The sequence below is a fragment of the Aquarana catesbeiana genome, linkage group LG07, assembly GCF_042186555.1.
Source record: "Aquarana catesbeiana isolate 2022-GZ linkage group LG07, ASM4218655v1, whole genome shotgun sequence".
NCBI lineage: Eukaryota > Metazoa > Chordata > Amphibia > Anura > Ranidae > Aquarana > Aquarana catesbeiana.
In genome coordinates, this window is record NC_133330.1 from 46,286,598 (window position 1) to 46,347,545 (window position 60,948).

Here is a 60,948-nt window from a genome sequence, read left to right on the forward strand (position 1 = left end):
ATGGATTTTTTCAGATGAATGTTGGCTCAAACTTGTCTTGCATACACACAGTCACACAAATCTTGTTGGAAATTCCGAACGTCAAGAACGCGGTGACGTGCAACACTTTTGACGAGCCGAGAAAAATGAAGTTTAATAGCCAGTGCGGCTCTTCTGCTTGATTCCGAGCATGCATGGAACTTTGTGTGTCGGAATTGTGTACACACAATCGGAATTTACGACAACGGATTTTGTTGTCGGAAAATTTGAGATCCAGATCTCAAATTTTGTGTGACGGAAATTTCAATGGAAAATGTCCGATGGAGCCTACACACGGTCGGAATTTCCGACAACAAGCTCCCATCGAACATTTTCCGTTGGAAAATCCGACTGTGTGTATGGGGCGTTAGTGTGCAATAGTGCATCTGATAAACATAATACACTTACTGTGACAAAAAAAATTATTGAATGCTATTAAAAAATGCAAATTAAAAGTCCAATGTGATAAATATCCAACACCAAATAAAAAATATATGGAAAACATAAAAGTGCTTCTGGATAGATGTGTCTTCAATAAGCTTCACCACGAGTGCTCATGAGGTGGATGGCAACTCACCAGAGTTCACTCATATCTACCTACCTAGGCATTGTTGTATGCATACATGAGATATGTTGAGGCAGTGACATCATTTCCGGTGTCCCCAGCACTTTTTGTCTCGCCCATTGCTTACACTGAAAGATAGATACACATTTAGAACAAATTTTTTCCTGACCGCATTATATTCACTGTGACACGAGCTATTCTAGTAATGTATAACATCAGAACCGAGTCTATTCTATCACAGATTGTGTGTTTAATACTTGTTTTAAGCTTTGCACTAAAATTACTGCAGCCATTTTCAATTACTTATTATGAGCTACAGGAAAATGGCCACGGTTGTAGTCTCAGGAACATCTACTAAAAAATGGCCGCCACATTGTTTTAATGGTAGGACTTCAAGAAAATGGGCACTCGTCAGCACATAACAATCAACCTATTTAAGGACACTTCCAGTGCTCATATGCATTCCCTGATGAAGTCATGTGATTGTGACGATACGCATCGGAGTGGAGGGGCACCGGAAGTGACGTCAGGCCGCAAGCTCGCTGCTCGTTTATTTTACCTTGTTTTAAACTGCTTCATGTGAGTACCTTATTTTTCGCTGTCAAAGAATAAATACTAGTTTTACATACTTCACTATTGGGGTCCCCCGTTCTCCTTTTTTTTCCATCTGCTGATGCGCTGTCCTATGAGGTATTTCACTGCTAATTATCCATATAAAGGAAATACACATATACAAGAAGTGTTCACCAGGCTCCATATAAACCGCCACTGAAAAGGAAATATTTAGGGAGATCGTTTGCAGGGCCCTAAGAATATGGATCACCCCCGGCTATCTTTATGCTGTTACCTTACAGCGGTAAGGTAAGGAGCCATTGCACCTTTAGGTGTAACTGCACTGAAGAAAAAGGATCACTCAAGTCACATCGTCACATATGCTAGTTGAAATCCAGCACTTTAATCACCAGCACCTTCTTTGAAGATATTATTCACTGTGAACTTTTATGGCACTTGCACTTTATTACGTTTAGATTTATATAGTTTTTGGTCTATGCACCATATTGAATATTCTTTTCCTATTGCACAAGGAATATTTATCACTTATTAATTATTCAGCGCAGTAGATTTGTTATGCATCGTTTGCTTTTTTAATGTATTTATATCTCTGCATTAATTTGAGTGTTTATGATCTCGTACACATAGCACTTTATATGAACTACTGAAGCACTTTATTTGGAGCACAGCACCATATATTGATTTTTTATAACTCACCAGAGGTGTTTGACCTCTTTTTACAGAAGGTCGAAATGCGCTTTGGAAAGCCAGATAAATTCCTGGGTTTGCGCCTCTCCACTCTAACATTCCCTCGGGATAAGGCTGGAGATGTATGGATAAACTCCACCAGAGACACAAAGAAGGACTTTATAGCGTAGTATGTTTTTATTAAAAGTTTAAAAGCAGGTATATAAAAGTTGCACTCACATGTATCCATGCCTGCCCTGGCACTAGGTGTCTACAGCATGTGCGGATAGAGCCTGTCAAGCTGGTGCCAGCGTGCGATCCATGCCTCGCTCTGGATAATATGCCTGGGTAGGTAATCCCATAGGGACCCGGAAGTGACGAATCCCTGCTCCAACATACAATTCACTGTATTTGGCATCTTCTTCTGGGTCCCTATGTGATTTTTTTTTTTTTGTGTCACATTATGTGTATTATGTTTGTCAGATACACTCTTGCATGCTAACAAGTATAACAATTTATCACTTGTTCGCCATTTGTTATACTGCAATGAAGTCACATATGTTTGATTTTTCTAAGCGCCAATACCTTTATCCATTGTTGTTTAAAACTGGCTAATAACTTTCAATTTTACACTTTAAATAAAGAATGATAATTCTCATTGTTGTGATATGGTTTTATTCAGGACAAGGTGTTGCAAATTAATAATTGTTTTGCACATTTTCAGCTATTATTTGGCATATTTACAGGTGGTGACTGTTGAGATTTTTCAATCTGGACATTAAAATTCAGTTTTGGAAACAGCTTGGAGATCAAGAGAACAGATATATTCAGAAACTGGAGAAAATCAAAATCATTAGGATTTGCCTATGAACATGGAGGACAACATAGGAATATAAAGTAGAGTACAGAAGACAACAGGTAACACACCACATTACATGGTAATTATTTGCTCTCAATACATTAGTCTATCCCATGTAACTGTAAAGCTCTTAGTTTCAGTAGAATAATCTATTTTATGTAAAGCACAGCAGAATGCACAATCTAAGTGAAGTGGATTTCATGCATTTATTAAAGTAGCGAGGTCCTGATCCCCCGAAGGCCTAATGGTGACCTCCAGAGTTAGGGGACAGCTGACATCCTTCTGTGTAGAGTGGGTTACAAAGCATGGTGGGTGTAATGCAAGGTAGATTGATAGGCGCCAGACACTTCTTGAATGCAAAGAGATTTATTGTCTCTTGAATAGAACTGTGGGAGAGAGGGTTGGGGCCAGGACACCCTTTAGTAGATGCAATGTTAATTGGCAGACTCTGAGACTTCTATAGGCAGACAGCCATGCAGGGAAAAGCATCCAGCTAAACACCACATCTGCATGAGTAGGACCTTTGTCTCCTATGGCAACAATCTTGTAACAGTTTCTAACAAAAGTTGAAACAAACTCCTTCACTTCTTCTACAATCTCCTATTGTAGAACTTAACTCAGCTGAGCTTCCAGTCTTTCACTAGACTACCAGATCCACTAGCCACTGGATCTCCTGAGCTCTTCCAATCTTCTCACTTAGTATCTTCCTCAAGTGTCACCCCTGTGTCCCTGCTGGGTCCCTAGTTCGGCACTCACAGATACTCCTGAAGCGTCACCCCGCTGGCCTGCTTGGTTCCTGGCTTGGCACTTGCTGAAGTTTCCCAATTCTTCAACATCCCTGGCTGGTGAGAATACTGCTCTGGTACTTGCTTCAGTTACTCAGTGGTCCCCGGTAATAAGGTGGATGGTCCCTTAGTTGCAACAGCTTCCCCTCTACCTCCGACCACACTTGTTCTCCACCCAAATAAATGGGTTCTCCCAGCAGGCCAAGGGATCCAAACAAATCCCTGCCCATTGGCTGAGACATCCCATTCATTCTTACTCTGTCCTTGTAATGCCCTTGTCTTATCTAATGTCACCAGGTACCCGGCCACCTAGCGGCAGGAGAGAGAAATGCAGCAATTCCTGAATTAGGGTGAAATCAATTGACCTTCTAACAATTGGCCAAGGCAACTACTGCCTGGCAACTAAATTTAACAGCATCCCTGCCTAACCATTAGGGTGCTACATCCTCCCCCTGCCTAGAAAACCACACCTCGGAGTTTGCAGGAAAAAATAATTTGAGCTCTCAAGCCTTAGAGCGAATGTCCTGGCAAAAACTGGGATGGGTGGGGAAACAAGGAAAGGAATAATAACAACAATACACGTGGCGTACCACATAAATTATACATGCATAACATATACATGAGCAAGTGACAGTTCACACAAGGGCAAATAAATAACAGACATTAAATACAATTTTACGTGTGGCGTACCACCCAAACAGGAACAGGTTAACTACATCCTAACTATCTATCTTTACACAAAAAACAAAAGGTTAGTAGTGCTGTCCAAGTTGAAATCACTGTCTCTCCTTGTCCAAGGAAGACAAAATGGGTGGAGGAACACCTGAAAGAGAGAAACAGACAGCAGAGAAATACATCCTATCCCTACGATAACAGTGCAATATATACATAAGCGAATAAGTAATTCTTAATTGCCCTCAGCCGAGAACAGCATAGCAGTGAAAATACACCCTATAATATATCTGAACTATACACATATAAATGAAAGTGGGTCCCATTCTCATCTGAGAATACCATCCTCTTCTACAGCTATCCTACAAAACGTTCTTAGCATTTCCTATAGATAAACACATAATGTAAATGAAGGCTCACTCAGGCTGGCACTTCTCACACCACCTAGTGGCCAATATATGACACTGGACAGTCCATTCTTCTTAGGGATAAGGTGGCACAAATGCAAATAGGCAATAAGCAGCCAGGCCATGGTGCAAGGGACTGCACTTCTGAACATAGGTTCCCTTGTAATGGTAGTCTCAGTCTGTCCACATGACAGCCAAGGACTGAGAAAAGAGCTCCTTATTAGTTGAAGAACCAACCTGATGAACGTCACATCACAGGTCACTTTTCAGAGGGAGGCGCACTGGCAATTCCACAGCACTCGCCAGCACGACTCAAGTGGGCACTCCCTGTATCTGCCAGCAGTATTCAGTCCAGCACAGTCTCAGCAATACAGCCAACAGGAATGGTCTCCACTAGGAACAATTTTCTGCACAAAAGATGGAGTGTCTTTTAAGCATAGCGTCTTAACTCCACAAAGTACACATTTGTAATCCACATGGTGTCAGTGAAACACAATTCAATATCTTCTACCAGTAATATCAGGAATCAGGTAACTTCAAGGCCTCTCCTTTGGCATTTACCGTAGTATTGAAATATTGAATGTTCTTTGTTTGCCCTACGGATGATCACACAGTCTAAGATGATTTTGCAACCATAGCCCCAGGTGTGCAGCACTGAAATATACTTTTCAGCTATCTTGGGTGACAGCTTTGGAAAGTCCACCCACAGAGGGATTCGGAGGAAACTTCACACAGCTTCATCTAACTATTGGGTTTCTTTATCCAGAATCTCTTCCTCTAAAGTAGCTGGTATATAAGGGTACAGAAATCTGTATTCCTCAGCCACTTTCTTAATGATGATGCACTGTACCTTTAACAGCCGGGACAGGGTCTTGGGGCCTCCGTAAAAGTTGCAGTGAAACTTAGTTGCTCCTATCGGTTTGGTGGGGATAACTTTAGGGACCCAACGTTCCCAGCGATTCTTCTCAAAGGATTTAGTAACACACACACAGTTGGAGTAGTGTTAGTAGACAATTCAATCTTTACACTTGCACTGGGCCCCGGAGGAACCTCATCCTCTTCCAAATCACACAACTGTTCCTCTTCACTCTCACACTACTTTCCAGTCCAAGACAAGTGTCCGAAAACAGTTTAGATAACCCATCAGAAGGGATGTTTGAATTGGATATTGTGGAGCACTCCTCGGCCGGGGGATATTTGCACGTGGAGCTGGCTTTAATTGGCACAACCATATTGTCTCCCATAATGGCCCCAGGTATCACCTCCCCCACTGGCACACCGCTTTCACCCCTTGCAGGCTTCCCAACTCCAGCACCCTTTTCCTCAGTGACTCCGACATTAAGGCGAGCAGGTGGGCCCGACCACGGCCTCGAGGGACGGCCGGAGCGCTGGGTCCTGGAGCAGTCGCCATAAGATAGGAGGAGCAGCTTCTCACACAACAGGCAGGCTCTTAATATCACACAAGGTATGGTGAGAAATACTCCTGCGCTTGTGAAGGCGTTTGTTGTGTAGATAGGTAGTATTGTAGAAGGTGGAAAGACTGGAGGAGATGGTAATGCGTGTCCTGCTGCCTCAACTGACCAGAGGTGGTCTGGAGAAGACTATTTTATGGAGAAATGTGCCTCTCTGCCTGGGATATAGGCAAGTGTTCCACACTTGCCTATATCCCAGGCAGAGAGAAACATCTCTTTCAGGCATCCACGGCTCCAGTACAACCTAAGGACACCTCCTCCCCTTCTAACTTCTATGATCAAACGGCTCCCTACCCCTAAGGACGTGTGCAGGCTGCAGCCGCCCCCCCATACATACTCTCTGGAGACAAGCACACCCGACAGCCAAGTACCACCGCAAAGGAAAATACAATTATATACATTCCTATTATATTTGTAGAACTCCTGGACGCGGACTGGTATGGAACTTAGAATAACTAATCATCCATCATAGGACATACCTTCCCACTAGCCACTCCTTCCCATGTACACATGTCGGCATACCAGCTCACACAGACTATGCTCCTGTTCTCCAGGCTCTGATGAACAGGTTACCCTTGAAACGCATCAGCCTTTTTTAATTACCTGCCTCAACATGGGCATACCTTAATTTTAACTTTTTAGTGCATATTTTGTCACCTGTTTTTATGCAACGTAGTATTTGTATTATTTATTATTTATATGTTTGTATTCCATTTTACATGAATAAGCCAAACATGTTTTGATGTAAGCGTTGGATCACGCGCCCTCCATCCACCTCCTATAAAATAGTCTTAATATCACTCCCAGCCGGGATAGCGACATTCTTGTCCCAATCCGCTTGCAGTATCAGCGGAGGTTGGGCTGGTGAGACTACCTCAAGCAGGGGTTCCCCACAGCGTCCACAGACGATTCAGGGCCTTAGATGTGTGGCCAAGCTGGAAACACTTCCCGCAGATCAGTCCCAAGGCTTCATAGCCGCCAGCTATGACAGGGCAAGACTACCTTTAGGTGTATACCGCACTCTGGTGTTAGTCAGAATGCTTTTTGACTAGCTCAGACCAAAGCCAACACCCAGAGCGTACATCTTCTAATCCGCCATTGCACTTCCAAACTGCCCCATCTTCTCCAACCCACAACCAGGCATACGTGGCAGCACTTCCTTGTCCTCCCCTGCAGAGTGGGGGCTCCTCCCCCCGCCTAAGGATTGCTGCAGATACTTTCTGGAAACTTTATTGTCCGCCTTTCTCCTTCTGCAGCATGCCAAATCTGTAATGGAGTCTGTTTTAACCCTTGCAGCGCTGGCGGGAAGTGTCAAAAGACCAGGCTGGTACTCTCCCATGAGCCATGAGACTTGTTGGTTCTTCTCTACATTGTTAAAATGCATAATAACAGTCTATAAGAAGTAGAGATGTTACTTGCCACTTTCCCATGGAGCCACATAAAATACCGATGTAGCTGTAGCCGGTTGCTATGGGCGACTGCTGCAGGAATAACGCCTTTGCCCCACATTGGGTGCCAAATGTAGCAATGGCCCTGACCCCTAGAGGACTAATGGTGACCTCTAAAGTTAGGGACAGCTGACATATTTCTGTGTAGAGTGAGTTACAAGGCATGGTGGGTGTAATGCAAGGTATATTGATGGGTGCAAGACACTTCTTGAATGCAAAGAGATTTATTGTCTCTTGAACAGAACTGTGGGAGAGAGGGTTGGGGCCAGGACTCCCTTTAGTAGATGAAATTTTAATTGTCAGACTCTGAGACTTCTATAGGCAGACAGCCATGCAGGGAAAGGCATCCAGCTAGACGCCACATATGCATGAGTAGGACCGCTGTCTCCTATGTCAACAATTTTGTAACACTTTCTAACAAAGGTTGCAACAAACTCCTTCACTTCTTCTACAATCTTCCTCAAGCATCACCCCCGTGTCCCTGCTGGGTCCCTAGCTTAGCACTCACAGATACTCCTCAAGCGTCACCCCGCTGGCCTGCTTGGTCCCTGGCTTGGCACTTGTTGAAGTTTCCCAGTTCTTCAACGTTCCCGGCTGTTGAGAATACTGCTCTGGTACTTGCTTCAGTTACTCACAGTGGTCCCCGGTAACAAGGTGGATGGTCCCTTAGTGGCTACATCTTGGTTCTGAGAGAGTTGCCAATTGTCATGTGCTATTCACATTACCTATTATGCTGCACCTAGATTGGTGGACTTTCTAACGACCGGACTTGCCTACACACGATCACACCAAAGTCCGATGGATTCGTACGTGATGACGTACACCAGACTAAAATAAGGTAGTTGATAGCCAGTAGCCAATAGCTGCCCTAGCATCGGTTTTTGTCCGTCGGACTAGCATACAGATGAGCAGATTTCTGGGTCCGGCGGAGTTACGACGTAAAGATTTGAAGCATGTTCCAAATCTAAAGTCCATCAGATTTGCGACTGGAAAAGTCTGCGGATTTGGTCCGTCGGTGTCTATCAGACCAGTCCGGTCAAAAAGTCCGACCGTATGTACGCCCCATTAGATTGCACACTCTGCTGTGTTTTATTGTGCCATTAGAGATCTCTTCAGTCTCCTTGAGGTGCTGCATAAAAGTTTTCTGGATTCATTGAAAACTTATCTTCACAAGCTATAAGGATCTGTTAATGGACTATACACCACAGATTCTTCTAGACATTTTTAGACTTTTTTCTGAATTCCCATATGTAGTTATGGGCTAAGAGCCTTAGTTGTCCCATTGTGCCATTTCACTCTCTATACTTGAATAATCAATTTTAATTTTTCCAGCAGTGATTTTATGGGAAGACCAATATCCTGTGCATAGAGATTGGCCCTGACTTAATTTCAAGTTGTGTGAGAAACGTTCATCTGGAGTTCTTACGCTTCACTGACAGCAGGTAAGCTTGCTCAACAGAGATGGACAAGGTGTGGTATGAGTAAACTATATAACAATGGAATTTGCTGCCAATCCATAAGTAAAAATGCAGTTCTAGTACTACAAAAAATAAAGCAGAGTTGGGCTTTAATCAGAGGAGGTTTCAGATGCTTAGCGGTTAAAAGGGTGCTTATGGGGGTGGAGGAAGTGATAGGATTCTAATCAGGAGTAATTATGTCTGGTCCTTAGTTCATAGGGAAATATTGCCAAGTTTGAAAAACCTGCCCTGTACAGCCATGTTAGTGACACTATTGGTGAAACAAAACCTATAGAGAGAGTCTCCCCTGTGTAAGATAGACTGGCAATTAGTGACTTCTCTGCTGAATAAAGTACTGGCATGTGAATGATACCTCTGTTCGGAAAAGACTGCAGTACTTTATGCATCGGAGTTGTAATAGTTGACATTACCACTGCTGTACAGCAATAATATCAATATCTTGCACACAGAGCTTTTTCTGTATTGTCATTGCAATGGCAATAACCTTAGGTTCACACCTATGCTTTTTTAGTGTGTTTTGCAGTTTGCAGAGATGCACTACAGTCCATTTTAACATGGTATCCTATGGTACACGTTCACATTAATGCATTTTCAGTCAATGAATTTTTGGAAAGGGTCAGGGACTTTTTTCCCACAGCAGATAGCATTTTGTGTGTAAGAGACTTCAACGGGCCCGTACCAAAAACACAAGTGCTGCATTTTTGATGCGTTTTTACATGCATTTTGCATTTTCTTTTTCTCTGTAACACACTGGGGGTTATTTACGAAAGGCAAATCCACTTTGCACTACAAGTGCAAACTACAAGTGCAAAGTGCACTTGAAATTGCACTAAAAGTAAACTTGGAAGTGCAGTCGATGTAAATCTGAGGGGTAGATCTGAAATGAGGGGAAGCTCTGCTGATTTTATCATCCAATCATGTGCAAGCTAAAATGTTGTTTTTTTTTTCCTTGCATGTCCCCCTCGGATCTACAGCGACTGCACTTCCAAGTGCACTTTCTGTGCAATTTCAAGTGCACTTTGCACTTGTAGTTTGCACTTGTAGTGCAAAGTGGATTTGCCTTTCGTAAATAACCCGCACTGTGTATAGTAGGGATGAGCTTCGTGTTCGAGTCGAACCCATGTTTGACTCGAACATCGTCTGTTCGCCCGTTCGCCGAATTGCGAACGATATGGGCCATTCGCGCCAAATTCGTGTGGCGCGTCACAGCCCATAATTCACTGCGGCATCGCAGTGCATTGCTGGCTGATGATTGGCCAAGCATGCACTATGACCCGCATGCTTGGCCAATCACAGCGCCGTCAGTAGAGAGAGCTGTAATTGGCCAAAGCCAGGGTGGCTTTGGCCAATTATGGCTCAGGGGGTTTAGAACACGCCCCACACTATATAAGGCCGCCTGCACGGCGGCCCTGTGTAGTGTGTTCCGGCATTGAAAGAGAGATAGATAGACAGAGAGACAGTGTCATTTCATTTGAGTTAGCTAGATTAGGCAGGACAATCAGTGAGTTAGCTGCACTTACAGTGTATTGTGTGTATATATATGCATCCCAGGTGTTGCGCATATATATATATATATATATATATATATATATATATATATATATATATATATATATATATATATATATATATATATGCATATATTACACACTGTATTCAGTTTAGCTAGATCCATTCCTGTTATCTTCTTACTGACAGGCAGGCTTGTCTTGTTACAGTATTTACATATTTACAGCTACCTGAAGAAAATTGCTGGTGTTCTTTTGATCCTATTAGTACCACAGTCAGGCAGCTAGACTATTTACAGTTAGTCCTGCTCACAGTGTTCAGCTAAAACTACAAGTTAGTGCGGTGCGTCCTGCTCAGTGTTCAGCTAAAACTACAAGTTAGTGGAGTGCGTCCTGCTCACAGTGTTCAGCTAAAACTACAAGTTAGTGCGGTGCGTCCTGCTCACAGTGTTCAGCTAAAACTACAAGTTAGTGCGGTGCGTCCTGCTCACAGTGTTCAGCTAAAACTACAAGTTAGTGTAGTGAGACCTCTGCACAGTGTTCATCTAAAGCTACAAGTTAGTGCAGTGCGTCCTGCTCACAGTGTTCAGCTAAAACTACAAGTTAGTGGGGTGCGTCCTGCTCAGTGTTCAGCTAAAACTACAAGTTAGTGGGGTGCGTCCTGCTCACAGTGTTCAGCTAAAACTACAAGTTAGTGCGGTGCGTCGTGCTCACAGTGTTCAGCTAAAACTACAAGTTAGTGTAGTGAGACCTCTGCACAGTGTTCATCTAAAGCTAAAAGTTAGTGCAGTGCGTCCTGCTCACAGTGTTCAGCTAAAACTACAAGTTAGTGCGGTGCATCCTGCTCACAGTGTTCAGCTAAAACTACAAGTTAGTGCGGTGCATCCTGCTCACAGTGTTCAGCTAAAACTACAAGTTAGTGGGGTGCGTCCTGCTCACAGTGTTCAGCGAAAACTACAAGTTAGTTCGGTGCGTCCTGCTCACAGTGTTCAGCTAAAACTACAAGTTAGTGCGGTGCGTCCTGCTCACAGTGTTCAGCTAAAACTACAAGTTAGTGCGGTGCGTCCTGCTCACAGTGTTCAGCTAAAACTACAAGTTAGTGTAGTGAGACCTCTGCACAGTGTTCATCTAAAGCTAAAAGTTAGTGCAGTGCGTCCTGCTCACAGTGTTCAGCTAAAACTACAAGTTAGTGTGGTGCATCCTGCTCAGTGTTCAGCTAAAACTACAAGTTAGTGGGGTGCGTCCTGCTCACAGTGTTCAGCTAAAACTACAAGTTAGTGCGGTGCGTCGTGCTCACAGTGTTCAGCTAAAACTACAAGTTAGTGTAGTGAGACCTCTGCACAGTGTTCATCTAAAGCTACAAGTTAGTGCAGTGCGTCCTGCTCACAGTGTTCAGCTAAAACTACAAGTTAGTGCGGTGCGTCCTGCTCACAGTGTTCAGCTAAAACTACAAGTTAGTGCGGTGCGTCCTGCTCACAGTGTTCAGCTAAAACTACAAGTTAGTTCGGTGCGTCCTGCTCACAGTGTTCAGCTAAAGCTAAAAGTTAGTGCAGTGCGTCCTGCTCACAGTGTTCAGCTAAAACTACAAGTTAGTGCGGTGTGTCCTGCTCACAGTGTTCAGCTAAAACTACAAGTTAGTGTAGTGAGACCTCTGCACAGTGTTCATCTAAAGCTAAAAGTTAGTGCAGTGCGTCCTGCTCACAGTGTTCAGCTAAAACTACAAGTTAGTGTGGTGCATCCTGCTCAGTGTTCAGCTAAAACTACAAGTTAGTGGGGTGCGTCCTGCTCACAGTGTTCAGCTAAAACTACAAGTTAGTGCGGTGCGTCGTGCTCACAGTGTTCAGCTAAAACTACAAGTTAGTGTAGTGAGACCTCTGCACAGTGTTCATCTAAAGCTAAAAGTTAGTGCAGTGCGTCCTGCTCACAGTGTTCAGCTAAAACTACAAGTTAGTGGGGTGCGTCCATCTCACAGTGTTCAGCTAAACCTACAAGTTAGTGTAGTGAGACCTCTGCAGAGTGTTCATCTAAAGCTACAAGTTAGTGCAGTGTGTCCTGCTCACAGTGTTCAGCTAAAACTACAAGTTAGTGCGGTGCGTCCTGCTCACAGTGTTCAGCTAAAACTACACGTTAGTGGGGTGCGTCCTGCTCACAGTGTTCAGCTAAAACTACAAGTTAGTGGGGTGCGTCCTGCTCACAGTGTTCAGCTAAAACTACAAGTTAGTGCGGTGCGTCCTGCTCACAGTGTTCAGCTAAAACTACAAGTTAGTGTAGTGAGACCTCTGCACAGTGTTCATCTAAAGCTAAAAGTTAGTGCAGTGCGTCCTGCTCACAGTGTTCAGCTAAAACTACAAGTTAGTGTAGTGAGACCTCTGCGCAGTGTTCATCTAAAGCTACAAGTTAGTGCAGTGCGTCCTGCTCACAGTGTTCAGCTAAAACTACAAGTTAGTGCGGTGCGTCCTGCTCACAGTGTTCAGCTAAAACTACAAGTTAGTTTGGTGTGTCCTGCTCACAGTGTTCAGCTAAAGCTAAAAGTTAGTGCAGTGCGTCCTGCTCACAGTGTTCAGCTAAAACTACAAGTTAGTGCGGTGCGTCCTGCTCACAGTGTTCAGCTAAAACTACAAGTTAGTGTAGTGAGACCTCTGCACAGTGTTCATCTAAAGCTAAAAGTTAGTGCAGTGCGTCCTGCTCACAGTGTTCAGCTAAAACTACAAGTTAGTGTGGTGCATCCTGCTCAGTGTTCAGCTAAAACTACAAGTTAGTGCGGTGCGTCGTGCTCACAGTGTTCAGCTAAAACTACAAGTTAGTGTAGTGAGACCTCTGCACAGTGTTCATCTAAAGCTACAAGTTAGTGCAGTGCGTCCTGCTCACAGTGTTCAGCTAAAACTACAAGTTAGTGCGGTGCGTCCTGCTCACAGTGTTCAGCTAAAACTACAAGTTAGTGCGGTGCGTCCTGCTCACAGTGTTCAGCTAAAACTACAAGTTAGTGTAGTGAGACCTCTGCACAGTGTTCATCTAAAGCTAAAAGTTAGTGCAGTGCGTCCTGCTCACAGTGTTCAGCTAAAACTACAAGTTAGTGTGGTGCGTCCATCTCACAGTGTTCAGCTAAACCTACAAGTTAGTGTAGTGAGACCTCTGCAGAGTGTTCATCTAAAGCTACAAGTTAGTGCAGTGCGTCCTGCTCACAGTGTTCAGCTAAAACTACACGTTAGTGGGGTGCGTCCTGCTCACAGTGTTCAGCTAAAACTACAAGTTAGTGGGGTGCGTCCTGCTCACAGTGTTCAGCTAAAACTACAAGTTAGTGCGGTGCGTCCTGCTCACAGTGTTCAGCTAAAACTACAAGTTAGTGTAGTGAGACCTCTGCGCAGTGTTCATCTAAAGCTACAAGTTAGTGCAGTGCGTCCTGCTCACAGTGTTCAGCTAAAACTACAAGTTAGTGCGGTGCGTCCTGCTCAGTGTTCAGCTAAAACTACAAGTTAGTGCAGTGAGACCTCTGCACAGTGTTCATCTAAAGCTAAAAGTTAGTGCAGTGCGTCCTGCTCACAGTGTTCAGCTAAAACTACAAGTTAGTGCGGTGCATCCTGCTCACAGTGTTCAGCTAAAACTACATGTTAGTGGGGTGCGTCCTGCTCACAGTGTTCAGCTAAAACTACAAGTTAGTTCGGTGCGTCCTGCTCACAGTGTTCAGCTAAAACTACAAGTTAGTGCGGTGCGTCCTGCTCACAGTGTTCAGCTAAAACTACAAGTTAGTGCGGTGCGTCCTGCTCACAGTGTTCAGCTAAAACTACAAGTTAGTGTAGTGAGACCTCTGCACAGTGTTCATCTAAAGCTAAAAGTTAGTGCAGTGCGTCCTGCTCACGGTGTTCAGCTAAAACTACAAGTTAGTGTGGTGCATCCTGCTCAGTGTTCAGCTAAAACTACAAGTTAGTGGGGTGCGTCCTGCTCACAGTGTTCAGCTAAAACTACAAGTTAGTGCGGTGCGTCCTGCTCACAGTGTTCAGCTAAAACTACAAGTTAGTGCGGTGCGTCGTGCTCACAGTGTTCAGCTAAAACTACAAGTTAGTGTAGTGAGACCTCTGCACAGTGTTCATCTAAAGCTAAAAGTTAGTGCAGTGCGTCCTGCTCACAGTGTTCAGCTAAAACTACAAGTTAGTGCGGTGCATCCTGCTCACAGTGTTCAGCTAAAACTACAAGTTAGTGCGGTGCATCCTGCTCACAGTGTTCAGCTAAAACTACAAGTTAGTGTAGTGAGACCTCTGCACAGTGTTCATCTAAAGCTACAAGTTAGTGGGGTGCGTCCTGCTCACAGTGTTCAGCTAAAACTACAAGTTAGTGTGGTGCGTCCTCCTCACAGTGTTCAGCTAAAACTACAAGTTAGTGCGGTGCGTCCTGCTCACAGTGTTCAGCTAAAACTACAAGTTAGTGCGGTGCGTCCTACTCACAGTGTTCAGCTAAAACTACAAGTTAGTGAGGTGCGTCCTGCTCAGTGTTCAGCTAAAACTACAAGTTAGTGCGGTGCGTCCTGCTCACAGTGTTCAGCTAAAACTACAAGTTAGTGCGGTGCGTCCTGCTCACAGTGTTCAGCTAAAACTACAAGTTAGTGTAGTGAGACCTCTGCACAGTGTTCATCTAAAGCTAAAATTTAGTGCAGTGCGTCCTGCTCACAGTGTTCAGCTAAACCTACAAGTTATTTTTTTGCGAGCTCTGCACAGTGTTCAGCTAAAGCTACCTGTAGAAGGTTGGTGGTGTTCTCATACTACTGGCAGGCAGTTGATTTTGCTAGCTGCATTATCAGTGTATGTGTATATCTATCTATCTATCTATCTATCTATCTATCTATCTATCTATCTATCTATCTATCTATCTATATATATCCCAGCTTAGTGCAGCTACAGGCCATTAGTATGTCTGGAAGGCCAAGAAGGAGAGGCAGACAGTCACAAGCCAATAAGAGAGGGCAAGCAGGCTCTGTGTCTAGTGCTGGTCGTGGAAGACGGTGCATCCTCATCAGCACGTGGCCATGGGACACGCTTGGCCTTTTTTTCGGCAGCTGGCCGTGTTGAGCCGCAACATGCGGAAGACTTGGTCGAGTGGATGACCAAGCCGTCCTCATCCTCCTCATTCTCTCTTACCCATGCTCAGGGTACTTTGTCTGGCAAAGCAGTGGCCTCTTCCCTCGGCTCAATGTCATCAGTGACTCCTTCCCTAGCCCCACCATGTCCTCCTGAGGAGTCCCATGAACTGTTTGACCACAGTGTTGGGTACATGCTCCAGGAGGATGCCCAGCGTTTAGAAGGCTCTGATGATGATACTGAGCTCGATGAAGGCAGCAAAATGAGCACAGATAGAGGGGGTGCCCAAGAAGGACAGCAATCTGGCAGTCATGCTCCCCCTGCTGCAGCATACTGCCAGGTTTGCTCCAGTGATGAGGAGGGAGGGGATGATGAGGTCACTGACTCAACGTGGGTGCCTGATAGGAGGAGGAGGAGGCGGCACATCACCAATGAGGCAGGATGCCCTCCAGGGGCCAGCCTAAGGGCAGCACATTGACTGCATCACACCCCAAAGCTCCACATGTGCAGGGCACTGCAGTCTCTGCGCGTTATTCAAAAAGTTCTTTGGTGTGGGCCTTTTTTGAGACGAGTGCATCAGATCGCACCGCTGCTATTTGCAACATATGTCTCAAGCGTATCTCGCGTGGCCAAAATATCTCCCGCTTGGGTACCACATGCTTGACCAGACATATGTTGACCTGCCATGCAGTTCGTTGGCAAGCGTATCTAAAAGACCCACACCAAAGAACAAAGAGGACCTCCCCTTGCTCCTCATCAGCTGAGATCTCCAACCCCACTATACCTTCAGTCCTCTCTGAGACCTGCACTGAGAGGAATGAAGGTGTAGAATTAGGTGTGTCACAGCCAAGTACTTGTGGGCAATCTGCTTTTGGTACACCAACGTCAGATTGTACCAGGAAAATTTCCCTGCCCCAGATGCTGCACCGCCGAAAGAAGTTTGCTCCCAGCCATCCACATGCCCAGCGGTTGAATGCTAGCTTGGCAAAATTGCTAGCACTTCAACTGCTGCCTTTTCAGTTGGTAGACTCTGCCCCCTTCCGTGAGTTTGTGGAATGTGCGGTTCCTCAGTGGCAGGTACCCAAACGCCACTTTTTCTCACGGAAGGCGATACCGGCATGTGGAAGGCAATGTCCATGCCTCGCTGGACAGGGCGGTCAGCGGTAAGGTGCATATTACCGCTGACTCATGGTCCATCAGGCATGGACAGGGACTTTACCTTTCTTTCACGGCACATTGGGTGACTCTGCTGGCAGCTGGGAAGGATGCAGGACAAGGTGCAGTAGTGTTGGAGGTTGTTCTGCCACCACGCCTCCAAAATGCTAATGATTGTGACACACCTCTCTCCTCCACCCCCTCCTCTTCTTCTTCCTCCATGGCCTCTTCCTGTGCTTTGTCCTCGGAACCAGCGGTGCTCCGTAGCCATTCAGGGGGCTACGCAAGTACGCAGGCCAAAAGATGCCATGCGGTGCTTGAGCTGGTGTGCTTGGGGGACAGGAGCCACACTGGGGCAGAGGTTCTGTCAGCTCTGCAGGGGCAGGTTCAGAGGTGGTTGACGCCACGGCAACTTAAGGCAGGAATGGTGGTTTAACCTGCCCAAGAACCGCCTAATCTGTGACATGCCCACCAGGTGGAACTCAACGTTGGCCATGCTGCAGCGGCTGCACACGCAGCAGAGGGCCATCAATGAGTACCTGTGCGACTATGGCACCAGGACAGGGTCAGGGGAGCTTGGTTTTTTTTCCCCACGCCAGTGGGCCATGATCAGGGATGCATGCACTGTCCTGTCACCATTTGAGCAGGCCACGAGGATGGTGAGCAGTGACAGTGCATGCATCAGTGACACTGTACCCCTTGTCCACCTGTTGGAGCACACGCTGCGTGGAATAATGGACAGGGCACTTGAGGCAGAACAGAGGCAGGAAGAGGAGGACTTCCTTAGCTCTCAAGGCCCCCTTTATCCAGACAGTGTTCCTGCGTGCCCGCTGATCACACAGGAAGAGGACGAGGAGGAGGAGGAAGATTGTGTCAGTATGGAGGTGGAGCCTGGCACTCAGCATCAGCAGCAGTCTTTAAGGGATCAGTCCCAAGAAACACATGGACTTGTACGTGGCTGGGAGGAGGTGGCTGCCGACCATGTCATCCTTAGTGACCCAGAGGACTCCGGACCGAATGCCTCAGCAAACCCACGCTGCATGGCCTCCCTGATCCTGCAAAGCCTGCGTAAGGATCCTCGTATTCGTGGTATCAAGGAGAAGGACCAATACTGGCTGGCAACCTTCCTTGATCCACGTTACAAGGGTAAGGTTGCGGACCTTATCTTGCCATTGCAGAGGGAGCAGAGGATGAAACATCTTCGGGAGGCCTTGCAGAAAGGTCTGTGCAACGCGTTCCCAGAGACTGGGAGGTTACAAACTCCTGTTTCTGGACAACGTGTTGCTGAGGCTTCGGTCAGTCAAAGAAGGAGCGGTGGAGAAGGTGGCCGTCTGACCGATGCGTTCAGACAATTTTTTGGTCCGCAGCCCCAAGGTATGATCGGTTCCAGCAACCATCGCCAGCGTCTGTTTTTACATGGTGCAGGAATACCTAGGGGCAAGATCTGACTTGGACACCTTTCCCACCGAAAATCCTCTGGGTTACTGGGTCTTGAGGATGGATCACTGGCCAGAGCTTGCACAGTATGCAATTGAGCTACTGGCCTGACCACCAGTGCCTAAGGCCCAATTTTTCAGCCCCTGTTTAACAGGGGCGTGTAATTACAATTTTTGATGCAATACTTTGCAGCAGGGCTCGTTTCTGCGTTACAACTAGAGTATCTGTGAGGGGTTGCAGTGTTGTGGCACCAGCACCAGTGCCTAAGGCCCAATTTTTCAGCCCTTGTTTAACAGGGGCGTGTAATTACAATTTTTGATGCAATGCTTTGCAGCAGGGCTCATTTCTGCGTTCCAACTAGAGTGTCTGTGAGGGGTTGCAGTGTTGTGGCACCAGCACCAGTGCCTAAGGCCTAATTTTTCAGCCCCTGTTCAACAGGGGCATGTAATTACAATTCTTGATCTAATATTTCACAGCAGGGCCCATTTCTGCACCCACCAAGAGCGAGAGAGGACTTACAGTGTTGTGGCACCAGCACCACCACCACCAAAGGCCCAATTTTTCTGCCCTTGTTCAACAGGGGCATGTAATTACAATTCTTGATCTAATATTTCACAGCAGGGCCCTGTGAGGGCTTACAGTGTTGTGGCCACAACAACACCTAAGGCCCAAATTTCTGCTGAGTATATAGGGCAGGCCCCTACTTTCAAACATCTAACTTACAAACGACTACTTGCAAACGGAAGGAGACAACAGGAAGTGAGATAAAATCTACCCCTAAGAAGGGAAATTCTCTCCTGTAAGAGTTAATATGGGAAAAACATTTCTCCTTTCCACTGATGCTTTCCAATCCTCGTTCCACAAAAAAACCCAAATTTTCAAAAAACATTTGTCATTGGGACAAAAAGTGAGGTGAAATCTTCTGAAGAGGACAGACAGCAAAACAAATGTCATAGGGGTGATGGCTGGAGCTAAACACGTTAAAAATGTACCCGTTCAAAATTACAAACAAATTGTATACTGCTGTTCAGAGTATATAGGGCCTGGTGGCCCCACACCTTTCTTTATTTTAATTTGGGTGCGGGGTTCCCCTTAATATCCATACAAGACCCAAAGGGCCTGGTAATGGACTGGGGGGTACCCATGCCGTTTGTCTCACTGATTTTCATCCATATTGCCAGGACCCGACATTACATTAAACCCGCAACAGGTTTAAATTAGATTTTTTCCTTTTAAAAATGACATTTTGTGCAGGGAAACACGCGCCACTTTACAGGCATACTATAGACACACCCCAGGTACGATATTTAAAGGAATATTTCACTTTTTTTCTTTTTTTACTTTAAGCATCATTAAAATCACTGCTCCCGAAAAAACGTCCGTTTTTAAAAGTTTTTTTTTGCATTGATACATGTCCCCTGGGGCAGGACCCGGGTCCCCAAACCCTTTTTAGGACAATACCATGCAAATTAGCCTTTAAAATGAGCACTTTTGATTTCGAACATTCGAGTCCCATAGACGTCAATGGGGTTCTAACGTGCAAATTTTCGGTCCGTTCGCAGGTTCTGGTGCGAACCGAACCGGGGGGTCGGTTCGCACTGGTATGGATTTTGAGGGGAACCCCATGCCAAATTTTTTTTTTTAAATAGCGTGGGGTTCCCCCCCCCCGGAATACATACCAGACCCTTATCCAGCGGGATCTGGGGTCATCTTGTTAAAGGGGGCTTACAAATTCTGATAAGCCCCCTACCCGCAGATCCCCACAACCACCGGCCAGGTTTGTGGGGAAGAGGCCCTTGTCCCAATCAACATGGGGACAAGGTGCTTTGGGGGGGCAGAGCCTCCCCCTCCCCAAAGCACCCCCCCATGTTGAGGGCATGTGGCCTTGGTATGGTTCAGGAGGGGCGGGGCGCTCGCCCCCACTCCCCTTCCTTTCCTGACCTGCCAGGCTACATTCTCGGATAAGGCTCTGGTATGGATTTTGCGGGGAACCCCACGCCATTTAAAAAATATTTTTGGCATGGGGTTCCCCTCAAAATCCAAGACCCTAGGGCCTGGTATGGATTTGACTTTTTTTGCCACCAATTCTTTTTTTTTTTTTTACATTCAGCTGTCAGTGGGGAATCCCGCTGACAGCTGATGAATCTTTGGTTGTTAAGGATGCGGCGGCCGGCTTCCTGGCCCACTCCTTAACAACCAGCTATACACGTTTTTTTTTAAAGAGAAAACTGCATGCAAAAATGCATCAAAAATGCACCACAAAACGCACCTGTAAACCACATCAACCGCAACTGCAAAGATGTGAACCTAGAGTAAAGAAGATGCCTGGAAGAGTCAGATGGGAGCTAGGGAGTGAAGGAGTCTCTGGGGGTTATTTACGAAAAGCAAATCCACTTTGCAAGTGCACTTGGAAGTGCAGTCGCTCTAAATCTAAGGGGTAAATCTGAAATGAGTGGAAGCTCTGCTGATTTTATCATCCAATCATGTGCAAGCTAAAATGCAGTTTTTTATTTTCCTTGCATGTCCCCCTCGGATCTACAGCGACTTTACTTCCAAGTGCACTTTCAAGTGCACTTGCAGTGCAAAGTGGATTTTCCTTTCGTAAATAACCCCCTCTGTGTAGCTACTGTATATATGTAACAGGTGGGGAGGTTCCTTGAGGACTATTGTTTGAAGGAGGTCATCAGTATGGGAGGTTCCCAATAATCTGGGGGTGCAACTTGCAAGTGGTCAACAGTCACAGAAGTGAGAGGGAGGTGGAACAAGAGTGGGCCAGTGGCGTAACTAGAACCTTCAGGGCCCCGGTGCAAGAAACCATGGAGGGCCCCCAGCCAGGGCCCTTCCCACTGATCCCGGGGGCAGCAGGACCTGGATAGGAGGGGGAACAAATCCCCTCCATTTCCTCCTGCAGCCACTTAATGCCTATCAGAGGGAGAGGAGGAGAAGCAGACTTTTAGTGGCTGCAGGAGAAAAATAGAGGGTTTTTTTCCTCTAAATGCCCCCCCATCCAGGTGTTCAGGGGCAACAGGTGCGCTATTGCAATTGTGACCCCTGTAGCTACGTCCCTGGGATGTGGCAGGGATAGGATCAGTGGCATCGGTGGCGGGGGATGGGATGAGTGGCAGTGGTGAGGGAGAGATGGGATGGGTGGCATCGGTGAGGGGATGGGATCAGTGGCAGCAGCGGTGTTTGGGTGGGGATGGGATCAGTAGTAGGGGTGGTGGTGGGGGGATGGGATGAGTGGCATCGGTGAGGGGGGATGGGATCAGTGGCAAGGGTTGTGGTTGGGGGGTGGAATCAGTGGTGGGGGGGTTGAATGGGATGAGTGGCAGAGGTGGTGGGGGGAATGGGATCAGTGGCAAGGGTGATGGTTGGAGGGAGATGGGATGGGATGAGTGGCAGCGGTGGGGGACATTGGATGAAATGAGTGGCAGTGGTGGTGGGAGGATGGGATCCGTGGTGAGGGTGGTGGTTGGGGGGGGTGGGATGGGATGAGTGGTGGGGAGGGGAATGGTATCAGTGGCAAGGATGGTGGTTGAGGGATGGGATCAGTGGCAGTAGTGGTCATGGTGGGGTGGATCAGTGGCAGCAGTAGTTGTGGTGGTGTGTGGGGTATCGGTGGTGTGGGGGGGGAGAATCAGTGGCAGTAGTGGTGGTGTGGGGGGTATCAGTGGCAGTAGTGGTGGTGTGGGGGGTATCAGTGGCAGTAGTGGTGGTGTGGGGGGTTATCAGTGGCAGTAGTGGTGGTGTGGGGGGGTATCAGTGGCAGTAGTGGTGGTTATCAGTGGCAGTAGTGGTGGTGTGGGGGTATAAGTCGCAGTAGTAGTGGTGTGTGTGTGTGGGGGGGTATCAGTGGCAGTAGTAGTGGTGTGTGTGTGTGTGTGGGGGGGGTTATCAGTGGCAGTAGTAGTGGTGTGTGTGGGGGGTTATCAGTGGCAGTAGTAGTGGTGTGTGTGGGGGGTTATCAGTGGCAGTAGTAGTGGTGTGTGTGGGTGGTTATCAGTGGCAGTAGTGGTGGTGTGGAAGGTTATCAGTGGCAGTAGTGGTGGTGTGGGGGGTGTCAGTGGCAGTAGTAGTGGTGTGTGTGTGGGGGGTTATCAGTGGCAGTAGTGGTGGTGTGGGGGGTATCAGTGGCAGTAGTAGTGGTGTGTGTAAGAGGTTATCAGTGGCAGTAGTGGTGGTGTGGGGCGTATCAGTGGCAGTAGTAGTGGTGTGTGTGTGTGTGGGGGGGTTATCAGTGGCAGTAGTAGTGGTGTGGGGGTTATCAGTGGAAGTAGTAGTGGTGTGTGTGGGGGGTTATCAGTGGCAGTAGTAGTGGTGGTGTGGGGGGTAGGGATGAGCCGAACAGCCCCTGGTTCGGTTTGCACCAGAACCTGCGAACGGACCGAAAATTCGCACGAACGTTAGAACCCCATTGACGTCTATGGTACTTGAACGTTCGAAATCAAAAGTGCTCATTTTAAAGGCTAATTTGCATGGTATTGTCCTAAAAAGGGTTTGGGGACCCGGGTCCTGCCCCAGGGGACATGTATCAATGCAAAAAAAACTTTTAAAAACTGCCGTTTTTTCGGGAACAGCGATTTTAATGATGCTTAAAGTAAAAAAAAAAGTGAAATATTCCTTTAAATATCGTACCTGGGGGTGTCTGTAGTATGCCTGTAAAGTGGCGCGTGTTTCCCGTGCTTAGAACAGTCCCTGCACAAAATGTCATTTTTAAAGGAAAAAATGTCATTTAAAACTGCTTGCGGGTTTAATGTAATGTTAGGTCCTGGCAATATGGATGAAAATCAGTGAGACAAACGGCATGGGTACCCCCCAGTCCATTACCAGGCCCTTTGGGTCTTGTATTGATATTAAGGGGAACCCCGCACCCAAATTAAAAAAAGGAAAGGTGTGGGGCCACCAGGCCCTATATACTCTGAACAGCAGTATACAGGCGGTGCAAAAAGACAGGGACTGTAGGTTTGTTCTTAAGTAGAATCTGTTTGTAATTTTGAACGGGTACATTTTAAACGTGTTTAGCTCCAGCCAAAAAAATCTTTTTTAAGCTTTTTGGAAAACATAGGGAAGGGTTATCACTCCTGTGACATTTGTTTTGCTGTCTGTGCTCCTCTTCAGAAGATTTCACCTCACTTTTTGTCCCAATGACAAATGTTTTTTGAAAATTTGGGGTTTTTTGTGAAACAAGGATTGGTGATAAAGTATCAGTGGAAAGGAGAAATGTTTTTCCCATATTAACTCTTACAGGAGAGAATTTCCCTTCCTAGGGGTAGATTTCATCTCACTTCCTGTTGTCTCCTTCCGTTTGCAAGTAGGAGTCGTTTGTAAGTTGGATGTTTGAAAGTAGGGGCCTGCCCTATATACTCAGCAGAAATTTGGGCCTTAGGTGTTGTTGTGGCCACAACACTGTAAGCCCTCACAGGGCCCTGCTGTGAAATATTAGATCAAGAATTGTAATTACATGCCCCTGTTGAACAGGGGCAGAAAAATTGGGCCTTTGGTGGTGGTGGTGGTGCTTCTGGTGCCACAACACTGTAAGTCCTCACTCGCTCTTGGTGGGTGCAGAAAAGGGCCCTGCTGTGAAATATTAGATCAAGAATTGTAATTACATGCCCCTATTGAACACGGGCAGAAAAATTGGGCCTTTGGTGGTGGTGGTGGTGCTGGTGCCACAACACTGTAATTCCTCACTCGCTCTTGGTGGGCGCAGAAACGGGCCCTGCTGTGAAATATTAGATCAAAAATTGTAATTACATGCCCCTGTTGAACAGGGGCTGAAAAATTGGGCCTTAGGCACTGGTGCTGGTGCCACAACACTGCAACCCCTCACAGATACTCTAGTTGGAACACAGGAACGAGCCCTGCTGCAAAGTATTGCATCAAAAATTGTAATTACACGCCCCCCTGTTAAACAGGGGCTGAAAAATTGGGCCTTAGGCACTGGTGACGGCGCCCAGAACCAAAAATGTTCTTACAAGCTATCAGCGTGATCATTGAGGAGGAAGAGGATAATTACTCAGGATAGTCACTCAGCATCAGCATAGGCAGTCTTTGAAGGGATCTGAGATTACAAAAAAATTATTCAGTTACATCAGCATCAGGTGCTTGGTATCTGGTGGTGATCCAAGACTGATTCATTTTTATGAAGGTCAGTCGATCGACCGAGTCGGTGGACAGACGCACCCTGTGATCAGTTACAAAGCCTCCAGCAGCACTGAATGTGCGTTCCGAAAGAACGCTGGATGCAGGACAGGCCAGTAACTCAATTGCATACTGTGCAAGCTCTGGCCAGTGATCCATCCTCAAGACCCAATAACCCAGAGGATTTTCGGTGGGAAAGGTATCCAAGTCAGATCTTACCCCTAGGTATTCCTGCACCATGTAAAACAGACGCTGGCAATGGTTGCTGGAACCGTTTATACCTTGGGGCTGAGGACTAAAAAATTGTCTGAACGCATCGGTCAGACGGCCACCTTCTCCACCGCTCCTTCTTTGACTGACCGAAGCCTCAGCAACACGTTGTCCAGAAACAGGAGTTTGTAACCTCACAGTCTCTGGGAACATGTTGCACAAACCTTTCTGCAAGGCCTCCCGAAGATGTTTCATCCTCTGCTCCCTCTGCGACGGCAAGATAAGGTCCGCAACCTTACCCTTGTAACGTGGATCAAGGAGGGTTGCCAGCCAGTATTGGTCCTTCTCCTTGATACCACGAATACGAGGATCGTTACGCAGGCTTTGCAGGATCAGGGAGGCCATGCAGCGTAGGTTTGCTGGGGCATTCGGTCCAGAGTCCTCTGGGTCACTAAGAATGACATGGTCTGCAGCCACCTCCTCCCAGCCACGTACAAGTCCATGTGTTTCTTGGGACTGATCCCTTAAAGACTGCTGCTGATGCTGAGTGCCAGGCTCCACCTCCATACTGACACAATCCTCCTCCTCCTCCTCGTCCTCTTCCTGTGTGATCGGTGGGCTCGCAGGAACACTGTCTGGATAAAGGGGGCCTTGAGAGCTAAGGAAGTCCTCCTCTTCCTGCCTCTGTTCTGCCTCAAGTGCCCTGTCCATTATTCCATGCAGCGTGTGCTCCAACACGGGGGACAGTGTCACTGATGCATGCACTGTCACTGCTCACCATCCTCGTGGCCTCCTCAAATGGTGACAGGACAGTGCATGCATCCCTGATCATGGCCCACTGGTGTGGAAAAAAAACAAAACAAGCTCCCCTGACCCTGTCCTGGTGCCATAGTCGCACAGGTACTCATTGATAGTCGCACAGGTACTTATTGATGGCCCTCTGCTGCGTGTGCAGCTGCTGCAGCATGGCCAACGTTGAGTTCCACCTGGTGGGCATGTCACAGATTAGGCGGTTCTTGGGCAGGTTAAACTCCTTTTTTGGAGGTCCGCCAGCCGAGCACTGGCATTATATGACCGGCGGAAATGCACACAGACTATCCTGGCTTGCCTCAGGACATCCTGTAAGCCCGGGTACCTGCCCAAAAACCGCTGCACCACCAAGTTAAGGACGTGAGCCAAACAGGGCACATGGTTCATTTGTCCCTGTCAGAGGGCAGAGAGGAGGTTGGTGCCATTGTCGCCATGGAGGAAGACCAACACTACTGCACCTTGTCCTGCATCCTTCCCAGCTGCCAGCAGAGTCACCCAATGCGCCGTGAAGCTTAGGTAACGTCCCTGTCCATGCCTGCTGGACCATGAGTCAGCGGTAATATGCACCTTACCGCTAACCGCCCTGTCCAGCGAGGCATGGACATTGCCTTCCACATGCCGGTAGAAAGCCGGAATCGCCTTCCGTGAGAAAAATTAGCATTTGGGTACCTGCCACTGAGGAACCGCACATTCCACAAACTCACGGAAGAGGCGAGACTACCAACTGAAAAGGCAGCAGTTGAGGTGCTAGCAATTTTGCCACGCTAGCATTCAACCGCTGGGCATGTGGATGGCTGGGAGCAAACTTCTTTCGGCGGTGCAGCAGCTGGGGCAGGGAAATTTGCCTGGTACAATCTGACGTTGGTGTACCGAAAGCAGATTGCCCACAAGTACTTGGCTGTGACACACCTAATTCTACACCTTCATTCCTCTCAGTGCAGGTCTCAGAGAGGACTGAAGGTATAGTGGGGTTGGAGATCTCAGCTGATGAGGAGCAAGGAGAGGTCCTCTTTGTTCTTTGGTGTGGGTCTTTTAGATACGCTTGCCAACGAACTGCATGGCAGGTCAACATATGTCTGGTCAAGCATGTGGTACCCAAGCGGGAGATGTTTTGGCCACGCGAGATACGCTTGAGACATATGTTGCAAATAGCAGCGGTGCGATCTGATGCACTCGTCTCAAAAAAGGCCCACACCACAGAACTTTTTGAATAACGCGCAGACTGCAGCACCCTGCACATGCGGAGCTTTGGGGTGTGATGCATTCAGTGTGCTGCCCTTAGGCTGGCCCCTGGAGGGTATCCTGCCTCGTTGGTGATGTGCCGCCTCGTCCTCCTCTCTCCTATCAGGCACCCACGTTGAGTCAGTGACCTCATCATCCCGTCCCTCCTCATCACTGGAGCAAACCTGGCAGTATGCTGCAGCAGGGGGAGCATGACTGCCAGATTGCTGTCCTTCTTGGGCACCCCCTCTGTCCGTGCTCACGTTACTGCCTTCATCTAGCTCAGTATCATCATCAGAGCCTTCCAAATGCTGGGCATCCTCCTGGAGCATGTACCCAACACTGTGGTCAAACAGTTCGAGGAACTCCTCAGGAGGACATGGTGGGGCTAGGGAAGGAGTCACTGATGACATTGAGCCGAGGGAAGAGGCCGCTGCTTTGCCAGACAAAGTACCCTGAGCATGGGTGAGAGAGGATGAGGAGGATGAGGACGGCTTGGTCATCCACTCGACCAAGTCTTCTGCATGTTGCGGCTCAACACGGCCAGCTGCCGAAAAAAAAGGCCAAGCGTGTCCCACAGCTACGTGCTGATGAGGATGCACCGTCTCCACGACCAGCACTAGACACAGAGTCTGCTTGCCCTCTTTTATTGGCTTGTGACTGTCTGACTCTCCTTGTTGGCCTTCCAGACATACTAATGGCCTGTAGCTGGGATATATATATATATATATATATATATATATATATATATATATATATATATATATGTATGTACTGATACTGCAGCTAGCAAAATCAACTGCCTGCCTGTAGTATGAGAACACCACCAACCTTCTACAGGTAGCTTTAGCTGAACACTGTGCAGAGCTCGCAAAAAAATAACTTGTAGCTTATTTAGCTGCCTGCGGTAGTGATAGGATCAGGAAAATACCACCAACATTCTACAGGTAGCTTTAGGTGAACACTGTGCAGAGCTCGCAAAAAAATAACTTGTAGGTTTAGCTGAACACTGTGAGGAGGACGCACTACACTAACTTGTAGTTTTAGCTGAACACTGTGAGCAGGATGCACTACGCTAACTTGTAGTTTTAGATGAACACTGTGCAGAGGTCTCACTACACTAACTTGTAGTTTTAGCTGAACACTGTGAGCAGGACGCACTACACTAACTTGTAGCTTTAGCTGAACACTGTGCAGAAGTCTCACTACACTAACTTGTAGTTTTAGCTGAACACTGTTAGCAGGACGCACTACACTAACTTGTAGTTTTAGATGAACACTGTGCAGAGGTCTCACTACACTAACTTGTAGTTTTAGCTGAACACTGTGAGCAGGACGCACTACACTAACTTGTAGCTTTAGCTAAACACTGTGCAGAAGTCTCACTACACTAACTTGTAGTTTTAGCTGAACACTGTTAGCAGGACACACTACACTAACTTGTAGCTTTAGATGAACACTGTGCAGAGGTCTCACTACACTAACTTGTAGTTTTAGCTGAACACTGTGAGCAGGACGCACTACACTAACTTGTAGTTTTAGATGAACACTGTGCAGAGGTCTCACTACACTAACTTGTAGCTTTAGCTGAACACTGTGCAGAAGTCTCACTACACTAACTTGTAGTTTTAGCTGAACACTGTTAGCAGGACACACTACACTAACTTGTAGCTTTAGATGAACACTGTGCAGAGGTCTCACTACACTAACTTGTAGTTTTAGCTGAACACTGTTAGCAGGACGCACTACACTAACTTGTAGTTTTAGATGAACACTGTGCAGAGGTCTCACTACACTAACTTGTAGTTTTAGCTGAACACTGTGAGCAGGACGCACTACACTAACTTGTAGCTTTAGCTGAACACTGTGCAGAAGTCTCACTACACTAACTTGTAGTTTTAGCTGAACACTGTTAGCAGGACACACTACACTAACTTGTAGCTTTAGATGAACACTGTGCAGAGGTCTCACTACACTAACTTGTAGTTTTAGCTGAACACTGTGAGCAGGATGCACTACACTAACTTGTAGCTTTAGATGAACACTGTGCAGAGGTCTCACTACACTAACTTGTAGTTTTAGCTGAACACTGTGAGCAGGATGCACTACACTAACTGTAAATAGTCTAGCTGCCTGACTGTGGTACTAATAGGATGAAAAGAACACCAGCAATTTTCTTCAGGTAGCTGTAAATACTGTAACAAGACAAGCCTGCCTGTCAGTAGGAAGATAACAGGAATGGATCTAGCTAAACTGAATACAGTGTACATATATATGCAACACCTGGGATGCATATATATACACAGTACACTGTAAGTGCAGCTAACTCACTGACTGTCCTGCCTAATCTAGCTAACTCAAATGAAATGACACTGTCTCTCTGTCTATCTCTCAGCACGCTGGAACACACTACACAGGGCTGCCATGCAGGCGGCCTTATATAGTGAGGGGCGTGTTCTAAACCCCCTGAGCCATAATTGGTCAAAGCCACCCTGGCTTTGGCCAATTACAGCCCTCTCTACCGATGGAGCTGTGATTGGCCAAGCATGCGGGTCATAGTGCATGCTTGGCCAATCATCAGCCAGCAATGCACTGCGATGCCGCAGTGAATTATGGGCCGTGACGCGCCACACGAATATGGAGCGAACGGCTCATATCGTTCACAATTCGGCGAACGATCGAACAACCGATGTTCGAGTCGAACATGGGTTCAACTCGAACACGAAGCTCATCCCTAGTGGGGGGTATCAGTGGCAGTAGTGGTGATGTGGGGGGATCAGTGGCAGCAGTGATGTAGGGGGGGATCAGTGGCAGTGTTGATATAGAGGGATGGGTGCCACTCACTTATAGATCACGTGGTTCCCCCTCCTTTCTTGGTCGTGCTTGGGCGAGCAGAGAGGATGGGCGGGCCTGTGAGTAAAGGCGGAGCCGGAGAAGATGGGCGGAGCGGGCGGGGACTGTGCCCGTGAGTGCAGGCAGTGACAGAGAAGATGGGCGGGGACTGTGATTGAAGGCAGAGCCAGAGAAGATGGGCGGAGCGGGCAAGGACAGAGAAAATGGGCGGGGACTGTGCGTGCAATGAGGATGGGCGAAGCGGGCGGGGACTGTCACCGTGAGTGTGGGAGCAGAGGATGAGTGGAGAGGATGGGCAGGGACTGTGCAGTGTGCCCTTGAGTGCGGACGGGCAGGATGGGCGGAGCAGACCGGGACTCAACGCGAATGACTATCTCCCGGGCAGCGGCGGGCCCCCCTACAGTGGCGGAACTCAAAGGTCCAGTCGCAAATGCGACTGGTGCGACCCTGATAATTCCACCACTGGCGTGGGCACACCTCAAACAAAAGAATCTGTGCCTCATAAGTGGATGGAGCTTAGGAGAATTAAAACAACTTGAGGTGCAGACATATTTCACATCTCACTGGCCAATTTTATAAAAGAAAAGGTCAGATGGTTTCACAGTGGGACTCTGGCAGAGAAGGGGGATTTCAACCAACAGAATAGGTGACACTAGAACTGTTATTTTATCTACTATGTTTAATTGTCACTAGTGGATAGAAGGGACGAGAATAATTATAAATGTTTTAGCACATGTTTTCTGATGTTTTAAAGGGCACGTTCACCTTTGTAAAAACAAAACAATAAATGCATATCTTTTTGCAGGTAAAAAAAAATAGCATTTATTATTTTTTTATTAGGAGCCTGGAAAGCATGGAAAGCATTGCACTCACAATCAGCAGTTCATGGGTGCAACCTCAGGCTCTTGCAGACTGTCAGTGTAGCTGTCTGCTAGGGATGAACCCGATGAGCGATTATGGGGCGAAACGCCCCATAATGCACTGCGAGATCGTGCATTGGTTTCTTATGATTGGCCAAAGCATGCACCTCACCTGCATGCTTTGGCCAATCACAGCGCGCTCTGCTGAGAGATCGTATAGATCGTATAGATTTGTTTATTCTGGGGGGTGAGATTTCCGTAGAAAGGGGGTTATAATGGAGTCAAATTTTTGGAAGAAGGCTTTGGGGATTCAAATTGGGGAGTGCCTCAGAGCATATAGAAAAACTGGAAGGAATTTCATTTTAAAGCGGGGGTCCACCTATCTATCTTTTTTTTTTTTTTTAGTTCATTCACAAACTTTTCTTCTCAGCATTACATACTCACATATTGTGTGTAATATGTCCGCCTGTGTCAGATTTCGTCGGAAAGAATAACTTATATTATTCACTGCAGGCGGTTTCCATCTTCATTGTGGGCATTTGAAGCCCACAAGCATTTATTTCCTGGATGCGGTGAATGCTGTGCTCCCAGCATTCACCGCTCGTTCCCGCACATGCTCAGTGGCATCCTGGGAAGCCTGAGACTAGCTCCCAGGAGGCTGTGCGGAGTCTGGGAGAGGCTAGAAACACGCCTACTCCCACGGGAGGAGAACCAGGAAGTGCAAAGAAGAATAGAAAAATAAAAGGTAATTACGGCGATTTAAATTTTTTTTAAACGGCATGTCAGCATCTAGGCAAGGAAGAGAATACATACAGATATTGTTCAAAATTTGGGTGGAATCCCGCTTTAAGTAAGTTTATCCTGCCAATGAGGGATAATGGCAGGTTATTCCAAGCCTGAAGCTTCAGTTTGAGCTGTGTTAGTAAGGGATTGAGATTTAACTTAGAAAAGTCAGAGACTCTAGGGGTAATGGTAATGCCCAAATAACGGATAGAGGAGGTCCAGGCTAGTGAGACAGCAGGGTCTGCATGAAGTTTTGCCTGAGAGTCAATAGGTAGTGCTTGGGATTTTTCCCAATTAACTCTGAGCCCAGATAGATCAGAGAATTCAGAAATGATACTCAGAGCTGCACGGAGCGAGGGTCCCGGGTCATTGAGAAACAGCATGAGGTCATCCGCATATAGAGCAAGCTTTTCAGTGATGGTGCCTACTTTAATACCCCTCACAGAATTTGAGTTTCTGAGGGTCGTGGCTAGGGGTTCCATGACCAGGGCAAACAAAAATGGGGAGAGGGGACACCCCTGCCTAGTTCCTCTCTCCACTGGGAAGGGGTCAGACAGCAGGCCCTCTAGTTTGATCTGTGCTGTTGGTGATTTATAGAATATATCTATCCACTTGCAAAAAGAGGGACCGAAACCAAAGAACTGCAGGACTGATTTCATATATTGCCATGTTACCATATCGAAGGCTTTTTCAGTATCTAGTGCTACCATTACCCGGGTTTGTGAATGAGAGTTTGGGAGCTGCAGATGAGTGAGAACTCTTCTCAGGTTGATGTCAGTAGATTTTCCTGGCATGAACCCGGTTTGATCAGTGTCGACCAAATCTGGTAGAACTCTGACCAGCCGAGTGGCGAAAACTTTGGCCAGAATTTTTAGATCATAGCTCAAAAGAGAAATAGGCCTGGTGGAGGCACAGTATTTCGGGTCCTTGCCCGGTTTAGGGATGAGAATAATGTGGGCTCTGTACATAGTGGGTGGTAAGGAGTTGACCTCTAAGCAGTGAGAGAAGAGTAGCTGGAGCTTGGGAGCTGTAATCTTGGTGTAACTTTCGTAGCAGTCACCCGGGAGACCATCTGGGCCAGGGAGGTAGCGAGGCGATGGCCAACTCTATCTCCTGGGTTGTTATTGGGGCATCCATGGCCTTGATCTCTATAGATGAGAGGCTGGGGAGATGTAATTGTTGCAGTTCAAATTCGAGAACCTCAGGAGCAGGGCAGTGGGGTTGGTGATATAGGTTGCTAAAAAAAACATAACATTTTTGGAGAATTGCGTCAGGATCAGTAATACTAGTCCCGGTCTCTCATAATAATTCGGGGGACTATAGTTTAAAATTGCAGGTCAGCCACCAGATTGGCTAGCAGGCGTCCGTTTTTATCCCCTGATTCAAATATTTTACTAGACAACAAACGGACATCAATTTGGGTTAGAGAAGTGTAGTGTAGAGCTATATTTCTCCTGGCTTGGACCAGTTGGAGATAATTGGATGGTGTGGGTTGCTCAGCAAAGGAGGCAGAAGCGTCAGCCTCCAGACCTTCTAGTCTCGAGGTTTCAGAAGCGCAATCGGTTCTGGTAGCTTTGATGGCCGAAATATAAGAGCCTCGGATTGTGGCCTTGAAGGCATCCCACACCACCCCAGGAGGAGCTATGTCCATATTACATAGTTACATAGTTAGTCAGGTTGAAAAAAGACACAAGTCCATCCAGTCCAACCATAAAAAAAAAACAAAAAAAAAACAAAAAAAAAACAAAAAAAACAATATACCCAATACTATACCCACAGTTGATCCAGAGGAAGGCAAAAAACCCCAGCAAAGCATGCTCCAATTTGCTACAGCAGGGGAAAAAATTCCTTCCTGATCCCAGAGAGGCAATCGGATTATCCCTGGATCAACTTTACCTATAAATGTCAGTACCCAGTTATATTATGTACATTTAGGAAAGTATCCAGGCCTTTCTTAAAGCAATCTACTGAGCTGGCCAGAACCACCTCTGGAGGGAGTCTATTCCACATTTTCACAGCTCTTACTGTGAAGAAACCTTTCCGTATTTGGAGATGAAATCTCTTTTCCTCCAGTCGTAAAGAGTGCCCCCTTGTCCTCTGTGTTGACCGTAAAGTGAATAACTCAACACCAAGTTCACTATATGGACCCCTTATATATTTAAACATATTGATCATATCCCCCCTTATTCTCCTCTTCTCAAGAGTGAACAAATTCAGTTCCTCTAATCTTTCCTCATAGCTGAGCTCCCCCATGCCTCTTATCAGTTTGGTTGCCCTTCTCTGCACTTTCTCCAGTTCCCCGATATCCTTTTTGAGAACTGGTGCCCAAAACTGAACGGCATATTCCAGATGAGGTCTTACTAATGATTTGAACAGGGGCAAAATGATATCTCTCTCTCTGGAGTCCATACCTCTCTTAATACAAGAAAGAACTTTGCTCGCTTTGGAAACCGCAGCTTGGCATTGCATGCTATTATTGAGCTTATGATCTACCAAAACCCCCAGATCCTTCTCCACTACGGATTCCCCCAGTTGTGCTCCCCCTAGAATGTATGATGCATGCATATTCTTAGCCCCCAAGTGCATAACTTTACATTTCTCAACATTAAACCTCATCTGCCACATAGTCGCCCAATTAGACAGTGCATTGAGGTCGGCTTGTAAATTGGAGACATCCTGTAAGGACGTTATTCCACTGCATAGCTTGGTGTCATCTGCAAAGACAGAAATGTTACTTTTGATCCCAGACCCAATATCATTTATAAAGATATTAAAGAGTAAGGGTCCCAGCACTGAACCTTGGGGTACACCACTGATAACCTTAGACCATTCAGAGTAAGAATCATTAACCACTACTCTCTGAATTCTGTCTTTTAGCCAGTTTTCTATCCATTTACAAACTGATATTTCCAACCCTGTAGACTTTAGCTTACACATGAGCCGTGTGTGCGGAACTGTATCGAACGCTTTTGCAAAATCCAAGTAAACCACGTCCACAGCCACCCCTCTGTCCAAGGTTTTACTTACCTCTTCATAAAAATAAATCAGGTTTGTCTGACAACTTCTGTCTTTCATGAATCCATGCTGTCTGTTGCTTAAAATGTTTTTTTCCAGCAAGAACTCGTCTATGTGGTCTTTTATTAAACGCTCCAGTATCTTCCCGACTATAGAAGTTAAACTAACAGGTCTATAGTTACTTGGTAATGACTTTGATCCCTTTTTAAATATAGGCACCACGTTCGCCCTGCGCCAATCCAGTGGTACCATTCCTGTCATTAATGAGTCCCTAAAAATTAGATACAATGGCTTTGAAATTACAGAGCTCAATTCTTTTAGGATCCGTGAGTGGATGCCATCAGGTCCAGGTGCTTTATCCACTTTTATTCTGTCTAAATATTTCTGGACCATATCCCTTTTGAGCCATTGTGGATCATTGGGGGCTGTGTCAATACCACCCCCATTATGGACATGAGCTTCCCCATGCTCTTTTGTATACACAGAGCTGAAGAAAGTATTTAATAAATTAGCCTTCTCCTTGTCCCCAGTCACCCACTCTAGATTATTTTGTAAAGGGCCTACATGCTCAGACCTGACCTTTTTACTATTAATATATTTGAAGAATTTTTTGGGGTTTGTCCTACTATTTTTTGCGATCTGTCGTTCATTTTGAATTTTTGCACCCTTGATTTCCTTTTTACATATTCTGTTAAATTCTTTGTAGCATTTAAACAACTCTAGTGTTCCTTCATTTTTATATTTTTTAAAAGCTCTTTTCTTATTGTTTATAGCTTTTCTAACTTTGACCGTGAGCCACATAGGTTTTCTTTTTAGCCTTTTAAACTTATTGCCCATGGGAATATACTTTGCAGTGAGGTCCCAAACAGTCTTTTTGAAGAATTCCCATTTCTGTTCTGTGTTTATCGCTGCCAATATTCCCTCCCAGTCTAAGTCCTCGAGAGCAGCCCTCATCCTTGGAAAATTTGCTCTCTTGAAGTTAAGTGTTTTTATCTTTCCCTTATGTATTTCTTGTTTACAGCTAACATCAAATGAAATCATGTTATGGTCACTGCTACCCAGGTGTTCCTTTATCTGCACATTAGTAATAAGCTCTGCATGGTTTGAGATTACCAGGTCCAACAGAGCTTCATTCCTAGTTGGGGCCTCAATAAACTGGACCATAAAATTGTCCTGTACTAGGTTTATAAATTTTTGCCCTTTAACTGTCCCAGCAGTGCCATTACTCCAGTCAATTTCTGGGTAGTTAAAATCTCCCATTATTATCACTGTCCCAGCCCTTGCAGCCCTTTCCATCTGTGCAAGGAGCTGAGTCTCCACCTCCTCGTTAACATTGGGTGGTCTATAACAAACTCCAATGATTAACTTTGAACTACGCCCATCTATATGCAGTTCCACCCATAATGCTTCAGACTCATCACACTCTCCATCAATCAGGTCCTCTTTCACACTTGCTTTGAGATCACTTCTCACATAGAGACAGACCCCACCACCTTTCCTTTTTACCCTGTCTCTCCGAAAGAGTGCATAGCCAGGAATATTAATAGCCCAGTCATGTGAGGACTGAAGCCAAGTTTCAGCAATACCGATTACATCATAGTTCACCTCATGCACCAGAGCTTCCAACTCACCTATTTTGCTTGGCAGACTTCTGGCATTGGTGAACAAACACTTTAATGCATTATTACATTTTGGTCTGGTGTTTTTTATATATTTTTTAGTAGTACAAATGGCACTACAGTTTCCAATGGCTGTTTGCAACATGGGAAATTTCTTGACACCTGCCATAACCCTCCCCCCATCTGTCCCCATTCCACCCTCCATTAATGTCTGACCCCTAACTGACCTGTCTTCTTGATGTAATTCTAGTTCACCCTCCCCCCTCAATCCTAGTTTAAATACTCCTCCAGCCTTCCTATAAACCTCTCCCCCAGCACAGCAGACCCCCTTCCATTCAAGTGCAAACCGTCTTTAGCATATAGGTTGCACCCCAATGAAAAGTCAGCCCAGTGCTCTAGAAACCCAAATCCCTCCTCCCTACACCAGGTCATGAGCCATGCATTCAGCTCTCTAATCACCCACTGCCTTTCCTGTGTTGCGCATGGCACAGGCAATATTTCAGAGAATATCACCTTGGAGGTCCTTCCCTTCAACTTGCAGCCTAGTTCTTTAAATTGATTCTTAAGGAGCCTCCACCTTCCATGTATACTGTCATTGGTTCCAACGTGGACCAAGACAGCTGGGTCATGCCCAGCCCCTCCCAGTAATTTATCCACCCAGTCCACCACATGCCGAACCCTAGCACCAGGGAGACAGCAAACCATTCGGTTGAGGCGATCCTGGCGACAAATTATTCTATCAGTCCTTCTGATTATAGAATCCCCTATAACCACCAACTGTCTAGGCCTACCTGCACTCCCCTCCCCACCTCTACTAGATGGGCTGCTCTCCCGGCTGTTAGGGGTAGCAGTGACATCTAGGGCTGCCACCTCTGTGTTTGCCACCTCCACATCTTCACCCAACATGGCAAATTTGTTTTGATGCACAAACACAGGACTGGCCTTCCTATTCTGCGAGCCCCTTCCACTCCCTCTAACTACATTAACCCATCTTCCTATCTGATAATCCTGACTTGCCCCTCCACCCTCCACATCAACCCTACTGACCACCTGCTCAGCGAGCAGAGGACCCCCTTCAAGGTTGTCCTTTCTGCGCAGTGTTGCAACTTGCTCCTCCAGATCTCTAATGCGAGCTTCCAGAAGGGCAACCTGCTCACATCTGTCACAGCGGTATCCATCCTGGAGCTGTTGCACCAATTTTGCATACATGTGGCACACTGTGCACTGAGCAAAACCTTCAACCCTGCTAGCACTCATTTCCCAGTTACAATACAATTACTTAAGGGAAGTTTAAGATGTTACTTACAGATTAGAAGACTTCTGTTTAAACACCTGCTTTCAACTCCTTGTTTTTAACTCTCCACTTTAGTTAAAAAATTCCACTTGTGTTCACAAAATCCACATGCAAGCAACCATCAGCTGGGAGTAAGCTCCAGGGGAGTGTGTGTAGACACGTTTATACACCTGGGAACAATTAACCACTCCCCTTAATTAGCAGAAAAAAAAAAAAAAAAAAAAGGGTGTTTAAAAAGTGTCAAAAAAAAAACAAAAAAAAAACGTATTTTAAAAATTGATAGCAAAGGAAAAAAAAAAAAAATAAATAAATAAAAACCCCTAAAACAACACTTGCAAGCAGAAGCAGTCAAAAGCACAGCTCCTTGTTTTTAACTCTCCACTTTAGTTAAAAAATTCCACTTGTGTTCACAAAATCCACATGCAAGCAACCATCAGCTGGGAGCAAGCTGATATTGTGAGACCAGTAATCTTCGAGTTGTGGAGATACAAGCTCAGACACACTGTCATTGTTAATCCATCTGGGAGCTAGCCTCTAGGTGCCCGGATCTTTCCGTCTACCCAACCGGAAGCATATTTCAAGCGGAGAGTGATCAGAGAGTCCTGCTGGGAGATACGAGGCCTCAGATACTTTAGAAAGCGCTGGAGCGCTGCCAAACGCAAAACCAATTCTGGAGCCAGGTTTGTGGGTTGTGGACAGGTGTGAAAAGACTCTGGAGTCAGAATGTTTCCCATCTCCATATCTCAGTTAGAGCAAAGATGTCCGCCCATTGAGTGAGATCAGGGGAGACAGTGCGCTGGGGATTAGAGGAGTCTAGGGCAGGATCAAGAACTGAGTTAAAGTCCCCAGCAAAAATGATATGTGTGGAGGGAAGGGAAGCTAGTTTCTCGCTAAAGTAGAGTGAGGTCTACAGGAGGAGGTAGGTAGATATTTACAAAAGCCCAGAGGACTGAATGAAGTTCAAGTAACAGAATTATGTATCTTCCAATAGGGTCCAAGATCACTTTCTCAACTTTACATGGTAGGGCTTTATTAATTAGGATTGCGACTCCTCTCGCATAGGTCGAGTATGTGGCATGAAAGGTCTGTCTTACCCAAGATCTACGCAGAGCCAATATCCTACTTCCCATGAGATGAGTCTCCTGTAGAAAGAGGATGTATGGCTTGTGGTACGCTAGGAATTTGAACATTAGGGAATGTTTAAATTTGTCATTTAGGCCTTGTATGTTCCAGGAAACCAGTTTAACATCAGACATAGCCATCATGTAATAATTTCAGATAGTTAGTGAAGACTTTCAGCATATGTTTCAATATTGACCTTAGAAAAAAGTTCCTCAGCAAACAGTGGCATAGAAATGCAGATGGAGTGGTGATAAGCATGACAGTGTAATCAGACAATCGAGTAGTTATAACCTTAGTAAAAAACTCCCGCCAGTATTGGTTGTAGACAGCTGAGCTCCCAGCCAATCACCTAGCAGTGGTGACGCTGCATAGCCTCTTGATATGCTGATCGGGATGTGATCTGGGCAATGCTCCTGATCGGATTTAATATTAAATATAATAGTGGTTTGATCAGAGCCACCACCTTACTGGCATGGAGCCCACAGAGCTGCTAAATATATTTTTAATATACTGTATGCAAGTAATTGGGCATACAAAGGGTATGGGGGTCTGGGTACTGCCCTAGGGGACATGTATCAATTGAAAAAAGTTTGTAAATAACATAATTTTTAAATGAGCAGTGATTTACTGATGCTTGAAAGTGAAACCATAAAAAAGAGAAATAACAAAAGAATTTCCTATAAATATAGTGCATGGTGGTGCATCTGTACCGTGTATAGAATCTGCTGCAGCAATAAAGCCAAAAAAATGACATTTTCCCAATCTTTCTTTATTTTGTAAACTATGGCTTCTGCATGATGAGGCCCCAATTTAGTAAACAAGATCAGAGATTTTTTGGATAAATTCTGGTGTCTCTTTCGGAGACTTTGGATAGAAGTAAGTGTGGAAAAACTGGGCTTTGGGTGTCGGTGGTGCCTTTACACTGTAACCCTATAGAGTTACTCTTGATGAAAGCAAGAATTGACCTTGCTGTCAAAAATTGAAATGATATGCACCCATCAAACAGGTGCAGAAAAATTGGTCCTTGGTTGTGAATTGTGCAACAAGAATGTCTTCCAGATTAAATTAACACCCACAAAGCTGGGCAGCCTAGACAATCTTTCAGAGATTTCAGATCCAGAAAAGGGCACTTAATCAGCAATATCGGCATCAGGGGCTTAATAGCTGCTGCTAATCCAGGACTAATTCATTTTGATAAATGTCAGCCGATCAACGGAGTCTGTGGACAGACGCGCTCCCTTATCTGTCACAAAACTTCCGGCAGCACTGAATGCCCATTCAGAAAGCATACTGGATGCAGTGGTCTATTCTCATGACCCAGTAACCCAGTGGATCTTCAACTGGAAAGCTCTTTATGTCTGTTTTCACCCCTAGATAACCTCCCACCATATGATGATACGATGGGATGTAGAAGCTGACAGACCTGGTTGCCGAGGACTAAAAATGTTTTGAAATCCATCACTGAGGCTGCTCACTTCTCCAACGCTCCTCTCTTAACCAACAGAAGCCTCAAAACGACATTTTCCATGAGACTGTAACCTACCAGAGTCTGGAAAGGTTTTACATAAACTCCTTTTTAATGTGTCCTCAAGAGATGTCATCTTCTGCTCCCTCTGTGGGGATGAGTTCCGAGGCTTTCCCTTTGTAACGGTGGTCAAGGAAGGTTGCCAACCAATAGTGATCCTTCTCCTTGGGTCCTTTTGCAGGCTTTGAAGATTGAGGGAGCCCATGCGCCAAAAGTTTGCAGAGGCATGAGAAGCAGACTCCTAAGGGTCACTGAGGATTACAGTATCTGGAACTGCCTCCTCCCCACACGTACTACTCCCAAGGGTTCTGGGGATGGAAAACCATCTGTTAAGGGTTGATGTATGTTTTCCTTTGCTTCCATGCCTCCAAAACTGCCAGAATCATCATCCTCCTCCTCCCTCTCCTCTCATGTGTTGTGTGGCTTTTCAAAAATGGTGTTTGCATGAATTGGGCCTTGAGAGGAAAGTAAGTCCTCCACTTCCTCCCGCTGCTCTGCCTCGAGTGCCCTGTCCATAATGCCACGCAGAGTCTGCTCCAGCAGAAACACAACAGGGATTGTGTCACTGATGCATGCATTGTCATGGCTCACCATCTCACCATTTCCTCCAATGGTGACAGTACAGTGAATGCGTCCTTTATCAGCAGCCAGTGGCATTGAGAAAAAAATCTGAGCCAGCCTGAGCCTGCCAGTTGAGCCTGCAGCCCTCTGCTGCATGTGCAGCTGCTGCAGCATTGCCAAAGTCAAGTTCCGCCTGGTGGGCATGTAAAAAATCAGGCGGTTTACGGGCAGGTAGAATTTCCGCTGAATTTCAGTCACTAGAGCACTAGCCGTGTATGACTGCCTGAAATGGCTACAGACTCGTCTGGCCTGCTTTAGTAGATCTTCCAACCCTGGGTACTTGCTTAAGAAATTCTGCACCACCAAATTGAGGACATGTGCCAGGCGTGACACATGTGTCAACGTTCCCTCTCTGACACTGGGCACTGGACACTGAGTTTGTGCCATTATCGCACAGCACGATTCCGGGCTCCAGCTGGCGTGGCATGAACCACCTCTGCGCCTGCCCCTGCAGAGCTGCAAGAATCTCTGCTCCGGTGTGACTCCTGTCCCCTACGCAGACCAACTGAAGCACTGCATGGCAACTTTTAGCCTGACTCATTGAATAGCCCCTTGAGCGCTTAGGGGGTACTGATGGTTCATAGGACAATCAGCAGAGGAGGGCTTGGAGGAGGAGGAGGAAGGGGTGGAGCTGACAAATCTTGCATCATCACCACTAGCTGTATGGATAACAAGCTGCAGTGCTGAAACCTGTCCTGCATCCTTCCGAGTTGCAAGTAGAGTTACCCAGTGTGCTATGAACAAAAAATAGCGTCCCTGTCCATGTTTGCTAGACCACGTCAGCAGTAAAGTGGACCTTACGGCTGACTGCCTTGCCCAATGATGCCACAACATTGCCTTCCACGTGATGGTACAGAGCTGGAAGGGCCTTACATGAAAAGAAATAAGGACTGGGAACGTGCCATTGTTGTACAGCACATTCTGCAAAATCATGGAAAAGGGCAGAATCCACCAGATGGAAAGGCAGGAGTTGTAAAGCCAGTAGCTTTGACAAGCTTGAATTTAGACGCTGGGCATGTGGGTGGCAGCGACTGTAATTTTTTTTTCCACTGCGGCAGATGGGGCCGAGAAATTTGCCTGCTATAGTCTACGGCTAGTGGTGTGATACTGGCAGGTGTGCTGCAAGGACCTGTGACACCCTTCACTATACCATCATCCCTGTCAGTGGAGGCTGCTGAGAGGTCATGAGGTGTAGTGAGGGTAGACCGGAAAGGTGAGGAGTGAGGAGGATCAGAATTGCATCCCTTTTGTGTGAGTTTCAGGTGCTCTTGCCAGTGAGTGGTGGGAGGTGGAATGCAATGTCAAGCATGTGGTACCCAAATGGCTGGTGTTTTTGCCACGCTTGATCTGCTTGAGGCAAAGTTTGCAAGTTGCAACAGTGTGAAGGGCTGCACATGTGCTAAAAAAGGCCTAGACAGCTGAGCTGTTGGAAGTGGTCCGAGAGATAACAGCTCCACAATCTGGTGGAATAGGGTGGCTGCTCTCTACTCTAACATGATGGCTGCCTCATTGAAGTTGTGCCTCACCCTCACTTTCCTCCTCTGCTCTATCACCCAAGTCGCATCAGTGATCTCATCATCCCCTCTTATTCTTATCATCAATGGAGCCAACTTGGCGATACACTGTGGCTGGGGGAACATGACTGCAAATTTGTTGTTTACTAGTGTTCTCCCCTCTCTGTAGGTTCATGTTCCTACCTTCCTCAACCTCAGAATCAAGATTTTAATCGAGTAATGGCTGTGCATTGTCAAGGAGCAAGTGGCTGATGCTGTGTTCAAATAACTCAGCTGACTCCTCCATGCCTGATGCTGGGGCTATGGCAAGAGTAGCTGTGGACAAGGAGACAGAATAAGCCACTCTGGCAGCTGCGGTGGACTGCGCACTAGTCTCTGCTTTTGTGACAGAGGATGAGGGGGATGAGGATGGTTTAGTAAGCCAGTCCACCACCTTCTCTGCATGCTGTGGCTGGATAGCAGGGGCAACATCACTAAACAGAGGAAACAATGCCCTGCCTGAGCACGGACCACGTCCACCTTTGTTTGTGGACACAGACACTGCTGGCCCCCTCACAGTGCCTTGGGAACATTTGCCTTTCCTTGTTGGCCTCCCAGACATGATGGGGGGGCTTATTAATGAAATGTAATAAAGATGTGGAAATGTGTACATGAATGCACTTTATTCAATGAAAAGTGGTGTTTGCTGCACTTTAACTTACTACACAGACACACTCCGCTGACACACTACAATATACTGCAGTAAAGTTGCACTGACACACTGCAATATACTGCATTAAACGTGCAATAACTCACTGAAATATACTGCGTTAGATGTGCACTAACGCACTGCAATATACTGCGGTAAACCTGCAATAATGCACTAAAATATACTGCGAGTAAACCTGCAGTAATGCACTGCAATATGCTGCAGTAAACCTGCAATAACACACTGAAATATACTACGTTAAACATGCACTAACACACTGCAATATACTGCGGTAAACTTACAATAACGCACTGAAATATACTGCATTAAACGTGCACTAATGCACTGCAATATACTGTGGTAAACCTGCAATAATGCTCTAAAGTATACTGTGGTAAACCTTCAGTAACAAACTGCAATATACTGCGGTAAACCTGAAATAATGCATTGAAATATACTGGACTGACTATCCATTGAAATGCCACCGGCTGGAAGTTTTTGGTACATTGCCTGTTGCTTTACTCACTAAATGTAAATGCATTTTTATCATTGCAAGTGCAGTTGCTCCAGGGCTTAGTAAATGAGCAAAAGGCTCTGCTGACTTCCCTCATCCACTCATGTGCAAGCAAAAATGTGTTTTTTTTTATTTTCCTTGAATGTGATTGGGTACTTTTTGCAAAGCGAAGCCTAACCTCATTTACTAAGCTCTGGAGCAACTGCACTGTTGCAGAGGGTAACCGCACTGTGCAAAATGCAGTCTATTTGCCTTTAGTAAATCAAACCCATTGAGTAATGCCAGTGTTACACCATCTTCATGTGAGTGCATCTCCTCATTTTTTGTACATTGCTTTTTATAATACTACACAGAGAGTGGTGTGCTTCTTCTTTCTCCTCTTTCTTATCATTTTATATCCATATTCCTAAGAAGTCGCCACTGAACATATTGATATGATGTGTTTTATCCATGAGCATTTGAGTGCAATACTTATTTTCCAGTTTTTTTTATTGATTTTCCCAGGGCTCAAAATTTCAAGTCCTGAGCTGCTAGCCAGGCCTCAAGGGTTACTCGCCACCAGTTGCCCCACCCAACCCCGCCCCTAAACACGCCCTGATAAACTATCTAATTTAATGGCACTTAAATGTTTTTTGCAGAATTGAGTTATTAAAAAAATATTAACAACAACAACAACTTTATCCGTGCCCACCAATTCAGCATGCCTGTGCCCACCAATTCAGCATGCCTGTGCCCACCAATGCAAGCTGCCTGTGCCCACCAATGCAGCCTGTGTCCACCATGCAGACTGTGTCCACCATGCAGCCTGTGTCCACAATGCAGCCTGTGCCCACCATGCACCATGCAGCCTGTGCCCACCATGCAGCCTGTGTCCACCATGCAGCCTGTGCCTTCCATCCACCATGCACCCTGCGCCCACCATCCACCATGCAGCCTGCACCCACTATGCAGCCTGTGTCCACCAGCCAGCATGCAGCCTATGTCCACCATGCAGCCTGTGCCCACCATCCACCATGCAGCCTGTGCCCACCATCCACCATGCAGCCTGTGCCCACCATCCACCATGCAGCCTGTGTCCACCATCCAACCTGTGCCTACCTGTGCAGGGAAGGAGAGGAACAGGAGAGTGGCCCAGATGTTCAGAGCGCAGCCAGGGAACACAGCAATATTAGCTTTCGCCACCACTAAACGTCAGATACAGCCCCGCCCCCTGGCCGGGGAACTTTGATTGACAGATCACCCGGCCTGGGATTGGACGTGTGATCTGTCTATCAAAGTCCCAAGTGCAGGGGGCGGGGCTGTATCTGACAGTGAGCGGCGGGGAACACAGCAATGTGAAATAAAAGCTAATATTGCTGTGTTCCCCGCGCTGCGCTCTGAACATCCAGGCTGCTCTCTCTCCCATCCGTGATCGCTGGGAGAAGGACTCCCATTCCACCCAGGCTGCCGGCGGTGCTCCCCCCCCCCCCCGCTCCAGGCAGCCCTTCCTCGCCAGCCTTCAAAATGCACTCGCAAAATGTGAGCAGGCGAGTGCAATTTTTGAGGGCTGATTTTCCTATCACTACTATGCTTAGACAGGGATGCTGTCTCCCCCCCTCCTTGTTTTTTTTTAACCTAGGCTCAGGTAATGTGGAAATGGATATATGATTTTACATTTTGACCATTGATATGCTTTAAAATATATTTAAAGTGGACCTTGCAGTAAAACAGAAAGTCCACTGATACTGTCAGGTCCTCTTCCCCCTTGTAAAAATATGTCAGTAGTTCCAAAATGTACCAGTAAAAAAAAAGTTAGATTTATACTTATCTTACCCTATCCTCTGTGGAAGGGACAGGAGGAGGGGCAGGAGAGTAGCAATAGACCGGCTATGTGCAGTGTGGACGGGGGGGGTTGGAGTTAGATCACCTTTTCATTTTTTATGAAAAGGTAGATTTAGTTATGTTTGGATGTACTGTATCTTCATTATTGGAATACAACAAGTAAAGAGGCGCCTCTGGGTGCAGACGTTTTTATAGATTTAAAATGCTTTAATAAGATATATAGAGATAAACTCACATTGTGGTGATAAAAACAAGCATGATAGTAAGAGTCATGGATGGCGCTCCCAGTCCTGTGCCTGTGAACAGTCTCTGTGGTGGATGTAGTGACAGCTCTGCCGGCTTCAGAAAATGGAGGAGCGGCCTCAGAATGAGGCTTGAGACACACGAGACAGCTGGCTGCAGGGGGATGACATCATCAATAGTGGACGCGTTTCCTGGGCAAGCGCGCTTGGGTGGTAAGCAAGCCGCGCCCCTTTCTCAACAGACTAATCTACTAGACATGCTAGAGAGTTAAGTAAGGATGGGGAGGGGGAGCGGGGCGGAGAAAGGGGAGGGGATGGGGCGGGAGAGCAAAAGGAATATACAGAGCCCAATGCTGTTTAAAGTGATTAATGACGTGAATAGAAAAGAGAAAATACAAAAAATACAGGATAAGACCGGAGACAAAAAATAAGGAGGAGGGAAGTGTGTAACCAAGGAATAGGGGAGAACAGAGAAGGGGGAAGGAGAGGGGAAAGGAGGGGGAGGGGCGAGGGCGAAAAAAAAAAAAAGGACTGAAGTGGTGAAGACGACTTGGAGCAAAAAAAAAAAAAAAAAAGGAAGGGGAAGGAGGGGGGAGAGGGACAACTGACTGGTCTCTAAAAGCACAAAACAATAATCGGACATGTAAAATGCATCTTATTAATACAACACATTAGTCATAGAGCATATATATAAAAATGGTAAAACACTAAATGTTCAAGATAGATGTATATACACACACAACATATGCGTGGATAGCACTGGGAGATAAAGCAAGGAATTAGAAGAGTCAACAATAAAAATATAAAAATATGGCATACTACTGACTAACTATGCTCTGCATAGTAGTAAAATTGGAAAAAAATTAGAAGAAATTAAAAGAAATTGGAAGGAATTGAAAAATATATATATAAGATGTATAACAATAGGATATATACATGTATATGTACACGTGTAAATGCATATACGCACATATAAAGTAAAAAATGCACATATAGAAATATATATAGAAGATATCTGACATAGTACGAAGTTGTATAAAAATGTCAATAGGACTATAAAAAGGGGAAACAGTGTCTGCAATACTGAATGGGGCCACAGGTCTAGGGGATAATGAAGAATAATATAGTTATTTTAATTGTAAGCCTATATAGTTGTGAACTCTCTACATTATGGGCGGAAAGACGAAGGTACCGGAATTACAGTATTACAGTATTACAGTATGGTAGAGATTTCTATTCCTTCGTTCATACCCCCAGGTGAGAGAACGTCTAACTGGTAAATCCAGAACGTTTCACGGGCGCATAGTTTTTTGAAACGTTCTGCAGCTGGTAGAGATCTAGGGATTTGTTCTATGACCCACACCTGTAACCCTATGGTGGATTTTTTATGGACTACACTATGTGCCACCTTTAGGGGATCAATTCCACCCTCAATAGCTCTTCGGTGTTCACCGAACCTGGTCCTGAGTGCTCGTATCGTACAGCCCACATAAAGTAGGCCGCAAGGACAGGATAGTCCGTAGATCACAAAATCTGAAGAGCAGTTGTAAAAATCTTTTAGCGCATGAGTAACACCCTTGGTGGTGAAGGACTTCTGGCCATGGTGAACAAATCTGCAGGTTTTGCACAGTGGTTTTTTACACTGGAACATCCCAACCAGTGGGATGAGTGCGGGCTGGCTGGGGGGACAGTGTTTTGATCGGATTCTACAAGGAGCTATTTTTGTTTTGATGTTGGGAGCTCTGCGATATGTGACCTTGGGTTTTTCAGAAATGTAGGGTTTTAGTAGTGGGTCTTGTAGTAGTATGTCCCAATGATCCGCTAGAATTCTTTCCATTTTCTTGAATTGACAGTGGAAGGTGGTGGTAAAAAAAAAACCACAAGAAAAAAGGTTTGAATAATGCATCCGCTAACTCTGGTCTCCTTTCTGCATTAAACCTATTCTACAATAGACAACCCACGTCATCGTCTACTCATGACTCCACCCAACACACTCGTACTCCAGCTGCCCCAAACATTCTGCCCGTAGGAACCAAAGTCACAGTTGCCCCCATTTCCGATCCTCCCCGCCCCAATGATCTTCTCTACCTCCACCCATTTCGTCTCCTCCTTTTTTGGTGCTCAGTCCTCCTCTTGCAGCCTCCAGGAAAAGAAAACTCATCGGAGAGGCTGCAGAGGAGGACGCAGCAAGAATAAGTCCCAACACACCCAAAATAAGGAAACTGTGAAGATCTTCAACCTTTCCTCTCATAACTTATCCCATGCTGATACCCTACTTTTGAGTAGAGGCCTGAATTTTGCGCCCCTCAACAAACCTAATCCTTTTTTGTTATTTAAGGACCTCAACAGATATGTACGGAACCTTACCCTAAAATGTTACTACCACCTAAAAGAAAAAAAGAATACACAGGTCGACGTCACCCTACCCCCATCTTCCCCTTCCCTTTTAATGGATATTTTTTCATTCGATACGAGTTCAGTGGATGATATCGAAAATGGTTTATCCGATGATAATATGGTTGATGATCAACTACTCTGCCTCTTGACCCAACATACAGCTACTTCCCCTCCTATCATTCACACCACTCTCAAACCAAAGTCCATTTTTTACCCCTCACAGGCCAAGGGCCCATACATTGAAAGTTTTTATAGGGTCGTATTTTCAGATTTCCAGAAGCTCTGCCAATCTTCCAACATCACTAATACTCATAATTTGTCACCTTTAGAGATCCAAGCGCTAAAATCGCTAATGGATGCAGAGGATTTGATCATAAAATCGGCGGACAAAGGTGGCGGAATTGTCATACAGGACAAGGTGGACTATGTCACAGAGGCTAGAAGGCTGCTCTCCGATACATCCACCTATCGGAAAATCAATAAAGACCCCACCTCCGATTATGCTAAGGAAGTCAATAATTTGGTCTCCGAGGCATTCCAGAATGACATCCTCAACAAATTTGAGAAGTCTTTCCTCCTCAAAGATTTTTATCATATTCCTTACTTTTACCACCTTCCAAAGGTCCACAAAAGTTTAGACAAGCCCCCCGGCAGACCCATAGTGGCAGCTATGGACAGCGTCACTACAGGTCTCAGTCTATATATCGATCATTTCCTCCAGCCCATCGTCCAAAAATTACAGTCCTATATCAGAGATAGGACTCACCTGATGGAGCTTCTCTCAGCATACAGGTGGGAGCCTACTTACACATGGCTCTCCCTGGATGTGAACTCTTTGTACACATCGATCCCCCATGCGTTCGGCCTAAGAGCACTCGAGCACTTTCTAGCAAAAGATCCCCTCATCAATCCTCGCCAGGCAGCATTTATCTTGGAAGCGACTTCATACTGTCTCACACACAACTATTTCCAATTCGATGAAGAATTCTATGTCCAAATACAGGGAACAGCGATGGGGGCCAATTTTGCGCCCTCATATGCAAACTTGGCCATGGGCTATTGGGAGAATCTACACATTCTCCACAATAACCCATATGCCCGTCACATTGTATTCTTCAGTCGTTATATCGACGATATCGTCATCATCTGGGATGACGACGTCGATGTGATTACAGACTTTGTAAAATATTGCAATGAGAACCAATATGGCTTATCTTTTACCTTTGTTGCCAGCCCTGATACGTTGCCCTTTCTCGATCTGGAGTTAGGGGCTGACGTAGCCACTTCTACCATCATCTCCAAAAACTATGTCTGCGACTGCGGGCAATTCATTTTTGCACTATAAAAGTTGCCATCTTCCGCAATGGATCAATAACATCCCAAAGGGGCAGTTCTGCCGACTAAGACAGAACTGCACCAGAGAAAGTGACTACGTCCACCAGAGTACTTTGCTCAAAAACAAATTTACAGACAAAGGCTATCCTGCAGATCTCACGGACCGAGCCTTTAAGCACTATCTTAAAGGCAAACCTCCGAAACTATCTCGAGACCCTGACCAACATACAGTACGGTTTACCACCACCTTCCACTGTCAATTCAAGAAAATGGAAAGAATTCTAGCGGATCATTGGGGCATACTACTACAAGACCCACTACTAAAACCCTACATTTCTGAAAAACCCAAGGTCACATATAGCAGAGCTCCCAACATCAAAACAAAAATAGCTCCTAGTAGAATCCGATCGAAACACTGTCCCCCCAGCCAGCCCGTACTCATCCCACTGGTTGGGATGTTCCAGTGTAAAAAACCGCTGTGCAAAACCTGCAGATTTGTTCACCATGGCCAGAAGTCCTTCACCACCAAGGGTGTTACTCATGCGCTGAAAGATTTTTACAACTGCTCTTCAGATTTTGTGATCTACGAACTATCCTGTCCTTGCGGCCTACTTTATGTAGGCCATACGATACGAGCACTCAGGACCAGGTTCGGTGAACACCGAAGAGCTATTGAGGGTGGAATTGATCCCCTAAAGGTGGCACATAGTGTGCCTAAACACTTTGCCCAAGTCCATAAAAAATCCACCATAGGGTTACAGGTATGAGTCATAGAACAAATCCCTAGATCTCTACCAGCTGCAGAACGTTTAAAAAAACTATGCGCCCGTGAAACGTTCTGGATTTACCAGTTAGACGTTCTCTCACCTGGGGGTATGAACGAAGGAATAGAAATCTCTACCATACTGTAATACTGTAATTCCGGTACCTTCGTCTTTCCACCCATAATGTAGAGAGTTCACAACTACCGTATTTATCGGCGTATAACACGCACTTTTTTCCCCTTAAAATCAGGGGAAAATCGTGGGTGCGTGTTATACGCCGATCCCCGCTATTTTTGTGATCTGTCGGAGCGATCGCCGCGATCGCCGCCGACATTCACATAGCGTGCATTTTTAAATATGGCGCCGCGGAGTTCGGAAGGACTCGGCGGCGCTCGTTCAGCTGAACGAGCACCGCCGAGGACACAGTGACTGGGCGGAGCCGAGATTCACATAGCCGAGGGTTCTCGGCTATTCTCGGCGCCGTTCACAGTCACGCCCAGTCCCGCCATTGGACCTGTGTTATGTCCATCATGGGGACTGGGCGTGACTGTGAACGGCGCAGAGAATAGCCGAGAACCCTCGGCTATGTGTATCTTGGCTCCGCCCAGTCACTGTGTCCTCGGCGGCGCTCGTTCAGGTGAACGAGCGCCGCCGAGTCCCTCTGAACTCCGCGGCGCCATATTTAAAAACCAAAACTAAACTTTTGTATGTCGGCGGCAACAAGGCTGCACGGACCACTGGGGCAAGGCTGCACTGGGGCAAGGCTGCACTGGGGACAAGGCTGCACGGACCACTGGGGCAAGGCTGCACTGGGGCAAGGCTGCACTGGGGACAAGGCTGCACGGACCACTGGGGCAAGGCTGCACTGGGGCAAAGCTGCACCGGGGCAAGGCTGCACCGGGGCAAAGCTGCACCGGGGCAAAGCTGCACTGGGGCAATGCTGCACTGACAAGGCTGCACTGGGGCAAAGCTGCACTGACAAGGCTGCACTGACAAGGCTGCACTGGGGCAAAGCTGCACTCTACAATTCTGCACTGGGGCAAAGCTGCACTGACAAGGCTGCACTGGGGCAAAGCTGCACTGACAAGGCTGCACTGGGGCAAAGCTGCACTGACAAGGCTGCACTGGACACTGGGGCAAGGCTGCAGATGGACACGATAAGGCTGCATTGATGGGCATTTAAATGTAAGTTTTTTTCCTTAAAATTCCCTCCTAAACTTGGGGTGCGTGTTATACATCGGCGCGTGTTATACGACGATAAATACGGCATATAGGCTTACAATTAAAATAACTATATTATTCTTCATTACCCCCTAGACCTGTGGGCCCATTCAGTATTGCAGACACTGTTTCCCCTTTTTATAGTCCTATTGACATTTTTATACAACTTCATACTATGTCAGATATCTTCTATATATATTTCTATATGTGCATTTATTTTATATGTGCGTATATGCATTTACACGTGTACATATACGTGTATATATCCTATTGTTATACATCTTATATATATATTTTACAATTCCTTCCAATTTCTTTTAATTTTTTCCAATTTTACTACTATGCAGAGCATAGTTAGTCAGTAGTATGCCATATTTTTATATTTTTATTGTTGACTCTTCTAATTCCTTGCTTTATCTCCCAGTGCTATCCACGCATATGTTGTGTGTGTATATACATCTATCTTGAACATTTAGTGTTTTACCATTTTTATATATATGCTCTATGACTAATGTGTTGTATTAATAAGATGCATTTTACATGTCCGATTATTGTTTTGTGCTTTTAGAGACCAGTCAGTTGTCCCTCTCCCCCCTCCTTCCCCTTCCTTTTTTTTTTTTTTGCTCCAAGTCGTCTTCACCACTGCAGTCCTTTTTTTTTTTTTCCCTCGCCCCTCCCCCTCCTTTCCCCTCTCCTTCTCCCTTCTCTGTTCTCCCCTATTCCTTGGTTACATACCTCCTTCCTCCTTATTTTTTGTCTCCGGTCTTATCCTGTATTTTTTGTATTTTTTCTTTTCTATTCACGTCATTAATCACTTTAAACAGCATTGGGCTCTGTATATTCCTTTTGCTCTCCCGCCCCATCCCCTCCCCTTTCTCCGCCCCGCTCCCCCTCCCCATCCTTACTTAACTCTCTAGCATGTCTAGTAGATTAGTCTGTTGAGAAAGGGGCGCGGCTTGCTTACCACCCAAGCGTGCTTGCCCAGGAAACGCGTCCACTATTGATGACGTCATCCCTCTGCAGCCAGCTGTCTCGTGTGTCTCAAGCCTCGTTCTGAGGCCACTCCTCCATTTTCTGAAGCCGGCTCATTACAACCAGGAAGAGCTGTCACTACATCCACCACAGAGACTGTTCACAGGCACAGGACTGGGAGCGCCATCCATGACTCTTACTATCATGCTTGTTTTTATCACCACAATGTGAGTTTATCTCTATATATCTTATTAAAGCATTTTAAATCTATAAAAACGTCTGCACCCAGAGGCGCCTCTTTACTTGTTGTATTTCAGCCTCAGGACCATGGTTTCGTTCCTTCTATGATGGCAGCCCTGCTTGCTTCTCTGGGCGTTTTTTTTCCCCTCATCCTGATCACAACAATATATGGACTATTGGCCTATTGTATGGATTGTCATTGTTCACATTTAATATTTAGTTTTTTTGACTGTCCTTTGATTGCTGTATTGTATAGCTTTATTGTATAGATTTGATTATGTGGGAGCTCTAGGTGATTGCGCCTAGACTTGTTATTTTATCTTCATTATTGGAAATTTTGGAACGAAATGTAAAAAAAAAGAATGCAAAAAGAGTTCATTTACCCAATAATGCAATTCATAATTCAATTCATTGACAAATGATCCTGACATATGAAATGTGTAAATATTTTAACTGAATTTGTTTACCTAAAATGTTTTTTTATTGTATTTATAGAGATGTCAGGTCATGGATCCAATGGCTGCTCTGCCAATACTGATCTTAAAAGTAAATTGGAAGAGATGGGTTTGGATCCTGAGTACTGGCTTTCCATCATAGAAGAATGTTTGGGCATACGAAATATTCAATCATTAAACTATACTAAGCCTGAAGAATGCTCTGTGATAGAGAAAAAGGTTCGCTATCCCTGGGAAAAGAGGGCATTACATAAATTGTTTAATATACCTGACAGCAGTGTAAATATTGCTGAAGTGCAAGAAAAGAGAAACCAATGCATTAAGGAGAAAAATAAACAAGCACATAATTTAATAGAAGAGTTAAAAAAAAGTCTTCTGAAGGGAAGAGTCGAAATGATGGCATTGTTAAAGAGCATGAAAAAGAAATGTGGAAAATTCTGGAGATTCCTACTGAATACTCTGCACCCCCTGAGAAATCATTGTTGGATCTTATAAATCACTTTGAAAAGCAGATTAACCTCAGAGAGGAGTCATATTCAAAAAAAGAAAACCTAATCGATGAAGAAGTCATCCAACATTCATCTGGAGGCCTAGCACTAGAGGGAATTTTCCAAACCACTTCTGTGTATCCCTGAGGGCTTCAAACTTGTTGGACCAGAACAAAGTCCTGTTTTTGAGCAAAAAGAATTTACCTCTCAGAAAGCGGAATCACATTTTCATAAAACAGTTGAGAAAATTGGGTTAAGTTTAGGCAGCTCAATTACTGCAGGTTTCATGGGATTTGGTCTAAAAAGTAGTTCTAACTATAACAATTCTGTAGAGTCTGAGAACACAAGCAAGCTGTCAGTTCAGCACGGCTATGTTTGCACCACCAGATATAATTACATTCCTTTAGCATCATGTTACTTCAGAAAGGATCAGCTGAAACTTTCTCCTGCTGCTCTAAATGCATTACAGGAGATAGAAAAGTTATTAAAAATTGATTCAAATTCACCCATATTGTCAACAAAATGCTCAGAGTTTTTCCAGAGGTTTGGCTCACATGTTAATCTTGGACCAATACATTTTGGTGGGATATTCTGGTGGAAGGCATCCATGGAAGGAGTAGACATCAGCAAGATGGAAGAAGCAAAAAAGTTGACATCTGAAGCACTGAATATTTATGCGGGTGACAGTTATGCTGGATTTGGAGGAGATATTGACTGGTCAAAAACAAATACACAGGGATCTGTGCAGATTTCGAAAACATCCAACCTTCAGAAAGATGTCCAATTGTTTGTTACTAAAACTGGAGGCCCATCAGAGGCTGATTCTCTCCCACAGTGGAAATCTGGTTTAATAACCAGTAACAAAACCTGGAGTGTCATCGATCGTGGATTTCAGCTGATACCAGTATGGAAGATTATTGTGGAAAATCACAAGGAGGAGTTTACAGATAGTTTAAAACTTGCTTCCTGTTTGATTGACCATTATAGGTCAGAGACCGGTCTCGCCACAGAAATTATGATTGGAGAAAATTTACCAAATGCTTTAGAAAAAGCAAATTTATTTCTGCAGGGTGTGGAATTCTGGGATGTGATTAATGCAGAAAAACACATACAGGAGTTAAATGATTTTAAAGTGGAACTTTGTAAAACATCAGGAAGTTACAGTGCTTGGAAAATTATTTGTCTGTCAGATAAAAACCTGCAAGCATTTTTAGTAAGTATTGTTGACAAATACAAAGACGATTCTACAGAAGACACAAACCTTATAAAAACTTTAATGAAATCTTTAGTAGAGCCTCACATTTATTCCATTGAAAATTTTCCAAATGCTTCACGTATTATGAGATGGATATATGACTCTGACAAGAATGAGCTTGGCAGAATTATTGTGTCTGATTTTGCAGAGCTTCTTGGTAATTTAGAGAGTTCTATGGATTGCATTCTGCAAGTTACTGTCAATAAAAACTCATCCATTGATGATCAACATCAAGCAAAGATTAAAGCTACAATGAACATTAGTCTTTCATTGTATTCCTTTCTAAGCTTCCTAAGGAAAAACAATCAAATTAACACAGAATTACTGTTCCTCTATATTGCCAACAACTCTGGGTACTGTATTCAAAACTACAACTTTAAAAATCTTTTAGGATATAAAGAAATAGAATTTCTAAAACATCAGATGCAAGAAACCTATAAGAAGTACACAAGCATCAGGAGTCAGTGCACTGATCGGGCTCAAGCTTTTGTCCTGTACACAGCCCTGACATCTGCAGGTGAATACAAAGCAATGTCTCTAGACCTGAAAACAGAACGTCTACATTTTATGAAGACACACATGGCAGGACTTATTTCTCCTGATGTTGATAAAATAATTGACCAATATTCAGAACATGAATGGTACAAAATAGAAGAAGACCTCAGGGCATTTAGCTATGGGGAATCCACAAACAAAGAACTGGAAAAAAATAAGATTGCCACTGAGCTGAATAGTATATGCAAGGAAGAAAAAACCTCTACTAAAAATGATATAACAACTGATTACAGCAGCATGGACAAAGACTTTTTATTACTGCTGAAGAGATTGGACCTTGAAAAGTATTACCCAGAAAAAATGAAGAATGCAGATTTTCATAAGATTTGTCAACCTTCTTTGTTTGAAGAACAGATATCTGAAGAAAAACAACTTCCTCTCCATTTCCTGCAGAAGTTACTTATGTTGGACTATCGTGCAAGATATGTGCAGTGTGAATTCACTAGTGAACCCGCCCATGCAAAGGTGAGGAGCATTCAAGAAGAAGAAAACATGGACACAACCGATTTTTTAGAACAATTTCTAGATGTTGATGAAAATGAAGATTTTGAGCAGCAAAATGCAAACAGTGAACAACCTATTCACCCAATGGATGTCCAAATGTCAATTTTCTTTTGTGCTAATGATTTCATGAGACAATATCTTTACACAAAACTTGCATTTTGTCAATTTGCTCTTCCGCTTTTGATAACTCTTCCCAGTACAAGTACTATTGAGTTCCCACTTTGGGCTTTTCAGGAAGTTAAAAAGAAGTGGAAGAATAAAAGTGGTGAATCTTATGACAAGTTTATTAAGGAAACAGACGTTCCCATCATATCCTTCATTCGTCTTGGTCCATCTTCTACCTCTAAATCACAGTTAATGAACTGGTTGATTAGTAAACAGAGGCATGATATCTTCTATCATAGACATTGCCGAGGAAGCACACAAAATGCTTTACTGATGAATGGAATGACAGAGATTGCCTGGTATTGTCCAAGTGGAAAAGAGGATGACACATTTGATGACTGCATTGCATTCACCAATTTACATGGCGATAGCAGAGAACATGACCAGCAAGTGATTGAAATTTCCTCAATCATTGTCATTCTATTCACTGAATTGGATACAAAAGGGAAAGAACTGTTACAGTGGCTACTAAGATCCTCAAAATCACTAATTTGCCTGCGTGCAGACAAGGAAAAGTTTCCTCCAACTAAGGGAAACAAAGTACAAATAGGTATAAAAAAAAGAAATGAAGCAGAATTGTTACAACAAATATCAAAAACAATACATTCTTTGTTCGCTATTTCAAAGGAAAGATATTCACTTGATAAATGTGCCAGTATTGCCAGGAAACATGGATATGTAGTGGATGAAAACAAAAAACAGTGCAAACAGGGAAAGGAACAAGCAGAGGTTTTACTGTCACTGTTAAAAGAGAAAAAATTATCAGCTATGAAAGAGGCATTTTTGCCTCTACAAGGAGATCTCTGGTACAAATGGTGCAAGAAAGACAAAGAATTGACTAGACTGAAGCAAACAAGTAACATGAGTATTGAGCAACAGCGGAGCAACATTGAGACTGAAAAGCAGGTAATAAGGAATACACAACTTCAAAGGGCATTTCCCCTCAATGACTTCATGAGATCTTTCCTACAGATTCTTTTTTCAGATAGTGAAGACTCAAAAATATACTTTCTGCGATGGTTTAGCATGTATTTAGATGACCTGTCTTCAAAAACTCTTTCAGTACTCTACCAGGAATACCACAATAAATGGTCAAAATTAATGGAGGAAAAGGAACTAAAAGATAAAAATAAAAAGAATATAAAAACAATGGAGATAGGATTAGAGAAATTATCAGTTGAAATTGAAGTCTCAACTTTTGGCCTGGAACACATTCTAAGAGAAACTGGACAAATATATGAAGCTTTAGAAACATTTCCAGAAAAGGATAAAAGTTTTTTCAAATTGCCAAAAGTTGCTGCTAATCTCATGGTCTCAGGGTATCCAATCGAGCTGATGGATGGTGATGCTGCACACGTACCACTGAGGTGGATTGGAGCTATTCTGGATGAGCTGATTAAAATATTAGGAGATAAAAAGCTGTATGTCCTCTCTGTATTAGGTATACAGAGTACTGGAAAGTCCACTTTACTGAATGCTATGTTTGGTCTTCGGTTTGCGGTGAGTGCTGGCAGATGTACTAGAGGAGCATTTATGCAGCTTTTAGAGGTTGACAAAGAACTCAGACAGGAAATGAACTTTGGCTATGTGCTTGTTGTGGATACGGAAGGACTGAAAGCTGTTGAGCTCTCAAAAGAAAATGCACTTAATCATGACAATGAACTGGCTACTTTTGTAATTGGTCTGGGTAACCTGACATTGATCAACATATTTGGGGAAAATCCTTCTGAAATGCAAGACATACTACAAATTGCTGTTCAGGCATTTTTGAGGATGAAAAAAGTAAATCTACAACCCAGCTGTGTATTTGTTCATCAAAATGTTGGAGAACTAACAGCCAAAGAGAAAAACATGGAGGGAAGGAGACGGCTTCAGGAAAAACTGGATGAAATGACATTGTGTGCTGCACAGCAGGAGCAATGTGATGTGACATGTTTCAATGAAGTCATTAAATTTGATGTAAACACACATATCCATTACTTTGCCCACCTCTGGGAAGGTGACCCTCCCATGGCTCCCCCAAATCCAAGTTATAGCCAGAACGTTCAAATGCTAAGACGGATCATTCTTGAATCGGGAAAACGGGAAGGGCAAATTAATATTTTGAATATCTCCACATTCAAAACTCGAATAAATGATTTGTGGAATGCATTGCTCAATGAGAATTTTGTATTCAGCTTCAAAAATTCACTTGAAATCGCTGCATACAAAAAACTGGAAGAAAAATACAGTCAGTGGACATGGAAATTAAGGGAACACATGTTGACCCTTCAAATTAAAATCCGCAACCAGATTTACAAGGATGAAATAACGCCGGTTAATAAGATGTCTCTAAATAAGCAGTTTGAAGAAATATACGGCACAGTCTTAGGAGAGCTTAAGACATTTTTTGATAGTGAAAAAGACAGAGAGATACTAGTTCACTGGAGAGCGAACGTTGAAAAAAAACTGGATGCAGTCAGAGATGAATTAATAGAAGAGATGCATAAAAAATCTAAAGAGCTCATTAGGTCAAAGAAGAACAGTAAAACTATAAACCAACTGAGTGAGAAATATGAAGATAAAATGTTAGCTGAAAGCAAGATACTGGCCCTGTCTTTGCAGGGGAAAAATGTCACTGAAGAGGAATTGGGAGAAAAATTCAACAAAATGTGGGATTCTCTGATCACTAAAGTAACTGAGGAAACATATACTCCTGAACTGCCACAAATCAACTGTGATTTGCAAAATGTGTTACTTGAACACTTCAAAACTGAACCCAATATAGCTGATACAATTAGAGATTCTTGTTATTGGAATGACTTACTACAAGAATTCTCTAAATATATGTCAAGCAAGCGAAAATGGCATTTATTGTGGAAGGAAGAGCTTTCAGGTGATAATCAGAAAACAATACAACAAACAATAACAATTCTAAACAAGAGAATGGATAAATACATGGATGAAAAGCAGCAAGAAAAACTAGATTATCAGAACATTTACTTCCATGAACTTCTGAAAATAATAACATCTGAAATAAACATCACATTAGATAAATTTAAATTCAGGAAGAAGTTTACATTGTACGCATCTCTGTTCTTGTGTCAGGAAGCAGCTCGCAGATTTCACAGGATTTCTGAAGCTTTTAGAGAAGCTAATGACCCCCTTGTCTACCTGGGAAGTAAGAGAAATGAATTTTGGGAAAGTTTTAAAATCTCCTGTGAGGGAAAAAAACAAATCACAACATTGGCAGATTTCCTGTGTACCAAGTTGGAAGAGGCCATCTGGCAAGGTGTCTATGAGAAATCTGCAATATTTTTAGCTGGGGAGGTAAAGAGTAATAATCAAGCCTTGAATGGAAACCGATCAAAGCTAGAGTTCTGTCTGCTCAGGTCGCTGGCAGAGGAGGAAAATTTTCAGCATTATATAGACTATATTAATGATCCAAAATCTGCAATCACTGACTTTATTCAAAAGTGTGTTGAACAATATTGTAAAGACAAGAGGAACATATCAGAAATTCTAAACACTAAACTGGATGAATTTGAGAACATTATATTAAAGGCCATCAACAAATCAACTACAATAGTCCACTACACACAGGGTGATATCAGTGAATGGCTGGATACTTTCTGCTCTCAGCTTGGAAGTGATGTGAAGCTGTCAAGTCATGATCTCAAAAGTGTGAAATATCAGAATATAACTGATATAGATTTTTTGAAGGAGGCAATGACACAAGCTCTGAAAACTGTGTTGAAAAAGCTCAAAGATTTATTTTCTAAATGCAATCTTACCCATCTTGTAAAAATGATTCATGGAAATCTCTCTGAGCAGTTTTCTAGGTGCTGGGCACAGTGTCCATTCTGTGGTGCTGTATGTACAAATACTATTTCCAAGCATGATGGAGACCACAGTGTTCAATACCATCGCCCTGCTGCTCTAAAGAGTTGGAGATATAAAAACACAAATCAATTTTGTCTTAATATCTGCTCCAGTGTTGTGTCCAGTGATATAGAATTTGATCCTGGTGATGACAGACTTATTCCCTATAAAACATACAGAAATGCTGGACGTCCTTACAATACCTGGTCTATTACTCCAGACAACTCATCATTGTCTTACTGGAAATGGGTGACTTGTTTCTTCCAAAGTGAATTTGAAAACTATCACAAGCTAAAATTCACAGGTCTGGGGACTATTCCATCTCAGTGGGCTAATATAACAAAAAAAGAAGCAATTCAGGAGCTTGAAAAAAATATGTAGATTTCTTAAAATGATCCTGACACATTGGATGGACATTTGAGCACCTAAAGACATACTTTATATTTAACCCCTTGGAAAGTTTAAAGGCAACCTAGATGGAAGATGTATTCTTAGATGGATTGTACATATGCAGAATGTTGGATATGATGACGATCGTTGGTCTGATGACTGAAGACCTGTGAAAAGCATCATAACTATTAGTGTACAGAATGACACCTACAGAAGATGTTTCCGGCTCACTACCGCTCACATACAACTCTGCACAGTAAAAAAAAAAGGCCAGAAAAAAAGATTTGCCACCAAAAACAATTCAGCAGATTTAAATCTTTAAATCATCTTAATTGAGAAGAATATTTTGATTAAGCTGTAGTTTTAGGTATGGGTATGTTTGCATAGTTACATTGGTCCAGTGTAAGTGTGTGTGACATACCTGGCTGATCCCTGAAGAAGCTGGAGATCTTTCTAGTAATCACCACTAATAGTGATTTCTGCTAGCTTCTGAGTCTGCTGCACTGCTGCTTAGTGAACACAGGAGGTCACTCACTCGACACAGGCTCACTCAGAGAACACTGCATTTTCTCAATGCAAAGTGTTCTATGAATGAGGTGGAGATTGTGACATCGCCACCCCTCCTCTCCACCTCATCCAATCTGGGCCATTTGTATCTATGCAAAAATATCCATTCCTAAACTTTAGCTTTTAAGTGATTTAAAGAACAAAAACTGTGTTAACCTATATGCTTTTTTTTTTTCTTCTTTTTTTTTATTGATCTGTATTAAAAACATGCACAAAAATATATTCAAATAATCATATATCTGTTATCTTTGTCTTTATTTTTAAAAGCATTATTCTGCAGCTTTTCCACTATAAGGCTTGTTTCTAAATGAAAATATAAAGGCTTCCATTGCAAACCTGCCTCAGAAAATGCTAATTATCTGGTTGACAATGGCTTTACAGCGGGGGTCAGTAACCTGTAGATCGCGATCTACCAGTAGATCTCAGACAGGTGATTGGTGGATCGTGGTCTGGGCTTGCTGACCCGCCATTCCAGAACATCAGAGTGCAATGCAGAGGGACTACTTGTAAAGTTTGAGCTGTAGTAGGGAGCAAGAGCCACATAAGCTGATGCCACCTCTGTAGTGCTGGCTTCTGTGCCATGCGGAGAGTCACCCACTTCACTCCACATCTTATCCCGGCTAGCAAAAGGAGGGGGGAACAAGTGCGCAAAACCAAAGTGAAAAAAAGAAATAAATTAAGGATGAGAGAAGCCGCCAAACATATAAAAGTGTTCCCACACAAAAAAGCAATAAAATAAAAGAAATATGTGGCACTAACTAGAGTGTAAAAATAAACCAAATATCACAAAAATAATGTGACTGGAATGTATACC

At 44.8% G+C, this 60,948-nt stretch overlaps 1 pseudogene; it reads left to right on the forward strand.

Moving 5' to 3' along the window:
* The first annotated feature begins 2,550 nt into the window (after positions 1-2,550).
* Positions 2,551-60,370, forward strand: LOC141103019 (interferon-induced very large GTPase 1-like; annotated as a pseudogene).
* Positions 60,371-60,948: the final 578 nt, after the last annotated feature.